The sequence below is a fragment of the Schistocerca nitens genome, chromosome 9 (genome assembly GCF_023898315.1).
Source record: "Schistocerca nitens isolate TAMUIC-IGC-003100 chromosome 9, iqSchNite1.1, whole genome shotgun sequence".
NCBI lineage: Eukaryota > Metazoa > Arthropoda > Insecta > Orthoptera > Acrididae > Schistocerca > Schistocerca nitens.
The window spans coordinates 440,847,089-440,919,177 of NC_064622.1; positions in this window are offsets into that span (position 1 = coordinate 440,847,089).

Consider the following 72,089-nt stretch of genomic DNA (forward strand, 5'->3'; position numbering starts at 1 on the left):
GTTACACAATAAAGTGGAAAATTGAGCTATGATTCATCCATACAGGCGAACCGCTGTGTCGATGAAGTTGTTGCGCACCAAGTCCCCTTTACACATTATATGATAATGAACTTAGTAAATCGATAGTATCCGCGAGTCACTTACCTGCCTCATGCCTTCTTAAATTATATTGCTTTTGGAACAGTTGGCCGGATCACTCGAAAATACCAGACATCTCTACGTCAACTGCATTGTACGATAAGGTAGATGAGCTTGGTCGATCCTTCTTATTACCCAGATAAGCCAACGTGTTAACAACAGCGTAATTTGTTATATTATATGGCATACTATATGCAACAGATCTGTAAATCGAGAGTCAGTGAGCGCTTTCGATAGTAGCTTCCGGTAAAATTACAAGTTATAATAACAGGGTGTGCGTGCAGAAGTTATGGAAAACAAGCTAGAATAATAGCATGTCCCCTTACCCCATCCATAACACAGCGTGCTCAGACGAATACAGTGGCTCTCCGTCCCGAATGGGTAATAACAGTGACATTATTACTATCGAACGCATGTTGTGTATATAGGCGGAAGTCGTAATATCGACTCTGAAGTTTAACTTTTAATCACAAAGTAATAATTACTGACAGTTTCTCGTTTGTCCACCCACGTCGAGTGGAGTAGTAGTCATGCTCATTACTTCTTGCCTGATTTATAAATCTTATTGATTTTTGTGACATGTCTAGTCTGTTAGCTATTCCTCTCTGTAAATGCCTTTCTTGCAGTAAGATCTTTGCAACTGCTAGTTATCTTCGTGAAAGCTCACTTTCCTGTCCATAACCTCAATAATCTAAAATGAAACAACACAGCCGGTGTGACCGTGCGGTTCTAGGCGCTTCAGTCTGGAACCGCGTGTCCGCTACGGTCGCAGGTTCCAATCCTGCCTCTGGCATGGATGTATGTGATGTCCTTAGGTTAGTTAGGCTTAAGTAGTTCTAAGTTCTAGGGGACTGATGATCACAGATGTTAAGTCCCATAGTGCTCAGAGCCATTTGAACCATCTGAAACAACACAGTACCTGGAAATGCTAACATCTGCACAAAATACTGACATAACGACATCGAAGCTGCTGTTTAAAGACCCATGACTTTTAAAAGTTGCGTTGATGAAAGAAATTTAGACCAGACACCACACGATAGACGACAGATTAGATCAAGCAACGTACCGATCCTCTTTCACAGACGCAGACAGAAAATTTATCAGGACAATGAAATTCAAAGACAGTACGAACCTTTCAGAAAGTGAGAAGTATGTAATAGCTTACGAATATATTATTTTGGAGTCAAAGGAAGAAGCAATTCCAAAAATTTTGACTCTAACAATATTTTCACCTTGCAATGGTACGTCATCAAGAAGGAAAATTACAATTACATAAGAAAAGCCATTAAGGTTAAAAATTAATATGATATATTTTTTAATTACTAAGTACAAAAATTTTAATATTAATTTTATTCATGTTCCGAGGGCGACCGATACATTTTAATAATAAAATATCAGTCCAGACGTGTAGAAGTATTTTTCTTGATATTTTGTGAGATGTTGGCATTAATAATTTATCCATTATTGCCAAGATAGCAAGTTTTGTTAAAACCAAGTCTTTGTGTGATAAAAGCCTGCCTTGGCACATCTGCAAGGTAAGGAGACAATAAGAAGAACCCGTTGCGAAACACAGTTATGATGGTCATGAAGAGTATCATCACTCCGGTTAGTCGAACGTTTCTATCGGGATGAGAAGTTTGAAACTGGCTCCGAGAAGAGCAGTCGCTAGCACAGTTAAGCTGGCCTTCTAAACAAAAAAGAACACGCCCCTGTGAGCCGCGCAGTCACCCCCCCCCCCCCCCCCCTGGCTGCAACTGTATGAGTTACCGTGAGTGGTGAAGTCTCAGAGGCTTCGCCGTACAATACATATGCAGGGAGGGCCTCGGACGTCCTTAAAGGTCTTATTTTATATATTTGGGACTCTTTCTGTGGTATCGATAGCTACGATGCCACGGCGTAGGTGAAAGTTCTTAAGTTGACACTACGACAGACACCGTCGACAGCACCCTCTAGCCGGTGCTGTGGAGGTCTAAGAGCTCCGCTACAGATTCTGCCCATTTCATCAAGAGCAGACGGCCTGGAAACATCGCTTCAACCTCAGCCTGCTATTGAGACTATGTACTACTTACGGCGGGAATACGGTTTTGCACCTACGGGCTCTTCAGTTGCAAAGTTACGCATGTCATTGACTAATAATTAAATGTGCTTTCACGTAAGAATCTGTACCGAGAGTCTTACCTCACCTGCTCCTGCTCAATTCCTACATTCAGCCTACCCATTCCGTTTACAGGAGCAGACCCACGTGCCGCCTTCCAGGCGGGATACAAAACTTTCCATGAGGTGTCTGAATGTCTGTGGAAGAATGGCAGCCTATTCTTCCTCAAGAGTTGAAATCGAGAACATGGTGATGTTCTAGAAGGAAGTCGACATTCTAGCTCATCCCAAATATGTTCCACTGGTTTGAGATCGGGACTCTGGGCAGGCCCTGTCACTCCATTTCAGGACAGTTACTGTCCACAAGGCGACACAAATGATGCCTTACGCAGGATGCGTTGTCATGATAACACGAGACAGTCCTGTTCCCCTAGTATACACAGTACTCAATACTGTAAAATGTGTTCATATCCATTAGCATTGAGAATTTTGTTAACCCCAATACTGGGACCGCCCTTTTGGTAACCAGCCTCCACCATACTTCACTGTTTTGCACCACAATGATGACAGATAACGTTCAGCAGGCATTCACCCAAGTGAGATGGAGTGCGACAGGGTATAGCGCTATTCGTCACTATAAATCACTAGTTTACAGTCATCCACTGCCCGACAGCCACCTCAAGCGTCGTTTGCCATTGGTTACAGAAGTCTTTGCCTCATGAGAAGCTGCACGACCGTTGTGTCCTATTTTATTCAACTCCCTACCGACAGTCACTTTATTAGCTGTCCTGCTGGTGGCACCTCGCAACTCACGAGTGATTCCTTCCTCTGATTTCATGCGATCTTTTACGACCACCCTGCGCATTGCTCGATGGTCCCTGTCCGTCAGCACACGAGGTCTACCTGCTCTTAATTTAGTTGTGATTTTTCCTTCACGTTTCCACTCCCCATTCATAACACTAACAGTCGGCTTGGGCAGCCTTAGGAGGATTGAAATGGCCCTGATGGATTACTTACTCAGGTCACATCGAATGACTAGCCCACGTTCAAAGTCACTGAGCCCTCCTGATCGACCTATTCAGTTGTCACTACCACTCTACTGACAGCGCGTCCGTTTGTACTGCCGACTCGACCTCTAACTACATCTAATAGTAAACTCCGCATTATATAGGGATGTTCGCATACTTTTAATTTCATAGTTTGGATGTAAATTCGCTCGTCCCCAAAAAAAAAAAAAAAAAAAAAAAAAAAAAAACTGTTCAAATGGCTCTAAGCACTATGGGACTCAACATCTGAGGTCATCAGTCCCCTAGACTTAGAACTACTTAAACCTAACTAACCTAAGGCCATCACACACATCCATGCCCGAGGCAGGATTCGAACATGCGACCGTAGCAGCAGCGCAGTTCCGGACTGAAGCGCCTAGAACCGCTCGGTCACAGCGGCCGGCCGCTCGTCCCCATTTACGGGCAGTAGGAAGTCTGAACGAACTTGTAAGTTCTCTAAGCAATCAGAGGTTTAGACGTCGCGGTCTTGAACCCTAGCACCACTTTGCGCGACCCACGTTCGTTGATTGTAGGCTCGAACCCAAACACCACCTTGCAGGCCACTCGTTCGGAGCTCGTACCGGGCAGTGTCTGTATCTCGCGGGGTAGAAAACAATGTCACTGTGGAGACAAGTGAGAGCCTCCTCTCGCGGTGTTGATAAACGGAGCTGGATTCAGACCAAGAGTAGCTCCACAGCGCGGTGAGAGCTTACGGCGTCTTACGCCTGTTGGGTCCTCGCATAACGACTAGAATCGGGACGCGTATGCCCGCAGAGGGCGCGGCGGCGGGACGTCAGTGGCCGGCGATTAAACGCGAATGAAAAACGTGGCTTCGGCCCGGCTGGGGTGGCCGGCAGATACACTGCGGCCGCAGTTCATAACGCTCGGAGCCCCGGCGGCACCTGCGCTCACAAAGGCCTGCCTGGCGAGGGTCGCCAGCTGGCCGCATTGTGCGCTGCCTGCTCCCCAGCCCCATGCTAAGCTCGTTAACATCTCGCGAACCCACTGCAGCCGCCAGACATCTGCTCGCCGCGCAGTGCCGCACCCGGAGGACGCCTGCAACCTGCCTCTCTCCAGCTCCGGCACAGTACGTGCTAACTAGGCGCAGGCACCCTCCGCCGCACGCCACGTGTTCTGCAGTCAAGTGGCCGCTCCTCTCACTGGCTTTTATACCGCCCCTCCTTCCTCACATCTGCCTCCAGTAACCTGACAATACTAACAGCTACAATATGGGATTCCCTTCAATAGCATGATTTTGGGCTTTAGGACACGTCATATAGATACTACAGCATTTCCCTTACAGGCAATAAACTGCTGCTGTCTTAGGGTGCTCTTCCCTACACTGTTCTTGTGGCCTTCAGTCCTGAGACTACACTCATGCTCATAAATTAAGAATAATGCTGACACATGGTGAAACAACGCTCTGGTGAGCGGTTTGCGCGTTTAAATCACCTCGGTATGACCATGCGGTGCATTTGACCTGGCAGCAGTCCACGTACACAGAGGTGTGTTGGTGCATGTCAGAGTACGATGCAGCGAGTAAGTGTGCAGACGTATTCAGACGTGCTAATGGTGACTGTGTGTTGAAAATGGCTCAAAGAACACATAGTGATGACGTTATGAGGGGTAGAATACTAGAGCGACTGGAGGCTGGTCAAACACAGCACGTGCCCTCCGTGTGCCACAAAGTGTGATCTCAAGATTATGGCAACGATTCCAGCAGACAGGAAACGTGTCCAGGCGCTTCAGTACGGGATGTCCACAGTGTACAACACCACAAGAAGACCGATATCTCGCCATCAGTGCCCGCACAGGGCCACGGAGTACTGCAGGTAGCCTTGCTCGGGACCTTGCCGCAGCCACTGAAACAGTTTTCTCCAGACACACAGTCTACAGACAGCTGAACAGACAGGGTTTATTTCCCCACAAACCTGCAAGGTGCATTCCACTGACACCTGGTCACAGGAGAGCCCGTAAAGCCTGGTGTAAAGAACACAGTACATGGTCATTGGAACAGTGGTCCCAGGTTATGTTCACGGACGACTCGAGGTATAGCTAAACAGTGATTCTTGCCAGGTTTTCATGTGGCATGACATCTGGCGTGAACCAGGAACCAGATACCAACCCCTTACAGTCATTGAAAGGGGCCTGTATGAAGGTTGTGGTTTGATGGTGTGGGATGGGATTGTGACTGGTGCACGTACAGCCCTGTATGTCTTTGACACAGGAACTGTAACTGGTCAGGTGTATCGGGACGTCATTTTGCACCAGTATGTCCACGTTTTCAGGGGTGCAGTGGGTCCCACCTCCCTCCTGATGGATGATAACTCACGGCCCCACCGAGCTGCCATCGTGGATGAGTACCTTGAAACAGAAGATATCAGGAGAATGGAGTGGCGTGCCTGTTCTCCAGATAAAAACCCCATCGAGCACGTCTGGGATGCTCTCGGTCGACGTATCGCTGCAAGTCTTCAAACCCCTACGACACTTCAGGAGCTCCGACAGGTACTGGTGCAAGAATGGGAGGCTATACCCCAGCAGCTGCTCGACCACCTAACCCAGAGTATGCCAACCCGTTGTGCGGCCTATGTACGTGTGCATGGTGATCATATCCCATATTGATGTCAGGGTACATGCGCAGGAAACAGTGGCGTTCTTAGCACATGTGTCTCGGGACGGTTTTCTCAACTTATAGATCTGTGCCGTGTGTGTTCCGTAAGTGCCTATGCTATTAGCGCCAGTTTTGCGTAGTGCCACATTGTGTAGCACCACATTCCTTAATTGTCCTTAGTTTATGAGCATGAGTGTATTTTGATGCTGTTTTTTTTCACCAAATAAGCCTGACACTCGACATAAAGATAGCAGAGAAAAAACCCGCTGTGACAGGAGCTAGTTGATGCGGCGACTTGCTAAGCGGGCAGCAGCTTTATCAGCTGTGTCACAGCGCAGAAAAGGTATGAACATAAATTTGAGACAACACAAATTACGGTACATTCAACAACAATTTATCTGTTATACATGTATACATGCAGGGTGGACATTTTCATTCATAATGGGAAATAATTCAGGATAGAGATGAGATACAGCAAAATGTTTCAGATAAAAGTTGTAGGTGGCAAAGTGGATCACATATTGATACTAAATTCCCTGACCTTGAACGTGATTTTCAAGGTGATTTGAAAGCTAAAGTGATTTTTTTTTCAAGTGGGAACCCTAATATTTGATTTAAGATTTGAAAAGAGCAGCAAATGTTACGTGTAAAATGATACTTTAAACAGTCATGGCAAGGTTAAATAGAGGTCAAATAAGCAAATATGTTTTTACTTCTACTAGGGATCAACTTGGAACACAGGAAGAATACGTCAAAATACAATGTTAGATACAAATTGTAATGAGCATAACAAGTCACGTATCATTACCAGTAACCATGATCTTAAAGGTAATTATCAAAAGTCTTTCAAAGTTGAGTTCCGTTTTACGGAAACTCCTATTTATGACGTCGGGTTTGGAAAGAGTGAAGAGAGGGTTTGAGCTTCAGTTAACGTGTTTATTGGCAAAAATAAATACATCGCAACGTATAAATGTTATTTTGACTTTTCAAGACAACAAACGTAAATAAAGCAGATCATTGATATGCAAGTCGTGAGTGAGTCCCCTCACTTCTTATTGCTAGGAATGCCCCTTCCAATTTGTATGTAACATTATCCCTCCTATATTCCGACTTAATTCCTACTAGAAATAAAAACATATTTCCTTATTTGACCTTCACTGTACATTGTCATGACCTTCACTAATATTTGCTGCTCTTTACAAATCTAAAATCATATATTAGGCTTCCCATTAAAAAATTACTTTAGCTTTCAACTCACCTTCAAAATGACATTCAAGATCATGGTCATTAGTAGCAATGCATAACCCTTTTAGCCATCAACAACTTTCATTTAGCACATTTTGCTTTATCTTACCCTACACTGAGTAATTTTCCATTATCGATTAAAATGGTCCACCCCACATACACATACAGTGTGTGTGTGTGTGTGTGTGTGTGTGTGTGTGTGTGTGTGCGTGTGTGCTTATGTGTCCGTGTGTCTGGCATCTCCTCCCAAACTCACTACTGGATCGATTTCAACCAAAATTGGCACAGTACCAATAGGCCTCACGAGTATAAGTGCTGTTTTTTTTGTTGTTATTTTAGGGCGCACAAAAAAAAGTGCTGTGGTGTTTACAAATTCCTAGCTCCAATATGAGTGGAGGTATGTGCGAAAACGTGTTTTTCCTAGCCCCTAGTGTACAGGCTGGTCTGCATGACAGTCGTATTGTGTGGGAAACGTATTGGCCTACCAAATACAGCAGCTTTGCAGGGCAGCCTACATGTCAGGGGTGAGGAACGGTCTTTCCAAGCTCCAACATGTACAATGCCTTGCAAGACAGGTGTATTGTGTTGGAGTAATATCAACATGCTTTACCAACCTGCTTTGAATTGCGTCCTGTACGTCAGAGGCAAATAAATGTGTTTCAAGCCTCTGATGTTTAGCCTGCCCTGTGTGACAGGCATGCTGTGGCTATAGAACAAGCCTGCTTTACTGAACTGTATTGCAAGAGCCTTGCATGCTGATGAGCATGGCATGGGACCGGCTGAGATAGATACAGTAGAGGATGGACAGTGTGAAAGGGAAGAGGGAATGGACAGATAGAGAGGGAAGAGGAAATGGACAGATAGGGGCAGCATTATAGCTGCATGAGACAAGTCTAAGGTGCAGAGTGGTAGTGGACAGGTGGAAAAGGAAGAGGGGGAGACAAAGATGGAAAGAGAGAGGGCGACGAGCATATTGGTCAGAGGAAGGGGGAAAGAAAGATATGGTCAGAGGGCTCTGTTTAAGAGAGTGAGGAGAAGGAGAGGGAGGATGTGGTGGGCAGACAGAGGGGGAAGAGGTGGACACAGTGCAAGGGGCAAAGTGCAGTAGGAGATACACATACAGGTGTCACATGCATACATGGGAAAAACTGTGGGGGAAAGGCTAGTTAATATTATTTATACAGCACTACATTTTCATCTTGTGATTGGTCACGAAATGGAAACTATGCTGAAAATTAAAAAAAGTTTTATTTGCAATATTCAGCCCATCTTCCAGCTACTTCTGTACATAGCCACTGCTCCAACAGACTTTTGTCGTAGTGTGATACCAAAAGTTTGTAATATTCTTGTCATAGAATGCAGCTGCCTGTAATTTCCGTCAATTCTCTGCAGTGGTCTGCAGCTCGTCTTCCGTGCCAGAGTGCTCACACTCGGTGGTTCACTCTGGGCTATATGGTGGGTGATCGAACACTTTCCATCGAAAACAGTGAAGGAGCATTTTCGTTGCCCCTGCAGGGAAAGAAACACATGACTGTTACGTTATGTGGCCTGCATGAAATCAGATAGAACGCCTCAACAACGCTCCGCACTTGACGGGAGACATTATGCTCTTGTGTGCTCACAACTGAAAATTTCGGGATGATGCAATAGACAGGCATACTAGAGACACTGCACAACGCACCTGTGCAAAGATTCAGTGGATTTTCACTGTTGTTCTATTTCGCAATTAACCTGAGGTTGAAACAAAATGACCACCATACATTACTTAACTTGCTAATGATAATAATGATGTTAAACAGTTGTATCACAAGTATATGTTTCAACACTGGCTTTAAAAAAATGGCTCTGAGCACTATGGGACTTAACAGCTGTGGTCATCAGTCCCCTAGAACTTAGAACTACTTAAACCTAACTAACCTAAGGACATCACACACATCCATGCCCTAGGCAGGATTCGAACCTGCGACCATAGCTGTCGCACGGTTCCGGACTGCACGCCTAGAACCGCGAGACCACCGCGGCCGGCACACTGGCTTAGTTTCTGATACCAGTTTGGTTCTGCTGGCGGTGACACTAAATAAGTCCTGGTACTTCTAGTTGTGAGACTGTGGAGATACACTGAATTTGTGGATCAGTACGTCCACTTAAGTATGCAGTTCGTGCACGAATGTTCATTTACGTACTACCTGCCTCAAGTCAGGTAGAGGCACAAAATACTGCACCCCATTGTTTGGGCACTTTCTATGGTTTTGGACCATAACTATGGCGGATGAATAGGACTGTTTGAATGGCGTATGGTGGAAGCATAATATAATCCGTTCTGGCGTCTGACCATAGGTACATTGCGCCACACCAGAGACTAGCATTGGCATGTCGTATCCTCTGTGTTTACGATTGTGTACCAGTGGACACAGCAGATGTTGCTCTGAACCGATAGTCTATCCAGTGCAAAACCTCTTCATCTCTGCATAACTACAGCTATCTACATCCATTTGAGCCCGCTTGCACTGTATTCATACCTAGGCTACCCTCTACAATTTGTAATCTCCCCTCCCTCCCCCTCACCCCACTCTCTTCCATTATAAACCTGACGATTCCTTGATGCCTGAGGATGTGCCCCACCAACTGAATTTCTTTTTTTTGTTAGCCAGGTTGAACCATACATTCCTCATTAATTACTCGATTTACCCATATAAAGAATATGTGCCAGTTGGCACTGTCAAAACCTATCTCCAAATCTAAAATGTTAGAAACGTAGATTTGCTTTTGAGTACATTGTGGGAGTGAACAGTGATCAATGTGTTACAAATATTTACTATCAAAAACAGTCTTGATCACAATTTATTTATTACGGTGACCGGTTTCGACCACTACTGTGCCGGCCGTGGTGGTTTAGCGGTTCTAGGCGCGCAGTCTGGAACCGCGCGACTGCTACGGTCGCAGGTTCGAATCCTGCCTCGAGCATGGATGTGTGTGATGTCCTTAGGTTAGTTAGGTTTAAGTAGTTCTAAGTTCTAGGGGACTGATGACCACAGTAGTTAAGTCCCATAGCGCTCAGAGCCATTTGAACCATTTTGACCACTACTGTGGTCATCTTCAAACCAATGAGTAAGAACCTCCATCTGGTGGTATATCACTGGCGATTTACCGCCAGAAGGAGTTTCTTCCTCATTGGTTTGAAGATGACCACAGTAGTGGTCGAAACCGGTCACCGTAATAAATAAATTGTGGTCAAGACTGTTTTTGACAGTAAACGTAGATTTGCCTTTCTCAGACTATCTTGTGAGATAAATCATGAGATTAGTATTATCTCAAGTGTTCCTACATTTCTCCAGAACCCAAACTGATATACCGCTAGATCGCTCCTATCAGTTTTCTATACTTCTGTCAAAAATCTGTGTCAGTATTTTGCAATCATTACTTACAAAAGTGATGAAATATGTTATAAAATCACTGCATCACATTTTTGTCTGTAATGTTTCGGCCACCTCGTGCAAGTCTTTCTATTTGACGCCAACTGGACGAGTTGCCAGACGATGGAGACAAGATGAACTGGTGAGGACAACCCAGTCCAAAGGCGAAGAATTTCCAAAGCGGCCGGGAATCGAATCCGGAACCGGATGGTCTACAGTCAGCAAGCTAGCCGCTAGGCCACTAGTTACGGACATTAAATTGATGATTCGGTAAGACTCACATCTGTCAGCACCTGCGTTTTTCTGGCACTGCAGTTATTATATCCTTCTTGATGTCGTCTATCTGATATACCCTCCACACGAAGTTGAACAGTTTATCCACGGCTGGATCTGTCAAGGTAATAACTCAGCGCGAATGTTATCTAGTCCAGACGCTTTGTTTCGACGTACGTCTTTCGGTGCTCTGACAACTTCTTCTCCAGTGTTACACTGAGGGGACAAAATTCATGGGATAGCGATATGCACATATACAGATGGCGGTAGTATCGCGTACACAAGGTACAAAAGGGCAGTGCATTGGAGGAGCTGTCATTTGTACTCAAGCGATTCGTGTGAAAAGGTTTCAGAAGTGATTATGGCCGCACGTCGGCGGTTAACAGACTTTGAACGCGGAATAGCACTTGGGAGCTAGACCCATGGGACATTTCACTTCGGAAATAGTTAGGGAATTCAATATTCCGAAACTTACAGTGCCAACATTGTGCTGAGAATATCAGATGAATATCAGATTTCAGACATTGCCTCTCACCACGGACGACGCAGTGGCCGACAAAATTCACTCAGCGACCGAGGACAGCGGCGTTTGCGTAGAGCTGTCAGCGCTAAGAAATACGCAACACTGCGTGAAATAACCGCAGAAATGAATGTGGCACATACGACAATCGTATCCGACTACACAGTGTGGCAAAATTTGGCGTTAATGGTCTATGGCAGCAGACGACCGGCGCTAGTGCCTTCGCTAACAGCACGACATCGACTGCAGCGCCTCTCCTGGGATCGTGACCATATTGGTTGGACCCCAGACGACTCGAAAACCGTGGCCTGATCAGATGAATCCCGATTTCAGTTGACAAGAGCTGATGGCGTGGTTCGAGCGTGGCGCAGACCCCAGGAAGCCACGGACCCTAATTAACAAGGCTCTGTGTAAACGTGGGGAGTCCGCAGTGGTGTGGGCTGTGTTTACACGGAACGGACTGGGTCCTCTGGTCTAAAGCAACACATGATCGACTGGAAGTGGTTAAGTTCGGTTACTTGGAGACCATTGCAGCCGTTCATGGACTTCATGTTCTGTGGTGTAACGACGTATAGATTTGTTTAAATGATTTTCTTTTGATATATGACCATGTGTAGACTTCGTTACCTACGTCAGTTACAACCCACTTCAAAATTATTTATACTCTTTTTAAATTGCCTCAGAATTGTTCTTGAACGAAACTGTAAAACAAAAACATCATTTGAGTCGTATGCACAGAATTACGTCACTCGAGCCAATTGGTTTGCGTAAACTTATTCAATTTTAGATGTCGTTTGTTTCTCCTCAGAAATTATATTGATACACGTTATCTGATGTAATCAATATTAGGACCACATTGAATAAACCTTTTGAGATTCGAAGTCACGATGAACGCTGTCAAAATTCAATCATCTTGTCAAATATATTATTAATTCATTCACATAATTCTTCATAAATAAATCCTCGGAACACGTATCTCAACTTTAATAGCATCCACTAGTTTATTATCTTCCTACATACAGACGTGAACCTGAGCCTTGACAAGACAAAACTAACAGTATCAATAAGATTAAACTCTCTACGACGTCATTGTTGTACAAAACATTACAAATTATTCATTTTCAATTTTTAGAAGCACGACGCAACAAATCGGTTTCAGAATCTTCTGTCGCTCTTTGGCTGTCGACCCGCGACGTATAGTGGCCAGCAATTTTCTCTCCGGTCCCGGCAACGAAGATGCTGTCTCCGTTCGTTGCGCCGCCCTCTCCGTACATGAAACATAAAAAAAATACAAAAACTTTAGACACTTCACAACCATTACAAATATTACAAAAATACATAAAAAACTAAATTAAACTTATATTCACCTGCAAACTGGGCTGACACTGGTGGATGGGTGACGCTTCAATTTCGCGTCCCACTATAGTTCCCAAACAACGATGTAACTTTTATGGATGACAATGCGCCATGTCACCGGGACACATTTGTTCGCTATTGGTCTGAAGAACCTTCTGGACAATTCGAGCGAATTATTTGTCCACGCAGGTCGACCGTCATGAATCCCATCGATAATTTGTGGTACACAATCGAGAGTTCAATTAGTGCATAAAATACTCCATCGGAAACACTTTCGCAATTACGGACGGCTACAGAGGCAGCATTACTCAATATTTCTGCAGGGGACTTCCAACGGCTTGTTGAGTCCGTGCCACGTTGACCTGCTGCATTACATCGGACCAAATGAGGCCCCACACGATAGTAAAGGATATCCCATGACTTTATCACCTCAGAGTATTTTACTGTCGCACAATATGTGCATGGTCACCCTGTGTGTCCAATGAACAGGGTCTCGATATTAATGAGTTACAAACCAGTGGAATACGCAAGCTCTTATCTCTTGAAACTTATACAAATATGACCTTAAAAATAAATTATGACTTTAAATAAAAATTTCCTCTTAATTTTTTATGTATCATGCAATCAAAAATACACTTCTGAACAAAATACACTGCTTTTGCAGTGTTTGAAACTAACTAGCATTTATTTTTGAAATGTGTACATGTGTCTGAAGAAACATGATATTCAGCGAAAGCAGTCGAACGTATCCAAACAATACAGTTTTACTACCGCACATGACTTGTGTAAAGTATTCAAAATTAGTTAATGCGTCCTGTCTGTCTTAAGAAACATCAGAGCTGCACTGGATAGCAAGGTGCATTTAGAAGTTTCCCATTTTCAAAGGTCTACAGTTGTCGCTGAGGATACTTTTGTTCCTGAAAAAGCTCCTCTCCACGTCACAGGACATCATAGAAGCGTATTTGAAGCAGGCGATGTCACTACAGGACAGCTTTGGTTCATTGTCTCGAAATATCGTGGTATTCCGAGAAAGACTTTCACTAATTTTGCACATTACAGAATGTCCAGGATTCCTCTGGAGAGCGCTTCGCAATTTGTTGCTTGCTTTGTCAGCCACATGACCATGAGCTCGACCCGTCTCAGTCTGCACATGTTGAACAATATCCCGGCCGTCACACAGCTGAGTACCAGCAGCTTCCAATCGTGTGACGCCTTTTGATACCACTAAAAAGTTGGCGTTGATGTATGTTTTTATAAATCTTGGTTATCTTTATTTTGGGTTGTTGTTGTGGTCTTCAGTCCTGAGACTGGTTTGATGCAGCTCTCCATGCTACTCTATCCTGTGCAAGCTTCTTCATCTCCCAGTACCTACTGCAGCCTACATCCTTCTGAATCTGCTTAATGTATTCATCTCTTGGTCTCCCTCTACGATTTTTACACTCCACGCTGCCCTCCAGTACTAAATTGGTGATCCCTTGATGCCTCAGAACATGCCATACCAACCGATCCCTTCCTCTGGTCAAGTTGTGCCACAAACTCCAGTTCTTCCCAATTCTATTCAATACCTCCTCATTAGTTGTGTGATCTACCCATCTAATCTTCAGCATTCTTCTGTAGCACCGCATTTCGAAAGCTTCTATTCTCTTCTTGTCCAAACTATTTATCGTCTACGTTTCACTTCCACACATGGCTACACTCCATACAAATACTTTCAGAAACGACTTCCTGACACTTAAATTTATACTCGATGTTAACAAATTTCTCTTCTTTAGAAACGCTTTCCTTGCCATTGCTAGTCTACATTTTATATCCTCTCTACTTCGACCATCATCAGTTATTTTGCTCCCCAAATGGCAAAACTCCTTTCTAACCACTGCTTCCCTTTCATGTCCCTCGACTCTGGTTTCTGTACAAATTGTAAATAGCCTTCCACTCCCTGTATTTTACCCCTGCCACCTTCAGAATTTCAAAGAGAGTATTCCTGTCAACATTGTCAAAAGCTTTCTCTAAGTCTACAAATGCTAGAAACGTAGGTTTGCCCTTCCGTAATCTTTCTTCTAAGATAAGTCGTAGGGTAAGTATAGCTCCACGTGTTCCAACATTTCTACGGAATCCAAACCGATCTTCCCCGAGGACGGCTTCTACCAGTTTTTCCATTCGTCTTTAAAGAATTCGCGTTAGTAATTTGCAGCCGTGGCTTATTAAGCTGATAGTTCGGTAATTTTCATATCTGTCAATACCTGCTTTCTTTGGGATTGGAATTATTGTATTCTTCTTGAAGTCTGGGGGAATTTCACCTGTCTCATACATCTTGCTCACCAGATGGTAGAGTTTTGTCAGGACTGGCTCTCGCAAGGCTGTCAGTAGTTCTAATGGAATGTTGTTTACTCCCGGGGCCTTGTTTCGACTTAGGTCTTTCAGTGCTCTGTCAAACTCTTCACGCAGTATCATATCTCCCATTTCATCTTCATCTACATCCTCTTCCATTTCCATAATATTGTCCTCAAGTACATCGCCCCTATATAGACCCTCTATATACTCCTTCCACCTCTCTGCTTTCCCTTCGTTGCTTAGAACTGTGTTTCCATCTGAGCTCTTGATATTCATGCAAGTAGTTTTCTTTTCTCCAAAGGTCTCTTTAATTTTCCTGTAGGCAGTATCTATCTTACCCCTAGATAAGCCTCTACATCCTTACATTTGTCCTCTAGCCATGCCTGCTTAGCCATTTTGCACTTCCTGTCGTTCTCATTTTTGAGACGTTTGTATTCCTTTTTGCCTGCTTCATTTACTGCATTTTTGTATTTTCTCCTTTCATCAATTAAGTTGAGCATCTCTTCTGTTACCCAAGGATTTCTACTAGCCCTCGTCTTTTTACCTACTTGATCCTCTGCTGCCTTCACTATTTCATTCCTCAAAGCTACCCATTCTTCTTCTACTGTATTTCGTTCCCCCGTTCCTGTCAATTGTCCCCTTATGCTCTCTCTGAAACTCTGTACAACCTCTGGTTCTTTCAGTTTATCCAGGTCCCATCTCCTTAAATTCCCACCTTTTTGCAGTTTCTTCAGTTTTAATCTACAGTTCATAACCAATAGATTGTGGTCAGAGTCCTCATCTGTCCCTGGAAATGTCTTACAATTTAAAACCTGGTTCCTAAATCTCTGTCTTACCATTATATAATCTGTCTGAAACCTTCTAGTATCTCCCGGGTTCTTCCATGTATACAACCTTCTTTCATGATTCTTGAACCAAGTGTTTGCTACGATTAAGTTATGTTCTGTGAAAAATTCTACCAGCTTCCTCTTTCCTTTCTTAGCCCCAATCCATATTCACCTACTACGTTTCCTTCTCTCCCTTTTTCTACTACCGAATTCCAGTCACCCATGACTATCAAATTTTCATCTCCCTTCACTATCTGAATAATTTCTTTTATCTCATCATACATTTCTTCAATTTCTTCGTCATCTGCAGAGCTAGTTGGCATATAAATTTGTATTACTGTAGTAGGCGTGGGCTTCGTGTCTATCTTGGCCACAATAATGCGTTTACTATGCTGTTTGTAGTAGCTTACCCGCACTCATATTTTTTTTATTCATTGTTAAACCTACTCGTGCATTATCCCTATTTGATTTTGTATTTATAACCCTGTATTCTCCTGACCAAAGGTCTTATTCCTCCTGCCACCGAACGTCACTAATTCCCACTATATCCAACTTTAACCTATCCATTTCCCTTTTTAAATTTTCTAACCTACCTGCCCGCTCCGATCCGTAGAACGTCAGTTTTCTTTCTCCTGATAACGACGTCCTCTTGAGTAGTCCCCACCAGGAGATCCACATGGGGGACTATTTTACCTCCGGAATATTTTACCCGAGAGGACGCCATCATCATTTAATCATACAGTAAAGCTGCATGGCCTCGGGAAAAATTACGGCTGTAGTTCCCCCTTGCTTTCAGCCGTTCGCAGTACCAGCACAGCAAGGCCGTTTTGGTTAGTGTTACAAGGCCCGGTCAGTCAATCATCCAGACTGTTGCCCCTGCAACTACTGAAAAGGCTGCTGCCCCTCTTCAGGAACCACAAGTTTGTCTGGCCTCTCAAGAGATACCCCTCCGTTGTGGTTGTACCTACGGTACAGCTATCTGTATCGATGAGGCACGCAAGCCTTCCCACCAACGGCAAGGTCCATGGTTCATGGGGGGGGGGGGGGGGGGGAGGGGGGAGGGTATATTCAGCACATCGTGCTAGAACAGGTTGCGGGCTGAGCGGCAGTAAAGGTGGTTGTTCGTCGAATTTCTGCACCCGCGGCGGGATTTTCACATAGATTTTCTTGCCACGTAAAATTCATTTCCCACATCAGGGTCATTTGATCGCACTTCTTCTGCAATTCCGTATAACGCATGTACAAGGCAAGTGACGTACACGATAATGGGGTAGAGAATCTGAAGTCCCTTGGCCGCCTTAGGCATATGCGAAGCACCGTCAAATACTAGCAGCAAAACGTTACCTCTGTTCACACCATCCGACCATAGTAGTTTCATAAAATTGTCAGACAGAAAGGCAATTGTCGAGCTATTTACTCTCTCGACAGCTTCAAAAGTTAGGAGAAACATTTCTCCAGGCCTGTCAACTTTTAGAGTACCAACAACAACATTTGCAACCTAATGCTTGCTCACGTCGGTAGTTTCATCTATGGACAACCAGACCTTTTGGCCAGCAACACCAATTCGAAATTTTTCCTTATTGCACACAGGTAAATAGTTCTCAGTGTGTGTCATCTGGAACTGTCTGAAGCGTGGATTCTTCAGCTTCTCCAGCGGAATTTTGCAAGACATCATCATCTCACTCCAGTCCTCGGAGAATGACTGACAGTTTGAAGATGATTCAGTCTGCTCAAATAACACCTTCTGTCTGTGGTCATTTTCAGCACATCTCTTCACGCAGCTGCACATTAAAGCGTTTTTTTGCACTAATTTTAACTTCACATAGTTTACCAAATAATATTCCCCGCCAGTGCTGAAGACCTTCTCTCCAAATTCATGAATAAAACCTCGCAACTTCATGCTGTTGGATCGCTTCATTTTAGGGGTGTTCAGCTAACTGAATTTGTATTGAGATTGAATATTGTGACTACGAGGGCAATGTTTATCACGTCGGAAGCCGTCCTTGTTGGTTTCTAGAACGTTTTGACGAACGCGCACGACAAATATCTTACGTCAGCGAACCGACTAGTATGTTACGCCGTTTGTCTACTATATTCCTGATAAAGAAAGTTTTGTCGTAATTGTTCTGTTTATTTGTCACAATATCACCTGAAATATTATCATGTGAGTCACATTTTCAAGTTTTTATTCTTGTGTCCATAAAGACACATGCATTTTTCGCGAAAGTTAGCCATAACATGACCTATTACAAAAAAATTGTAAATATGGCCTCATATGCGAAGAAAAAATAAATTTTTCTACACTAAAATACCTGGATTAATGAAACTTCCTGGCAGATTAAAACTGTTTGCCGGACCGAGACTCAAACTCGGGACCTTTGCCTTTCGCGGGCAAGAGCTCCACCACTTGCCCTCGAAAGGCAAAGGTCCCGAGTTCGAGTCTCGGTCCGGCACACAGTTTTAATCTGCCAGGAATGGTTCAAAATGACTCTGAGCACTATGGGACTCAACATCTTAGGTCATAAGTCCCCTAGAACTTAGAACTACTTAAACCTAACTAACCTAAGGACATCACACACACCCATGCCCGAGGCAGGATTCGAACCCGCGGTTCCGGACTGCAGCGCCAGAACCGCTAGACCACCGCGGCCGGCTCTGCCAGGATCTTCATATCAGCGCACACTCCGCTGCAGAGAGAAAATCTCATTCTGGACCTGGATTAGTGCATAAATTGTTGTAGAAGTCACCCAAAAATTCAGGAAAAAAACATGACTTGTCATTAAAATTCGGGCCCTACCTATGACAAGGCGATGAGCGCTTCGGAACTGACAGCAGTTAATAACCAACATTATACAGATTTGTGAAGTGAATACCACAGTAACGAGAATAATTAGTTCTTAATTCCCCGGAAGAGGTAGGAGGGGATGAGAGGGGAGGGGGGGGGGCAATTGAAACAGTACCCGGTACCGGTAAAATGTCTGAAAATCATTGTTTGTGGGCCTACAATGATGTAACAAAACCCATGGGATACCTCCTAATATTATGCGGGACCTCTTTTGCACAGCGTAATGCAGCTACTAGACGTGGCATGGACCCAAAAAGCCCCTGGAAGTGCTCTGTAGAAATACTGAGCCATGATGCAGTGCCTGTAGCCGTGCATAACTGCAAAAGTGTTGCCGGTACAAGATTTTGTGCACGAACGGATCTCTCGATTATCTCCCGTAAATGTTCGATGGGATTCATGTATGTCGATCTGGGGCCAACTTATTCGCTCCAACTGTCCAGAATGTTCTGACATGACACACTGTCATCTATGGGGTGTCCAAAAAGTCTCTCCGCAGAGCCGTATGATTGTTAGCCGAGCGTGCCGTAAGCAGCAGTGAATATACCGAAATGAAACTCACTGAAATACAAGTTATTAATTTATTGAATATTCATTTTTACTAACCAATTTTCACATTAAATGTTGAGTGTCCCATGTGTTGTTGAATACACAATTCAAATCGTTTAATCATGTTTCCAAACACAAGCTGTTTGTTCTGTAACAGAAGCATTGAAAGTGGACATTGCAGTTTTCAGTTCATCGATGGATTTTGGACGGTTTTTATAGACAGCTGCTTTCGCTGCACCCCAGTCAGGTGGTATTAGGTCAGGCGATCGTGGAGGACAAAGTCCCTGTGAAATTATGCGATCATCAGCATTGAACATTGAACATTGAAACGCGAGCTGTATGCGCGGTTGAATTATCTTGTTGAACTTAACACAAGTTCTCCTATGATTGGGTACAGAATATCACTGCAGTATCGTTGTGCGCTTATTGTTTCGTTGAAATATATGGGACCCACAATCCAACGTCTAGAAATTGCAATCCAAACTCCTATTTTCACAGAATTAAGTGGTTCCTCATGAATACACAATGGATTTGCTGTACTTTACATACGAGAATTTTGCGACTTCATGTTCCCGGCTAAATGAAACCACGCCTCATCAGTGAAAAATGTTTCATTAAGAATATCCCTTCCATTTGGTTGAACTAAATTTTTGAACCATTGACAACAATGCAGTCTCTTGCCATGATCACTATTTTTCAATTCTTGCACGACTGTCACTTTGTATGGAAAAATTCTAATTTTTTCCTTACAGCTGTGTGGGCCATTCCGACACTAACATCGATTTCCTGCCCAAGTTTTCTTACTGACTTGTTCGGACTCATGGACATTTTATCGGAAATATCGAGAAGTTTATCCTCAGACAAAACGCTAGGACGACCACTTCTCGGTGCATCTGTCACTTAAACCGTACTTCGAAATGTGTTAATCAAATCTCGCACAGTATCGCGATGTGGGAGTGTTGTCTCCGGGAAAACTGAATTAAACGTTTGACGAACTGAAACTGTGTATTTACTGCCAGCTTTGAACACTTGTTCGACTAAAAACACACGTTCTTCAATGGTTAGCATTTTAACACTGACGAAAGCGAAACAAACGAACAAAGCAACTGAACTTAAAAGTTCACGTCAGCACGTAACGACACACACCGACGATACCACTGACGCTGGCTGAGATAAACGAAACAGTGGAATGTGGGGAGAGTCCACCCAGGCAGGTGAACTATCATACGGCATGCACGGCTGATAATCATACGGCACTGCGGAGAGACTTTTTGAACACCCCGTATAAAAATGCCACCTTTGTTTGGGAACATGAAGTCCATGGATGGCTGCAAATGGTCTCGAGGTAGCCGGACATAACCATTTCCAGTCAATGATCTGTTCAGCTAGACAAGAGGACCAAGTTCATTCCATTTAAGCACAGTCCACACTATTATGGAACCATCGCCAGTCCGCACAGTGCCATGCTAACAACTTTGGTCTATAGCTTCACGGGGTCTGCGCCACACTCGAGCCCTACCATCAGCTCTTGCCAACTGAAATCGGTGCTCACCTGACAAAGCCACTGTTTCCAGTCGTCTAAGGTCGTCATACAGGGTGTTTCAAAAATGACCGGTATATTTGAAACGGCAATAAAAACTAAACGAGCAGCGGTAGAAATACACCGTTTGTTGCAATATGCTTGGGACAACAGTACATTTTCAGGCGGACAAACTTTCGAAATTACAGTAGTTACAATTTTCAACAACAGATGGCGCTGCAAGTGATGTGAAAGATATAGAAGACAACGCAGTCTGTGGGTGCGCCATTCTGTACGTCGTCTTTCTGCTGTAAGCGTGTGCTGTTCACAACGTGCAAGTGTGCTGTAGACAACATGGTTTATTCCTTAGAACAGAGGATTTTTCTGGTGTTGGAATTCCACCACCTAGAACACAGTGTTGTTGCAACAAGACGAAGTTTTCAACGGAGGTTTAATGTAACCAAAGGATCGAAAAGCGATACAATAAAGGATCTGTTTGAAAAATTTCGACTGGGAACGTGACGGATGAACGTGCTGGAAAGGTAGGGCGACCGCGTTCGGCAACCACAGAGGGCAACGCGCAGCTAGTGCAGCAGGTGATCCAACAGCGGCCTCGGGTTTCCGTTCGCCGTGTTGCAGCTGCGGTCCAAATGACGCCATCGTCTCATGCGCCAGAGTTTACACCTCTATCCATACAAAATTCAAACGCGGCAACCCCTCAGCGCCGCTACCATTGCTGCACGAGAGACATTCGCTAACGATATAGTGCACAGGATTGATGACGGCGATATGCATGTGGGCAGCATTTGGTTTACTGACGAAGCTTATTTTTACCTGGACGGCTTCGTCAATAAACAGAACTGGCGCATATGGGGAACCGAAAAGCCCCATGTTGCAGTCCCATCGTCCCTGCATCCTCAAAAAGTACTGGTCTGGGCCGCCATTTCTTCCAAAGGAATCATTGGCCCATTTTTCAGATCCGAAACGATTACTGCATCACGCTATCTGGACATTCTTCGTGAATTTGTGGCGGTACAAACTGCCTTAGACGACACTGCGAACACCTCGTGGTTTATGCAAGATGGTGCCCGGCCACATCGCACGGCCGACGTCTTTAATTTCCTGAATGAATATTTCGATGATCGTGTGATTGCTTTGGGCTATCGGAAACATACAGGAGGCGGCGTGGATTGGCCTCCCTATTCGCCAGACATGAACCCCTGTGACTTCTTTCTGTGGGGACACTTGAAAGACCATGAGTACCGCCAGAATACAGAAACAATTGAACAGCTGAAGCAGTACATCTCATCTGCATGTGAAGCCATTCCTCCAGACACGTTGTCAAAGGTTTCGGGTAATTTCATTCAGAGACTACGCCATATTATTGCTACGCATGGTGGATATGTGGAAAATATCGTACTATAGAGTTTCCCAGACCGCAGCGCCATCTGTTGTTGAAAATTGTAACTACTGTAATTTCGAAAGTTTGTCTGCCTGAAAATGTACTGTTGTCCCAAGCATATTGCAACAAACGGTGTATTTCTATCGCTGCTCGTTTAGTTTTTATTGCCGTTTCAAATATACCGGTCATTTTTGAAACACCCTGTACGTTCCACTTTGATTTCTGCTGTTATTTCACACAGCGTTGCTAGTCTGTTAGCACTGGTAACTCTACCCAAAGACTGCTCTCTCGGTCGATAAGTGAAAGCCGTCGGCCACCGCGTTGTCCGTGGGAGAGAGCTAGTGCCTGAAATTTGGTAGTCTCGGCACATTCTCGACACTGTGGATCTCGGAATATCAAATACCGTAACGATTTCCGAAACGGAATCTTCGAAGTATCTAGCTCCAAATACCATTCCGCGTTCAAAGTCTGTTAATTCCAGCCGTGCAGCCACAGTGACGTCGGAAACCTTTTCACATCAATCATCACATGAATCGCCCAAATGCAAGTGACAGCTCTGCTAATGCACAGTATACGAAGTGTATGCGATACTACCGCCATCTGCATGTGTGCACATCGCGAGGCCATGGCTTTTGTCACCCACCTGCAGATGCAGATGTCGATTATTAATCCAAACTGGTGAAATGAAGTTTAAAGATTGAAGAGAGAGGCTCTGTATTCCGAGTACCGCACGTTCCAGCGGGCGCCAATAACACCGGCACGATCTATGACAGCACGTCACGCTGACGTAGGTCAACCAAACACGGGCCGATTATGAAGCTATGACAGTATCCGTAGCTCCTGAGGATAATATGAGGATTATCATTTAAATTTCGAGGTTTTTTTCCAATCTGAGACCACTTGCAGAGTGACACCAAAAGGCTGTGGGGAGAGTTTTGCTTTGGCTTGCCAGTTCGTGGCGACAGATGGTCGAGGAAAAGGCTGCGTGCAGGGCGCGTGTCGGGTCGGGGCTACTCGACCGCGGCCGGCTCCGTCTCCTCCCCAGAGACTCCAGCAGAGGCCGCGCCACCCCTCTGCCTCCGTACACCCCCACCCAGCCGCAGATTGGCGCCCTCCGCCGCCGCCGCCCCCATAATAATAATTAGAATTGATTCCACCGGCCGCGCCAAAACGATTGCTCTTTTAATTACTTGCAGGCTCCCGCGGGATTTGCAGTGCAGACGCGTGTATTCCCGCGCCTTTCCCCCAATCCCCTCCCGGCGCGCCGTTCCCAGGACTCGCTCCGACACTGAAGCGACGTTAACCACGCTCTCTCTCTGTCTTCTTCTCTCTCTCTCTCTCTCTCTCTCCTCTCTGCGTATTACACCGCCGGGGCTATTTAGCGCTGAACCCTCAATGGCGTTATTTACTGCCCCGTTTCAGACCCAGTACTCTGCAAACGCAAAGAACTGTTGACTTATTTTCGATTTTTTCTGTTTTGTAATATTATGGGTCAACCACACTTCCGAGCAACTAAATAGATGTCCAGGATGTACCATAAGTCTTTCCCTGATTAGAAACATTCATAACACAGATAATATGAAACACACTTTTTACCTTCTCTTTCATCGTGAAGCGCAGGTAACACATTCAAGTTTTTGTGTACACACACACAATTAATAAATTTCGACGGGTGCTCCTTTCTTTGCCCCAGGGATACCCAGGCGACATTCAAGTTCCAGCCACATGTTACTCAACATTTCATGACGGATGTATGTTACGAGGTCAGAAATTCTGCGCCGTAATACGGTGATGTCGTTCACTGCTATTTGATGAACCTGGTCCATGACATAACCCCAAAGCAAGACATACAGCGGTACTATGTCTGATGATCGCGGAGGCCAGTTATGGAACCAACGCGCCCGATCCATCTTCCCGAAAATGTATCCAAACAGACACGAACATATAGCGTTGAAACGTGAGACTTAAGGAAAGTAGGAAAAATTGTGGATGGGGCCTAATCGGTTACCGTTGGTTGCACAATAAACACATACACATTATTTAAGGAAATAATTTTTTAGAAACAGTCATTTGAAAATAATGACTCTAACACAAGCTACATTGACGGCTGAAGGCCTTATGAAGAGAGAATTTGTCGGCTGAAGGCCAAAAGCAATAGGAACAATTTAAAAAAATATTATTTTTAAACACTTGACACAATCATAGCAGATAAAAAAGGGAGTGATCCACAGATAGTGCTCCAAGGATCGCCCTGAGAACAGTCCCTACACCTGCGTAAACGGTGAGACAGGCAGCCAAGAGTTATGCTCACCTAACAGGATGGCAACTCAAACTAGGGATAGTTTAAACGTCGATCAATCCTGTTACCAACTCCACCTAACGTGTGATAACCAGTACAACGATGGAATAATTCAAGCGAGGGCGAAGTGACAGCACTGCGTCTTCAGAATCTGGTGTTTGAAACATCGGAAGGCAGAAGGAACCACTACTACCAAGGTAGACAAAAGAAACCACAATCGACACAGCAATCAAGGAGGTTATCGAACTACACGTCATGCCGGACAGCATCGGCAATACGAGGAACAGTACACTGGTGCAAAAATACACTAACCCCCAGGGCAGGTAACTAGAGCGTTAGCGGCCACTAGGCAGTAAAAGTTTTTCGGAAGGCAACACATACGGACAGATATTTACATAAAAATTCTAATCATCATCCACAACAAAAAAGAGGTGTCATAAAAAGTCTTGTCGATCGAGCGGAACGGATATGTACACCTGAACATTTGGATGCTGAAGTGAAACATCTGAAGCAGGCTTTTGAAAAAAACGGCTACTCAAGAAAAGAGATAAATAGAATTTTGCGTCCAAGGAATAGAAGACCAAAAGATAAGAATGAACCACAACGACAGAAAAATACAGTAGTTCTCCCTTTTATTAAAAAAGTAACAGATCGGATCGGTAAGATTTTACGAAAACATGACATAAAACCGGTCTTTAAACCAACAAAGAAAATAAGTCAAGTACTACGATCCGTGAAGGATAAACGCCCTCCCCTGTCGACATGTGGTGTGTATAAAATTCCGTGTACCTGTGGTAAATTTTATATTGGTACTACCAAAAGAAGCGTAAACACGCAACTGAAAGAGCATAAAAGTCTTTGTCGACGTGGAAAAATAGAAAAATCAGCTGTAGCGGAACATGCTCTTCAACCAGGCAACCACCAAGTGAAGTTTTCGGATACCGAAGTTTTATCTATAACGTTAAATTACTATTCACGGCTATATAGAGAAGCTATTGAAATTTATAAACATCACGATAATTTTAATAGGAAAGAGGAGGCTATGAAACTTGGCGATATATGGACAGTGGATCTACAAAATTGCTAACAATTTTTATCTTTGACAAGGTGGTAATCGATAGTCAACCTTATCTTTGCTATGGATTATCACTGCTCATCAAGTGTCACCTGAACCACGCCCCCCTTTCTCACAATATATAAGTCGCTCTCAGACACCCGACCAGTCAGTCGGCAAGACTGAGCGGAGCACCGCCTCTGAGGAAGTCCAGCGCAGTCCTGGACGAAACGTAAGGAGCAGAAAAGTTCTTGGACCACGACCTCACATCCTGGAAAGTATATCAACAGCCATGTCACCCGGTCGTGAAAGCCTTCATTCTACAATAAGTCCAGAATGCCCTGAATCGGTGGCACCATGAATAACGGCAACATACACTCAAGCGTCAAAGAAACTGGTATAGGCTTGCGTATTCAAATACAGAGATATGTAAAGAGGTAGAATACGGCGCTGCGGTCGGTGACGCCTATATGACACAACAAGTGTCTGGTGCAATTGTTGGTTCGGTTACAGCTGCTACATTGGCAGGTTATCAAGATTTGAGTTTGAACATGCTGTTATAGTCCGCGCACGAGCGATTAGACTCAGCATCTCTGAGGTACCGATGAAGTGGGGATTTTCCCGTGCGACCATTTCACGAGTGTACCAAGAATACCAGGAATCCGGTAAAACATCAGATTTCCGACATCGCTGCTGCCGGAAAAAATGGGACCAATGACGACTGAAGAGAATCGTTCAACGTGACAGAAGTGCAACTCTCCCACAAATTGCTGTAGACTTCAATACTGGGCCATCAACAAGTGTCAGCGTGCGAACCATTCAACGAAAAATCATCGATGTGGGCTTTCGAAGCCAAAGGCCCACTCGTGTACTCTGGCTCTGAGCACTATGGGACTCAACTGCTGAGGTCATTAGTCCCCTAGAACTTAGAACTAGTTAAACCTAACTAACCTAAGGACATCACAAACATCCATGCCCGAGGCAGGATTCGAACCTGCGACCGTAGCGGTCCTGCGGTTCCAGACTGCAGCGCCTTTAACCGCACGGCCACTTCTGCCGGCCACTCGTGTACTCTTGATGACTGCACGACATAAAGCTTTATGCCTCACCTGGCCCGTTCATCACCGACATTAGAAGTGTTGTTGACTGGAAACATGTTGTCTGGTCGGACGAGTTCGTTTCAAATTGTACCGAGAGGATGGACGTGTAAGGATATAGAGACAACCTCATGAATCCATGGACCTTGCAAGTCAGCAGAAAGGGACTGTTCAAGCTAGTGCAGGCTCTGTAATGGTGTGGGGCGTGTGCTGTTGGCGTAATATGTGATATCTGATACGTCTAGATACGACTCTGACACGTGACACGTACGTAACCATCCTGTCTGATCATGGCCATCGTGCATTCCGACGCACTTAGGCAATTCCAGCAGGACGGAATTGCTACAGAGTGGCTCCGGGAAAACTCTTCTGAGTTTAAACACTGCCGCTGGCCACCAAACTCCCCAGACATCAACATTATTGAGCATATATGGAATGCCTTACAACGTGGTGTTCAATCTCCACCGTCTCATACTCTTATGGATTCATGGACAGCCCTGCAGGATTCATGGTGTCGATTCCCTCCATCACTACTTGAGACGTTATTCGAGTCCATGCCAGGTCATGCTGTGGCACTTGTACGTGCTCGCGGGGGCCCGACATGATATTAGGCAGGTGTACCAGTTTCTTTGCCTCTTCAGAGTATAATGAGGTGACGCACCACCTTGTTGGAAAATTAAGTACGGAATGTCCTGAAAATGTGGCACAACACATAACTGCAACATATGTATTGGCTGTGATCGTCGTTTCTTCGAAGAAAATAGGTCCGCACCACACTTTCAGCTTAGGGCTGTCTCTGACGGTCTCAAACACAGCGTGGTGCTTTTGGGACCACCGGATCCTAGCATTGTGACGGTTGACAGGACCGTTCAAATGAAATGTGGCCTCTTCTGAGAAAAGGATGCGCTTCAGATAGTTATCATCCTACTCAATCTCAGCCAGCAAGACAACAGAAAAGTCATAACGAGCACTGTAAACCGTTAGTTGGAGGAACTGCACTATCTGGACTTTGTACACACGGAAAAGAAGTGGCTCACGTAAGATGCGGTGCACTGACGTCTTCGGAATCTGGGACTCACGTCATGCAGTCTGAGGACTAACTCCTTTGGGCTTCTCACAAAGGCGTCTGTCGATGTCTAAATTGTCTGCAGACTAGATCCAGAGCTGCATGTTCTCGGGAGATCGCAGACGCTCCCTGTTTCGTACTTCGCGTACCACATCTTGATGCTTTTAACATTTGGTGGCTGTCTACGGTAAACCGTCTGGAAGAATCTTTCGACTGTTTTTGGTGACTGTGTCTCCTGATACCAGAGGAAACATCGGAATTTCTGCTGGTTTGAGTTCATGTTGTTTGCAAAAGGTATCCGATTCCGCTGTTATTATGTCACTGGGCTCTGTAACAAGCAAAATAACTGTAGGCATGCATGTACGCAAAAAGAAATTATTTGTCTGCGTGTCATATTTTCGCCTTATGGACTTTGTAATTAGAGAATGACTTCTGGGGCACCCGTTATACAGTGTACGAAAATGAGTAATCTAGGTCTACATCTATACTGTGCGAACGATTCTGAAGCGCAGGCACGAGGTACTTCCTGCAGTACGATGTTCCATGGTTTGGTTCAAATGGCTCTAAGCACTATCGGACTTAACATCTGAGGTCGTCAGTCCCCTAGACTGAGAACTACTTAAACCTAACTAAGAACATCACACACATCCATGCCCGAGGTAGGATTTGAACCTGCGACCGTAGCAGCAGCGCGGTTCCGGACTGAAGCGCCTAGAACCGCTCGGCCAGTTCCATGGTTTCTTCCAGTTGCATTCGCGTATGGAGAGTGTAAGGGTACAGATCGATACTCATACACATAATCGACCACAGTGACATACTTTCTGACTACTTTATCATCGGCCTTCTAGAAGGTTCCAGAAGGAACAGAATCGTGTCTCCAGGCGGGGAACCGCTATTAGATTGCGCACACTAGGAGAGACGCGGGAGAAATGACGGTGGAGTTGTTGTCCGATTATGCCCCATATGTACTTGATTGGTGACAAATCTCCTGATCGAGGAAGACATGGAAACGTATGGGAACTCATTATCCTGTTGGAACATACACCCTGGAATACTGTTCATGAATAGCAGCGTAAAATCGAATCACCTGACTGACACAGAAATTTGCAGTGAGGATGCGTGTGATAACCACGATAGTGTCCCTGCTGTTATACGAAATCGCACCCTCAGGCCATAACGCCAGGTGTAAGTCAAGGTGGTTGCAGGGCCTCAACTAGCCTTGTTTTAACCAACACACGGCTGTCATTAGCGCAAGGCAGAACCGGCTTTCATCATAAAACACAATAGACCACCATCCTGTCCAACATTAAAGTCACAAATGGCGGTGGTTTGGTGTCAGTGGACAGCACGGTACAGGGAGTCTGGCTCGGAGCTGTCTTCGAAGTAATCGATTTGTAACAGTTCGTTGTGTCAGTGTGGTGGCAACTGCTGCTCGAATTGCTGCTGCAGGTGCAGTACCAAGCGCCAGAGCGACGTGTAGAACACGATGATCTTTCCCCTCGGTGGTGCCACGTGGCCGTCCGTAGGCCGGCCTTCTAGCGGCCGTACATTCCCGTGACCACCGCCGTCAGCAATCATGTACAGCCAAGCCTTGCTGCAGTATCGCAGAGAGAACATCCAACTTCACGAAATCCTATTACATGACTTCGTTTAAATTCATTGAGGTGTTGATAATGGCGTCTTTGTCGACTTAAAGACATTCTTGACTAACATCGACTACCATGTCCAAGGTAAGTAACGCTCACGACTGTTACAGCATGTATTTAAAGAAACCTGATTTCCGTCCTCATAGTGCTACTAGAGCCACGCTTATGCGACTGACGCGAAATTTGAATAGACATCACGTTTCAGTTATAGAAGCGCGTCTACTAACTTTCGTTTATGTCGCGCAACTGCTTCTCTTGGTCCTGTGATTTTTTCCATCTCTCGCTCTCTCTCTCTCTCTCTCTCTCTCTCTCTCTCTCTCTCTCATTTATTTTATTTTATTTTTTTACACAATCGTATTGACCAGCTAGCATCACATTAACAACTTCAGTTCCTCTTCTTCCTTTGTTGTTGTTTCCTATTTTTCCATTTCCAAACATTCTGCGTGGTGTCTGTTTGTTCTATATCGTGTCTCCCTACCACTTTCGCGCAACGACACTCTGAGCGTGTTTTTTAGGGAATTGACTAGTTTGAACCAGGGACCTGTTGCTGGTAAGGAGACGCCAGACCACACATGACATGTAGAATTCAGAAGAGTTCAGTGAGACTAGCGATGATGTAACCAAATACTTAATGATTTCAGCGTCAGCTCCACTGCACTCCTGTAAAAGAATCTTAATCTAACTAAATTTAGTGGAAGGGGTTCAAGGCTTTCCTATTTTTAGTTAGCTGGTAAAATAACGTCGAAAAAGCAGTTAAGTTTACCATTGGACATTTTATTCTACTCACAAAACATCGTTTATAAATTGCACTATTGATAAAAGGAAATGTTTTAATACAGGATGGTAAAAACCAACTGTGTTCAACAAAAATGTGAACGAATATTCCCTGAGTGGGTTTCCAAGTTCTACAATGGATCGAAGGATGACCTATGCCATATCACATCTATAATCTAGGTTTAAATTAAGTTTCACAAAAGAGAAAACTATCAAAATGGTATACAGTGACCCTCAATTATCTTCAATTACTTATCTAACTTGTCGTAAATTACAGTGGCTGATGTGGTTTCTCAATATCTATATAACAGAAAAATCATCATGTTTCAGATTTTTACTTCAAGTGGCAAATGGGAACACCATGAGCTTTAATTGACGATGGACACTAGTATTACGCAAAAAGGGGGTGTAACAGATGAGACTTCTGCAGTTCTGAGTGAAGCCTTATGCGCTCAAAAATGCGGCATCGCGTGCGTTCATTAGCTTATCGGTGTTCGTCAGGGGGCGGCGGGTAGCACAGCTCCGCTCACCTCGCCGTCTCGGAAGTAACTCTTTAAGCGTTATCGTAAGATCTATACTGTTCTTCTGGAGGGCTCTATCTTTTAACATGGGCTGGGGGGTGGTCCTGATGTAACAGAGACGCGAAAATGTCTCACGCTAAAACTTGCGGGTGGTGTGGCCCTTTTTGTGTTATCATATGATCTCTACTGTTCTTCTGGAGAGCTCTAGCTTTTAACATGGGCTGGGCGGTGGTCCTAACGTAACAGAGACGCGAAAAAGTCTCACGCTAAAAACTTGCGGGTGGTGTGGTCGTAGCGGTTAGCTGGCGACGTGGGTGTCCGTCCGCCCCTTATCGTAGGGCCTTCTCGCTTAACACGGTTCTGCTCTCGGCTTCTGTTCTCGTTTCTCCCCTCGGAACTGTGTCTGTCTCACAGTGGGAAGGTATGACATGCATTTAGGCATTCTTGTGTTAGTCTGTGGTATTCCATTTGCTCACTCGTTACTCGTATTACTTTGGTTAATTTAATGTCACGATTTATTCGGAGCTATGTGACATACTACTGGATTTGCTTATCATGTCAGGGTTTTCATGGAAGGTGTTGGATTTGCCTGACACCTTACACATTATTCCCTCATTCTCTCCCCATGAAGTCTCTTCCTTTCTTCTGTCCACGTTGTTCCCGATTTTTTATTTCTTCCAAATTTAGTATTTTGTTTGTAAAATGGTTTCTTTTTTCCATTAGTGTATATCCTTTTTATTGCATATATCTCTGGGCATACAGAACGCCGATCTCAACTTCGTCATCGTCTTTATTATTTCCTCATTGCTCCTGTTTCTTCCTTCTACATATTCTGCTAGTTACTTAATTTTGCCCGCCTTCTGCACGATGCCTTCTAGCGTTTTCCAATCCCCAGTGGTACTAAATATCTTGTCGGCAGCGATCCTCAGTCCCACTATTCTGGCTATCTTGCTTAGACTGTTGAACCGTGATTTATATTCAAAGAATATTCTTAAGAATTTATTTTATTTACTAGCGATTCATCAACACATTTAATCACACTATGTCAGCATGAAATCATAACCAAATTCCTTTTAACAAATGGGAATTTTACTCACTTTAACAGTGCCTAAAAAGCATTTTTTTCTAAGAAACATTTAAATTAGAAAGCACCCTCTAAATATCAAAAACACAATTTATTCAGAGGCAGAAAGAAGCAAGTTTTGACTGTATGAGCTTTCGGGGAGAGAACATTGCCGTTCCCTTTTGACACGGCCATAGTTACGACCGCACACAATAGCCTATGAAAAGACTACACTGGTGCAAATCTGCAACACACCAGATTACTTTAAACAAAGACTTATAACAATTTAACACAAGCACACAAACTATGCACCCCCCGTAGGAGGGATGGAAATGGTACAAAACACTAACAATTAAAATATTAACCTTGCCACCGAAGGTGGAACTTGATTTCAGTTTCTAAGAAAGTCTTACGGTGAAAGGGTGGCAACTTTATATACTAAAATAATCATTTAAATAAAAGCCCATGATATGCATCTTATATAAAATTCTACAAGGTTGGCCAAACAATACTTAAGATGCTCTAGTCTACAGTACACAGATACCGTCTCTCAAGATCATAGGCAATAATATCAAAGTTTCCAAACATCAAAACATATTTCAGGTATTAGGCCGTTACACTCCAAGCAATAAATTCGTTAACACACCATATCCGACAAACATGACAGAGGCAGCTACTAACGTACGGTAGATTGATAGATAGATTACCGAACAACCCGAACCGCAGGTTGCTATAACCCATCCCTACTGCACAAGGGATAAACGGACCACCCAATTTTAAAACCACCTTCCCGCGGGTGGGCAAACGGAAAAGAATGGAGGGACGACCCCAAAGCAAAACGGCTGGTGACCTCACCAAGAAAACAACTAGAATTTAACAAGAGTAAATCAAACAAGATATCACCAATCACGTAACTTCTAATAAACTGCGATTCCTCGAGAAGATCTAGCGCAGTACCCCCAAATCGCTCTCCCGAACAGTCCGCTGCCAGCCGCTTCAACGGACGCAGGAAGGCGCGCCGATCTCCCGTCCCACGGCGTTGCAGCTCGCACCGGCCAGACCGATGTCGTGGGTTGACTCTTGTTGCTCTCGTGTCGACAGTCACTACCCCTCGCTATACGGCGCGGCCCACTGGACTCACGTGGCGACCTCACATGCGCCGACGCTCAGGACGGACAAGTCATCTTGTGTCTCAGTGCGCGACCGACCAACCGATCGATCCAACCGCCTATGATCGTTGCCTGAGCACACTCGAGCAGACTGGCTGCCTAACGCGCAGACTCAGATGCAGGAACTAAGTCCCGACCGGGCGACCACTCGCTGAGTTCTCTTACTGGCGGAGTGGAAAGACTCTCATTTTGCCGGCTTTAAAGGTTGATCCGAACGACAGACAGACACTGTCTAACAAATGCGGACGAGAGACAGACTAGCAAGCTGGGGACGAGAGACTGACGCAGACAGACCCCTGGCGAGCTCATCGCGCCCCTTAAATGCACGTCAACAGGCAACCTTTCCCCTTTCCCACCAGAGGGAGACACCAAAGCTGCGATTGCCACAGCGGCGCCACCGCCAGAAACGGAGGGTGACTGCTTCACACAACACGCTGCGGCGCGCTCTTCAAAACAGCAATTTTTTTACCACGGCTCAACTGTAGAGCAGTGTCTTTGCGTCTTCTTCCGTCTCATTACTGATACATCTTCCGCAAAGGTTAGTCAGTCCGCTTGGGCCTGGCCTTTGTCCCCCCCCCGTCTCTCTCCATGCGTTTCTAATATTCTCACTTTTCTCGTTTATTACTCCCCACTGTCTGACCACTTCGTCCAATGCTATGTTGAACAAGATTGGTGACAATCCATCTCGCAGATTCACATAGGCCTTGATCTAAAACTCTTCCCATAGTGCTCCTCTGAATGTCGTGTAGTGCTGCCTAATCCTGTGTCCTTCTGCGTGCTTCAAGATTCTGTCCGTCGGTGAGGTCGTATGCCTTCTTCAAGCGCACTAAGGCTACTACTGTCTTTTTTTTTTTTTTTTTTTTTTTTTTTTTACGGGCCTATGCTCTATCAGCCGTACTATCTGCATATATCTCTTCGCCATGGCGTACAGAAGCTATTGTCCCAAACGTGTACTAGTATTCACCGAACGTCACAGGGCACAGAGACTGACATGGGTGCAGAAAAACCGCCATTAGATGCCAGAAGCACGGGAAAAGGCTACTTCGACTGATGAGTGCGTATTGGTACAAGCCTAAGGCAGCAAAACCACATGAATTGATAATGGCGACTGCAAACTGGTGCCCGTTCAGATAAGTGCTGGAAGCATTCTCGTGTTGGGGATGTTCACAAGGTGTGGAATGCGACTCCTGACTCGTCTGTCATCGTAACTCGCCGGCGGGTGAAACTGATATCTACTCTTTATGTAAAATTGAGAACTGGAAAAGAAAGAGAAAGGATGGGCGGGAACTCGTGACTTCCAGCTGCACAAAGCACTGTGGCAATGCGATGCCAAAAGTTGAAAATTTGTGCTGGAGGGGGACTCAAATTTGGATCCTCCGCTTTTCTAGAACGGTTGCCTTAACCGCCTCGACCATACGGAAACGCTTTCCGTCCGACTCTTATTCTCAACTTATCGCACGCTGCATGTACATAATTGTATATATCGTTATATATACATAGACTTTCTTTCATGACACGAGTAACAAAATGAGGCGTTTGCACTTCCTGGAAGGCAATTGGTATAATCCGTGTGTGTTATTGCACTGATAGTACTTTGTCCAACCTCTGTTCTTCCTAATTACATCAAAAATTTTCTTCGACTTCTATTTTGTGAGGGTTTGTAATTGTTGTAACAAACTGTCGCCCGCTCTTCTCGCGTCGCTCTTTTCAGTTCATGTACGGCCTCAAATTGCTTTCCGTTGCAATGAACACTGTTTTTAAGTATTCCCCAAATCCGAACTACTTGCAGTTCAAGTCACGATATCGATATCTATAGCTTCATACCACTTTTTTTCTTTTTTTCTTTCGCCTTACCATTTTTTTCTTCAATCTCATTTTGTTCGTTAATGTTCGTTGCCTTTGTTCGGGGCGGACGTCCCACGACACCCGCAGAAGTTCGTTGCTGATTCATTTACTCAGTTTTTTTACTGCAGAGGGCTGCTATTACTCCGACCGAACACGCTGAGCTACCGTGTCGGCATTTTTTGGTTCTAGCAGAAACATGCACAGATGCATTATCTTGTTGAAACATTAGACTCGTCCCCCAAGTCTTCATATTCTGATCACTTCTGTCTCTAGTATCCGAGTGTTTATGTTTGAGTTCTTAGTTCTTCAGCTAAGCCATGCATGATTTACCTTTAGCGGGGAAGACTGCCCAAGTCTTAACTCTTCCCCCACCAAAATTTCTGCTCGTTCTTACCAGCTGCTCTGTTCTCAGACCATGCCAATGATATTGAAGTCCATCCAGCACATCTAAATTAAACCTCTTCTCATCACCGAGGGTCAATTTATTCCATTCTGACGTCCATGACATATTTCTTTCAGCAAACTTCAACCCGGCCTGTTTTTCTTCGGGTTGTAGATCAGGTTTCTGCAGTCGTTTCTTGAATGCACGGTGTCTGTCACTGGACAAAATTCGTTGTATACGTCTGGCAGTTACTAACAACTTTCCAACGCCCGGGTTCCCGGGTTCGATTCCCGGCGGGGTCAGGGATTTTCTCTGCCTCATGATGACTGGGTGTTGTGTGATGTCCTTAGGTTGGTTAGGTTTAAGTAGTTCTAAGTTCTAGGGGACTGATGACCATAGATGTTAAGTCCCATAGTGCTCAGACCCATTTGAACCATTTTACTAACAACTGTAAATAGGCAACAATTGAGAAGAATAACAGTTTGTGGCCCTTGCTTTGCTCAATTTTATCTTTTGTACGTATTTTCCGTTCTGTCCACACCGTGCGTCCAGTCTAGAGAAATTACCAGTCACTGTACTTGAACGGTTCAACTTCTTGGCGATTTCACGATTAGAGAGTCCCATTTCCTAGTGCTCATCTATTTATGCGTTTTCATCACATAACTGTTTCCGCGGGGTCTTGGGCACCATGTCATAGATTGCGCGGCCCCTCTCGCAGGAGGTTCGAGTCCTCCCTCGGGCATGGGTGTCTGTGTTGTTCTTAGCATAGGTTAGTTTGAGATAGATTAAGTAGTGTGCAACTCTAGGGACCGATGACTTCAGCAGTTTGGTCCCTTAGCAATTCACACGCACACGTAACTGTTTTCCGTGTGACATTGTCACAGCCGTGTCACTAATGGTGCTTGTCCTATCTGCAGTAAAGGCACAAAGGAGTTCTTACGGGGTGGGGGAGTGGCTCTGTACGTAAAAACAGTATTTCATTTGATTACGACACTGCACTGAACAGATATTTGAAAGCTGTGCAGCGTTAGTTGAATTTAGTGAAACTAAACTTCTAATTGCTGTTGTTTATAGGTCCCCTAACTCAGACTTCAGAGCGTTTTTGCTTAAGCTAGAGAGGGTTCTTGATTCACTTTGTAGGAAGTACCAGAAAGTAGTTATATGTGGTGACTTCAATATTAATTTTGTACATGATTGTGCAAGAAAAAGGATGTTGGTAGATCTCCTAAATTCATATGATTTGATGCAAACTGTGTTTTTTCCAACTAGGGTGCAGGGGAACATTAGCACAGTCATAGATAATATTTTTATTCATTCTTCATTACTAGATGGGCATTCTGTTAGTAAAAGGGCGAATGGCCTTTCAGACCATGATGCACAAAATTTAACACTGAAAGGTTTTTGTACTCAAACCAATGCCGTATTTAATTACAAACTACGTAGGAAAGTTAATCCAACAGCAATAGAGAGTTTTTCAAAACTTGTCAAGGAACAAGAGTGGCAAGATGTTTATAGTGCCGACAATATAGATGATAAATACAATGCTTTCCATAACACATTTCTCATGCTCTTTGAGAGTTACTTTGCATTAGAACATTCTAAACGGGGTACTAGCAGTAATGGACAGCCCGATTGGCTGACTAGTGGGATAAGGATATCATGTAGAACAAAGCGGGATTTTATCAAAATGTTAGAAGTAGTCACAATCAAGCTACAGTAGCCCATTACAAACAGTATTGTAAGGTGCTTAAAAATGTTATTAGCAAGGCAAAAAGTATGTGGTATGCAAATAGAATAGTTAATTCACAGGATAAAATTAAAGCCATATGGTCAGTTGTGAAGGAAGTGTCCGGTCAGCAGCACAAGGTTGATGATATAAAGTCAGTTCGCAGTAATAATATTTCTGTTACTGATCAATCAGATATATGTACAGTATTTAACAACCATTTTCTGAGCATTGCTGGTGAATTAAATAAAAATTTAGTTTCTACAGGAAATCATACAAATTTCTTAGCAAATGCCTTTCCGAGATTGACGTCTGAAATACTCCTCTGTGATACAGACAGGAGGGAGATTAAGTCAATAATTAAATCACTGAAGACTAAGGACTCTCATGGTTATGATGGAGTGTCTAGTAGAATATTACTGTGCTGCACATGTTAGCCCTGTATTTAGCCATATTCGTAATTTTTCCTTTAGGAATGGTCAGTTTCCTGAGCGATTAAAGTACTCAGTAGTAAAGCCGCTTTATAAAAAGGGAGAAAGGGATAATGTAGATAATTTTAGACCTATTTCTATGCCATCAGTGTTTGCAAAAGTTATCGAAAAGGCTGTGTATGTAAGGTTAATTGATCATTTTATATCACACGATTTGCTATCAAATGTACAGTTCGGCTTTAGAAGTCGTTTGACAACTGAAACTGCTATATTCTCTTTTCTCTGTGAGGTACTGGATGGGCTAAACAAAGAGTTTCAAACGCTTGGCGTATTTTTTGATTTAACAAAGGCATTTGACTGTGTTGATCTCACGATATTGCTCCAGAAGTTGGACCATTACGGAATAAGGGGAGTAGCTCACAAGTGGCTCACCTCTTACTTCAGCTTCAAATGGCTCTGAGCACTATGGGACTTAACATCTATGGTCATCAGTCCCCTAGAACTTAGAATTACTTAAACCTAACTAACCTAAGGACATCACACAACACCCAGTCATTACGAGGCAGAGAAAATCCCTGACCCCGCCGGGAATCGAACCCGGGAACCCGGGCGCGGGAAGCGACAACGCTACCGCACGACCACGAGCTGCGGACTCTTACTTCAGCAACAGGCAGCAAAAGGTCATTATTCATAATGTTGATAACGGCTGTGATGTGGGATCTGAGTGGGGTACTGTCAAGTGGGGATGCCCCAGGGGTCAGTGTTGGGGCCGGTCCTGTTCCTAATTTATATAAATGATATGCCCTCTAGTATTATGGGAAACTCTAAAATATTTCTGAATGAGATTTTCACTCTGCAGCGGAGTGTGCGCTGATATGAAACTTCCTGGCAGATTAAAACTGTGTGCCCGACCGAGACTCGAACTCGGGACCTTTGCCTTTCGCGGGCAAGTGCTCTACCAACTGAGCTACCGAAGCACGACTCACGCCCGGTCCTCACTGGCAGAAGTAAAGCTGTGAGGACCGGGCGTGAGTCGCGCTTCGGTAGCTCAGATGGTAGAGCACTTGCCCGCGAAAGGCAAAGGTCCCGAGTTCGAGTCTCGGTCGGGCACACAGTTTTAATCTGCCAGGAAGTTTCTAAAATATTTCTGTTTGCTGATGACACTAGATTGGTAGTAAAGGATGTTGTGTGCAACATTGACTCGGTTTCAAGTAGTGCAGTACATGACCTCAGTTCATGGCTTGTAGAAAATAAACTAACGTTAAATCGCAGTAAGACTCAGTTTTTACAGTTTCTAACACACAATTCAACAAAACTTGACGTTTTAATCTCACAGAACGGGCATATTATTAGTGAAACTGAACAGTTCAAATTCCTAGGTGTTCAGATAGATAGTAAGCTGTCGTGGAAAGCCCACGTTCAGGATCTTGTTCAAAGACTTAATAGGGCCATTTTCACTATTCGAACGGTATCGAAAGTCTGTGATACTTCGACACGTAAATTAGTCTACTTTGCTTATTTTCATTCTCTTATGTCGTATGGTATTATGTTTTGAGGTAACTCTTCTCATTATAGAAGCATATTTTTGGGTCGGAAACGGGCGGTTCGGGCAATAAGTGATGTGCGTTCACGAACCTCTTGTCGACCTCTGTTCACGAGTCTGGGTATTTTGACATTGGCCTCTCTATATGTATATTCCTTATTGTCGTTTCTTGTTACCAATATTAGTTTATTTTCAACAATAAGAAGCTTTCACTCGGTTAATACTCGGCAGAAATCAAACCTCCATTTGTATCGGACTTCCTTAACTCTTGTACAAAAAGGTGTGTAGTATACTGCTGCATCCATTTTCAATAAGCTGCCACTCGAATTCAAAAATATTAGCAGTAACATGGATGTGTGTGATGTCCTTAGGTTAGTTAGGTTTAAGTAGTTCTAAGTTCTAGGGGACTGATGACCTCAGATGTTAAGTCCCATAGTGCTCAGAGCCATTTGAACCATCTTAGCAGTAATCCACGCGCTTTCAAATCGAAACTGAAGAGTTTCCTCATGGGTCACTCCTTCTATTCTGTCGAGGAGTTCCTTGAAAAATTAAGCTGATTCTCATTGTATTGCTGATAGTGTTTGCTTAAACTTATGGACTGATTTTCTTTCAGTTTCATGAACATTTATTTTTATCTGTTATTACTTTTATGTTGTAAGTTCATGTGCTGACGCGTTCCAGGACTTTGGAGATTTGCTACTCAATTTAGTCCTACGGAACTTGAAATGTAAATAAATAAATAAATAACACCGCACCAAGCTGACTGCCTTTATACCGAGTTCCACCCCCTACCACCTGAATCGCTGATCTTCTGTTATCTACTGTACTACCTACATCAAATGCGATATCATTTGACTGCATTTTTTCTGTATAATGGACCTCATAGCATAGCGTATATAATTTGCACGGGTGTTCCAACCGACAACGTTAATTTCGTGCCCTTATACTGATTTCCACTATCGTACTTGAGTCGTGCATGTTCTGTTGGACATGTCCCATAGAACAGACACCATTCAGGTATATACAAATATACTTTCTGTCACGCGTTCGTTTCATCACCTACTACACAGCGCTAGCCTGACAACTGTCGGTGTCTCGTGGAAGTCATGCCATAAATGACATAGCCGTCGCCATCACTGAGGAAGACGACGCCCAACAAGGTAGGTGCCCCTAAATCAGTTAACTTGAGTGTACATCTCTTCACAGAGAAGTGTTATCTGAACGATTACAAAGAACCACAATGTCGGTTCGTCAACAGTTCTGTCCCTATACATACATCCATTCATAAGATTTGTAGTTAACACTAAGATCTCCTTCACAATTGAATCTGTCACTGTGTGTACACTAAACGGACTAGTGATTTGTGTTTGATAAGTATTGCTTACCCGTTGAACAGAATGTTTCTGCAGTCCTGTTGTCGATACACTTGCAGCGAAACGTGAATGTGAATGACGTCGTCAGTTTTTTTTAAGTCGAAAGAGAAGCGCTGTTTGTCAGGCAGCACGTCTTTTTAAGAAAAAAAATCCAATAGCGGAGGTTCTGCGAGTTGTCAAGAAAATATTACTTCTGCAATATGTACATAGAAAGGGGGAAAAAAAGAACAGGAAAGTCGTTGGTTGTGTAGAGACGTATCGACAGTCATTCCTACATCCTCTGTGGAATAACATTCTTTCACTTTCAGTCTTCCGCATGCACTTGGTGGACGATGAATTTTGCAGTAAATTGATTCCATCATCAAGTGTATCTGGGGAACTATTGACATTTATATCGATTCGTTGAGGAACGCACGTTAGTTTTTACATACGTTTTCGTGTGGTTAAAAAAAATTGCTCTGAGCACTATGGGACTTAACTTCTGAGGTCATTAGTCCCCTAGACCTTAGAACTACTTAAACCTAACTAACCTAAGGACATAACACACACCCATGCCCGAGGCAGGATTCGAATCTGCGACCGTAGTGGTCGCACGGCTCCAGACTGTAGCGCCTAGAACCGCTCGGCCACCCCGGCCGGCATTTTCGTGTGGCAAGCCCTTTTATTCTCAGTCAGTAAAAACGAATATAGGAGCGTAATATCGCGACAAACTTTCTCATCAACATCCTTTGGTTGCAGATGACAAGCTACCTGTAATAAATAACACACAAGGGGTCCTGAAAAATGATGCACACCAAGTATAAAGGTGTTAACGGAAAGAAACGAACTATAGGTTGAACTAAATATCCACATAATTTTGTAATCATTTAGTAAAATTGTTCACATTACAGATTAAATAAAACGGAAACCCACTGATGATCGTGCAGTGGTGAAACATGTTTGGGTACTTGAAAAAACGGTGATTTGCATAACTGGCCGACCTGTGATCTTGCAATATTAATCACTTAAAAGTATTACCTAGACAAATGAATTCCAGAAATTTCATTACTCTACATTAATAATTTTTTGGTGTTGCGATGCATTTTCCGTTCGTGTAGTTACTCGCTCCCCACCGGAGACAGCTGCTGACCCTCTGAAGACCTGCAGTATCAAGTGTGACGTACGCACCGCGGCCTGTCTTTCTCGTCGGCCTCAGTAGGAGTGACTTCACAAAACTCGTAGAGCGCCATGTCAACGTTTAGTAACTCGACTCGTGTGATGACGGCTTAAGATTCTGGAAGGTAGGGACTTAGGATCTCTGACTCCACAGCTATTCGTTGGACTGGAAAGGGAATTCTCCAGCCCCGGTGACAGAGCTGTCGGGCAGATCCTTAGCACAACGCGGCCATTGACTGGGGAGTAAATTATTCACCTGCCCATCACAGGGCGGTGAGTCAGCGGCGCCTCCCGCACAATGCCGGCCCTGGCTCCTCGGAAATCGTGGTCCCATTAACAAAACATTTAAAGAGGCCGCGGGCTATTTTGGCGGACGTGTCGCATCTGTCGCCGGCTTCCCGCGGCGCCGGGGGGCCCCCAGTATTTATAAATAGCCGGTGGCGGGGGCTGCGGTACAAAAGGCAGCGCCGAGCGCCGGCCCGCTGGGGAGGAGCCCGTACAGGTTGGCCCGCGATTGTGCAACATCTGGTGGTGCACCAGCGCCCGGCCGTGACAGATGGGCCCGCGCCACTTGACAATATGGCCCGCCAGCGCAGAATGGCGCCAGTTAATAGTTTCCCCGGGTGTGGCGCCCCGATCGCGAGCTAGCTGACACGTCACCGACTGTAACGCGAGTTCCTGGAACAACGAACCTGTGTTTACGACAAGGCCGCCTTTGTATCGTACCTGTTCGACTACGAATGGTAGTCATAAAGCTATAATTACATTCACACCACGTATTTTAAAGGCTAATGCCCGTCGATGCTGCCACTCTGTTCTGCCATTGTCAGTTCGTTTCAGCTCCATTTGCCACATACTGTCCTCTTCTCGAGGTCTTTCATCCGAGGCCGTCCTCTTCCTTTCTTTTCTAGCCCTATCCCTCCGAGCTCGTTAACGTTGGCGTTGTTGTTTATGATGGCATAATCAATAACTTTTGTTTTTCGGTTTTTCGTTTCCTTTAATATTCTTATCTCCTTGTTAACTTACTTAAGACTTCCAATATGGTTTTTTTTTTTCCATCCAGCTCATTCTTGTCACATCCAGATATCACCACCTCCATGTCACTTCCTTTCCAATTTATCAAGAGTCCATCTTCAGTTATATGTAAATAATTTGCAAAACATTTTCTGACATCTGCGAGAGGCGAAACTTCCTGGCACACTAAAACTGTGTGCCGGACCGAGACTCGAACTCGGGACCTTTGCGACCTGAGCGACCCAAGCACGACTCACGCCCCATCCTCACAGCTTTACTTCTGCCAGTACCTCGTCTCCTACCTTCCAAACGTTACAGAAGCTCTCCTGCGAACCTTGCAGAATTAGCACTCCTGAAAGAAAGGATATTGCGGAGACATGGCTTAGCCACAGCCTGAGGAATGTTTCCAGAATGAGATTTTCACTGTGCAACGGAGTGTGCGCTGATATGCCATGTCTCCGCAATGTCCTTTCTCTCAGGAGTGCTAGTTCTGCAGGTTCGCAGGAGAACTTCTGTAAAGTTTGGAAGGTAGGAGACGAGGTACTGGCAGAAGTAAAGCTGTGAGAACGGGGCGTGAGTCATGCTTGGGTAGCTCAGTTGGTAGAGCACTTGCTCGCGAAAGGCAAAGGTCCCGAGTTCGAGTCTCGGTCCGGCACACAGTTTTAATCTGCTAGGAAGTTTCATATCAGCGCACACTCCGCTGCAGAGTGAAAATCTCATTCTGCATCTAAGAGAGGCGTTCCTCAAATAGCATTTTTTTTTTCCTGAACGCATGTTATTAAGGATCCCACTACACTATATTATTCCCCGCTCTTTTGACTACAAAACCCTATTTTTCAACATTATCTCCGATCACTAGGCAGCCTGACGCCAACTTACTGGTAGCGCCTGTATTCCCGCATGGTGTCACTCTACGGGTCGCCGCTTTGTTGCATCAGTAACTTCCCCGTCATTCACGTGCAGCTTTCTACGAGTGCATCCTTCATTGGCCGAAACAGATGGAAGTCGGGAGGTGCGAGATCTGGGCTGTAGGGTGCATGAGGAAGAAGAGTCCAATGAGGTTTTGTGAGCTCTTATCGGTTGCGCAGACTTGGATGAAATCTTGCGTTGTCATGGAGAAGTAGTTCATTTGCTTTTTTGTGGTGACGAGCACGTTTCTTCGGTTTCCTCAGGGTGGTAGACTACACTTCACTGTTGGTCGTCGCATCGTGGGGGAGGACACCAAACAGAATAGTCCCTTTAGAATCCCAGAAGACCGTCGCCATGACTTCATCGACTGAGGATGCGGCTTTGAACTTTCTTGCCGATATTGCACCTTGACAAAGATGGGAAGTGATAAAATAGTGAGTCTGAACGCAACCCTGATCGACGCAGTAGTGCATTTGTGTTACTTCATGTTTTCGTATTCTCTTAACGTGTTATTTGAAAGTAAATTAGGCAACACAGATTAAGAATCAAATGAGCCAAAGGACGAACCGATAAAAGGAAAAAATAAACAAAATGAAATATAAAGATAGTAAGTATCAGGATGCAGAACGGGATGATTTTGTGAAATCATTATAAGCCTTTTTGACTATACTGGTTGCCTATTGGGAAATTTTTAACATCGCTCTGTCTAGTCCAATGCAGACACAGGGGAAATTAAATTAAACTAGGAGGTTCGAACAACACGCAAATGTTATGGTGATGATTTGGGAACTCAAACAGGAATTCCTGGGGGGCATGTGATGTTCATTTCCAGGAACACTACTGAGAAAATTTAGCGAACCGTCATTTGAAGCCGACTGTAGAACGATTCTGCTGCCGCCAACATACATTTCGCGTAAGGTTAGCAAAGATAAGATACGAGAAATTAGGACTCATACGGAGGCATATAGACAGTTGCTTTTCCTTCGCTCTATATGTATTGAAATCTGTATGAGTAGAGATTTAGTGTAACTGAAGGCAACAAAATTGCTTTGTAAGGAACATAAAGATATTTTTAAACCGGTAGAGAGGTTTGCTCTGGACGAAAATTTGTTAAACTAGCAAAGACCGAGCGGTTGCTTGGGGCACTGAAAACATTTTTTTCTTTTATTTTTTTACGTTGACGTCTGACTGACAGTAGACAAAAAGTAGTAAACACAGTTTTTGATTCTTTGTTCTTTATTACCAAGAGACATCAACAGAAACACAACGCTGATAATTCAGTTACAGTAGATGTTCGAAACTGCCTCTACTGACCTGTAAACAAAGGTAACACTGATGGGTATGTCCTTGTGAAAAAGATCGTTGTCGGTATAAAAATGAATTTGAAATTTTTCACTTATATTGTTGCGAACAGGCATCAAGTCTATTTTCGAAACGTATCGACTGCCATTAAAGGAATTACATTATTTTAATTAAAAAGAGGTTAAATTTTCATGACAGTAAATATCCATATGAAGAAATACTCTTCCCTTTGCGCGCTTTCTGTATTTGATTTTATTTTATTTCATTAATTTTTTTCAGCTGGTTTGATGCGGCCCGCCACGCATTCCTCTCCTATATATTTCAGTCTTTATCTTTCCCTACAGCATTTCCCGCAAGAGTTACCCACAACACCAATGAAGTTATTCCGTGCTGGTTAAACATATGTCCTATCCTGTCCCTTCTTCTTTTCGGTGGTTTCCACATACTCCTTCCTCGCCGATTCTGTGGATAAGCTCCTCATTCCTTATCTTATCGCTCCATCCTATTTTCGACATTCTTCTGTAGCGCCACACCTCAGACGCTCCTATTCTTCTCTGGTTTTCCCACAGTCCATGTTTCACTACCATGCAATGCTGCATTCCGGACGTACATTCACAGTAAATTTTCGTCGATTTAAGGCCTGTCTTTGATACTGGTGGATTTCTTTGGCCATAAATGCCCTCCCTGCCAGTGCTAGTCTACTTTTATGTCCTCCTTGCTTCGTCCATCATTCGTTATTTTAAGTGTAAGGTAACAGAGTTCCTTCACTTTGTCTACATCGTAGACACAATTTTGCTGCTAAGTTTATCACTAATCTTATTCCTCCTACTGCGAGGTGCCGGGGCAAGCAGTGTATTTAACACTAAATTCTTCTAGAATCTACATATGTAAATGATGCTCTAAGCCCCCCCTATTCTAACTCCGACTTCTGCTGTTGCACATGGATTAAAAAATATACGCGAACTGACTGTAATCAACCTTGCAAGTGGAGTAGAAAAGAGTTTGGCACCTGCAATAATTTAATTTGATAAATAAGTTAAATAAAGGAAGGTTTCATTAACGTAGTGAGAAATGATGGGTTGTTCTACCGATTAACAGAATGAAAGTTCTGTCCAAAATAACAATATGATTTATTAAGACTAAACACAAAATAATAAACAAAAACACATGAAACATTTATAATACATCAAATTGGCTCAAATTGGATACTCAAACAAACGCTGTGAAGGTGAAGTTGTCCCTAAACTAGATTGTGAGGTTTATGACGAAGTGGTATGTGGAGCCAATTCCTTGCCACTCAAATCTTAAGAGAGACACACAGCTAACCCAACATTAATTGCTGCTACTCAAGACAGAACAAAGTTAGAAAAAGACGAACAGGCGCGCTCTGCTGAGCTCTGATTATCACCTAGGAAAATCCCTATCTGCCGGTGCTGCGGACATACATTACCAAACTGTCTTCTTAACTGCCAGAACACGATCTGGCGTACAGGAAGCGATGGCTGGTTGCTTCGACGTCCTCGACCGAAAGGCGAGAGCCGACTACTTAGAGCACCCGTACAGGCCGAACACACAACATTCCCGCCCCCACGACAGTGGCCCTGGTTAAACGTTCCAATCAGCAACTCGAAAACCGGCGGAAAATTCCACTCCATTGCCGGAGCACTACCATTCCACCAATGGAGATTCTTGGCGCCAATTTCTGCGCTGATTTTGCTACGTCACGGAGCTATGCCCTGAGCAAGCCAATCACAGTTACTATTTTGCAGAAAGCGCGGGAATTTTCCCGCCACAACTGCCTGGGTACACAAGTCATTCCCACGCCTCGCTGGTAGCCCGCCAGAAAGTGTTTTCGCTAAGATTCTGCGAAGTAACGGAACCTCTAGCCCAGCCGCTACTTCGGACCCCTTCGGGCGTGTCTTTTGACAATGTCGGCGTCTGCAAAGCATTCACTCGGCTTCCTCACACCCGTCGGCTTAACCCTTTCCAGATCAGCGGAGCCCGCCTGTCACCGGACCACCCGGGTGAAGAGAGACGTTGCGTGGGAAGTCCGTGTGTGAAGGAATAGCGACTTTTCACTGCATGCAATTAGAGAGGAAAATCGTAAGATAGAAATATGAGAGGGGGCTCATGCCACCTCTCACTACTTCTCGTTATTTTCTTCTTTCTTCGATTTACTCCCAGTATCCCTTGAAAGAGGATAACAGTCATCAGCAGATCATATCACTATATCCTTTTTTACCCGAATTTTAATCCAACTCCTGCAACTATATTTTATTTCCGTCATTGCCTTTTCGATGTACACATTGAAGAGTGAGGAGAAAGACTACAGCCCTGTCTAACACCATTTTTAGTGCAAGCAATTCATTATTGGCCTTACGTTCTTATTGCTCCTTCTCGGTTCTTATACTTAATATACATTACCCGCCTTGCAGTATAACTTACGCCTACTTTTCTGAGAATTTCGAACATCTTGCACCATTTTACACTGTCGAACGTTTTTTCTAGATCGACAGATCCTACGAATGGACCTTGATTTTTCTTTTGTTTCCATTATCAAATGCAGCATCAAAACCGCCTCTTTGGTGTCTTTACCTTTCCAAAAGCCGAAGCCATCATCACCTAACGGGTCATCAGTTTTCTTTTCCACTCAGATATCGGACTGTGAGGCGTACCCAAGGGCAGACAGAGCCTCAGAATCAGGTGACAATGCACTAATGATGAAGAATAGGCTGAAAAGAATAGGGGTGCCGAAGTACTGAGTAACGATGACGTGCGTCTTAAATTCGCTGAGGCTGTAGATACTGCGATAATGAGCATCCCAATAGGTATTGAAGCTGAATAGGAATATACATCTCTAAAAAGGGCAATCACAGACGTTGGACAGACAAATACAGGGTGAGCATTAATAAAACCGACGAACTGCAGGTGAGGATTCCTCACTGCAAATGGAGGAAAAAGGATTCTATGAACGTTCTTATTGCTCCTTCTTGGAAATGCATCGTTGGCACGGTACTTGGTGCTGACGAATGAGAGTTCTTCTGACCACATACCGTGTGTTCCTTGTATGTTGTAGGCTGTGTGATTGGCGCAGCGTACTGTAAGCAGCAGAGTGGTTCGGTATTCATGTCGGAAACAAGACGAGATAGTACTACTGCGTCGACTAAGCCGAGATAGTGTTTTTACACGGCCAAGCGGATGAAAACGGTCGAGAGGCAGCACGGCTATAACAAGACAAGTACCTCGCAGGCACCAACCACGTCACACAATATTTCAAGCCCTTTTTGGGCGTTTGTGTGATCATGGGCTCTTTCAGATAGATGAACGTGCAGGGAGGCAGCGGACTGCGCCTACACCAGATTTGAAGGATCGGGTTCTACAGGATATTGAGACGAACCCTAGAACGGGCTCAAAGCAAGTGGTCCTCCTGCATAGCGTAAGCCAAAGTAAGATTATGCGTATCCTGCATGACAGCAGCTACTAACCCTGTCATCTGCACCGTGTACAAGGATTATCAGCAGTGGATTTCCCTCTACGGGAAGGATCTTGTCGATGGTTTTTGCACCAGACCATCACAATTATGGGATTTCTGTGATCAGTCCTCTTCACCGAAGAAGCAACCTTTACCAGAACTGGCATAATCCGTCTGTCTAATGGTCATATGTAGGCTACAGACACGACACGTGGTCAAAGGAACTGTAATTCATCAGTGCCATCTACGGTGGTAACGATGCGTTCCTGGACATGTGTTCATCGGTCCTCTTTTCCTTCATTTCCATTCAGGGATCCGTCCCTGCAATTTGTCGGTTTCACTAATGCTCGCTCTGTATCGGTGCAAGAAAGGTAACTGCGAAGGAATCTTGAGTAACAAATAGATCTACATAAGAAAGAAGTAGAAGAATGACAAGGTAGAGACAGAAATCTAAGTCACTTATGTATCAAATAAGTAAGAAGTGCAGGGAAGCAAAGCAAAATGACTCCACGAAAAAAATGTAAAGGAATCGAAAAGAAAATGTTCGTCAAAAGGACAGATTCATCCTAAAGAAAAGCCAAAACAACTTCAGGAGAAATTGAAAGTGGAAGAATCAACATTAAGGATGCAGGAGGAGTGCAGGTGGAAAGAGTACACTGAAGGCCTCTGTGAGGGGAAGGAGCTAGGTGATGGCGTGGTAGAAAAAGAGATGGAAGCTAAGTTGGAAGACATAGTGGATCCTGGATCCGGTGTTTCAAAGCTTGACAGAGCTTTGAAGACTTGAAAAAAAAAAAAAAAAATGAGCGTTTGGTGTCATTGGCCGGGAGGCCCCTTGCGGAGCAGGTCCGGCCGCCTTGGTGCAGGTCTTATTACATTCCACGCCACATTTTTTTTGTAACCATATATATTTATTTAAATATATTAACAACGATACATTTAAAAAAAAAGACATTTTATTCTATTAATCTATTATATTCCTAGTGTTGGTTAATATTACTGTCATTTTGTATGTTTTCGTTTTTATATTTTCCTTTTTCGTTTTTCACTTATTGTTGTTACTTAAACCCTTTTACATGGCCATTTGTCGTCTTTTCTTTTTTTTTTTTTTTTTTGAGGGGGTAGACACTGCAGGACAGGCATAACAGTTTATATTTGGCATCGATGCATTGGTTTTGAGTTTATGTTTCTGTATGTGATGCACTTGTGATGCCACAGGCACATTGTGTACTCTGGTTTGATCTCTTCCTCTATTTTACACTGTTAAGTGGGACAGTATGAGGGAAACGTCACCATGATAGGTGGAGCAGAAGTGGAAGAAACTTTTTTTTACATATACTACAGAATATACCTAAATTGAAGAAGAGAGAAAATTTTGTCATATTACATAAGAGAAGCAGAAAGGATAGTGTGAGTAATCAATAGAATTTTATAGGCACAAAGTAAAGGAAATCATTAAAAAAATATATCTAATAATAATAATGAGTAGTTGGCACTTTCCACTAAGTAATGCTTGTTTCCTATTCAGTATAGTACAAATAATGGAAGAAAAGTTAATTAAAAAAAAACTGGTAGTACTTCTGTGCACACTTTCGACACTGTTTGGCTGCGAGCATGACAGATGTTAGGTGAGAAGCACTTTGTATCACTGATTTCACTTTATACTACTATACTTCACTATTTGATGCGAGAAGAAAAAGCACTTTATCTTTTGATGCACTTGTTCACTATCACTGCACACGTTATTCTTGTGGTGAGTGTGGTGGGGTGGCTGGTGGCAGTGCTGAGGGTCACAGGCTGGGGAGGACTCTGGCGATTGCTGTCTGCAGTGGAATCTGCAGGAAGTTTCTGAAGTTCTCGTGTTATCGCCTGTGCTGCTGGGCCGTCTTGTTCTCCTCCCAGAGGTCCATCAGGAAGGCCAGCTGGTCGGTCTGCCTCCGCGCTACGATGGCGTGTGCCATCATGGCGAGGATCCAGAGAGTCGCCAGTCGCTTGGGCCGTGGAAATGGGTTGCAGTCTGGGGCGGTGATCGCTTCCACTGTGATGCTTCCCGGCGCCGTTCTGTTGATGTGGGCCACCTTCTGCTGGCACGCTTCCCAGATGTTGATGGCATTCCCGCAGTTTTATCTCCGCCAGTCTTTGGTTGGTTGGTACCGTTCTGTTAATTATTTTGTACCATGTCTCTTTCGCATGTTTAGGAACACGTTTTCCGAGACGTTCCTCCATATTTGTTTCCAATTGTATTGCGGGAGTTTGTGTTCAATTTTGTTTTTTGCCGGCTTCCCCCTGAGGGCCCAGGATATTGTCTTGGCTGTTCTGTGGCTGGGGTTCGCCACGGTGTCCAGAACGTAACTTTTGTTGGCGTAGTGCAGCCTGACGTGTCGCATTCTGAAGGGAATGTGCCTCGTGTCGACCGGCGCTTCTTGGCTGTGACGCTGTCAGGGTTTTTGTCCTGGATGGCGAGCGTTCGTTTCAGTAGAAGGGCTGCACATTTGGTCTTTATATCAACTAGACCTAGTCCCCCTTCTTTCGTTGGCAGCGAGCACGTTGCTTGCGCCACTTTGAATATATTTCGACGCCACAACAGGTAGTACACTGCGCTCGTTAGTGCTCGCGCAATTTCTGTCGGGATGCTTAAGATTTGCGCCAGGTACCAAGCTTCCGACAGGATCGTCGTATTTATCAGTTCTGTTTTCTGGTGGATTGTTAGCTTCCGGTTCGCGTGCTGTCTGGAGAGACCTCTTATGGTGTGTAGCACGTCCCTCCAGTTGTATGCGGCCATTCTAAGTGGACAAGACTGTATATATATTCCAAGAACTTTATGGCTTTCTGCTATTTTATACCACTGGCTGTCTGGTTTGAGTCGTTGGTTCCCTATGGGCAGTAGCACTGTTTTTCTGGGGTTGGTTTGGGCGCCTGACGCTTTTTGGAATGTATTCATGATGGCTTCTACTCTCCCAATATCTTCCTGGTCTTCAATAAAGATGCCTAGGTCGTCAGCGTAGGCTATACATGCTACTGCTTTGCCTCCTACGGAGAATCCTCTGATGTCGGGTTGTGAGTTTCCGCAGCAGCGGATCCAGTGCTATAGCGAATAGAGCCATTGACAATGGACAGCCTTGCCTCACGGATCTGTCCAGTTTTATCAGTTTTGTTTTCCAACTATTGATTATTACTGTCGATCTCGCAGTACTTAGTATCTTCTGGATAATTGTGATAAATTTTTGCCCAAACCCGAGTCTGTTTAGTGTCTCTACGAGATATTTGTGGTCGATCCTGTCGAAGGCTTTGTTGAAGTCCACCGAAATTACGGCACCTGCGCTTCTGGTGGTGGCTGCCTGTGCTATTATGTCCCTGTAGGTGCATGTGGCGTCAAATATATTTTTCCCTGGTACCGCACATGTTTGCCACGGACTGATGACTTTCCTCATCGCCGATTTCAGGTTGTTTGCGATGCATTTCGCTATTATTTTATAGTCGGCGTTGAGGAGCGTAATCGGACGAAACTCTTCAACGCGGCGGGCGGCTCTCTTCTTAGGGATGAGTTTTATGGTCCCTTCGGTCAGCCCAGGTGGAATTTCCGCCCCATCGAGTATCTCGTTCACCATTTCCGTGAATTGCCCTCCTAGCACGTCCCAATATGCGAGGTAGAACTCGAGCGGGATGTCGTCGGCGCCGGGCGACCTGCACGCCGGATGGGGATGAAATGATGATGAAGAAAACACAACAGCCGTCCCTGAGCGAAGAAAATACGCGCCCCAGCCGGGAATCGAACCCGGGCCCGTAGGACGGCAATCCGTCACCCTGATCACCCAGCTACCGTGGCGGACTGAAGACTTGAGATCAGATAAGACAGAAGGTATATATAACATTTCTAGCGAATTTCTAAAATCATTGAGAGCAATGGCACCCAAACAACTACTCAAGTTGATGTGAGGAATCTGTGAAAGGAGACATATCATCAGAATTTACGTGCTGTCGTATGCCAAAAGTACTTCTATTTTCTTGCATCGTATGTGAATTGTGATGGATGTTATAGATAGGTCACTCTTGTTAGGACAGCTGGGGGGAAAACCCTCAAATTGTCAGTTTTTTTAATATTGTGGTCAATGGGGGGTAAATTTTCCTGGGACTTCAAACTCAAGTCATAGTTTGGATTTTTATCCATAACCCACCCAAATTACTTATAGAGAAATTTACAATTTAGCTTTAAGAAACTGCTGAGTTTCACCTCATAAAATGCGGTAAAGAACCTCAGTGCAGGTTTTTGCCCCATTTGAGATAAAAGTGGATAAAATGTATGACTGCACAATAACAACACTTCAAATAACCCTTTGTAACATTGATGTATTGCAGCCAAGTTACCCAAAACAATATCGAAATGTTTTGTAAATTTAAACATAATGGTAAAAACTACTTCTTCACGAAAGGGTGATTAGTGATTAACCTGAAAGAGTTCAGTTACTGAGACTAAGCTATCTATGCACCTAGTAAATGATGCACTTTATTCGGTGTTAGTAGGCTCTTTTATTTCTTTTTCTTCTTCTTCTTCTTCTTCTTCGGATACTTCTTCGCCAAACAGTAAGTCCATTTCTATAGCTGAGCTGCTGTCACGATGTGAGAAGTTTGAATCTGACTGTAGAATAATCAGCTGGGTTTGCTATCAGTTTTCTTCCTTTTTTTTGGCATTGATACAACGAAATCTGTCTTTTTTCTACAGTACGTTCCTTTATTTCTTTTTCACGTCTTTTCTCCTCAGTATTAAGCTTTCTTTTTCCCATGAATTCTTCTTCCATTTGATCTTTATTGGTTGTCGATGTTAGAAGCATATACGAGACGTGTTTTTTTAAGTAAGGTCCGTTTTGTTGTAGACACTAGTAGTTCGCGCGCATACCGCAACGAGCGCGGGCGTCGTGTACCGGCATGCCTCGGGAACAACTGTGCTCAGTTTCAGCTCTGTAGCTAACCTGTACGGTTCTATTCTGTGTTTTTAAAATGTTTAAGACTATCAACTCGCCCGCAGCGTGTGAGGTTCGCTCAGTGATACGGTTTTTGTCAGCAAGGAACATGTCTGCTGCAGAAATTCATCGACAGATTTGCGAAGCGTACGGTGACAATGTTATGAGTGAAAGCAAAGTGCGTAAGAGGGTACGAGAATTCAAAGATGGCTGTGACAACGTCCATGATGAGGACCATTCCGGTCGCCCTTCTTTGATTACAGACAATTTGGTGGCTTCAGTTGAAGAGAGGATTCGTGAGAACAGGTGCTTGAAAATAACATGTCTCTCAAACGAATTTTCTCAAGTCTCGAGATCAGTGCTTTACAACATTGTTTCTGCACACCTTAAGTTTAGGAAACTGTGCTCCTGTTGGTTCCCGAAACTCCTAGCAGAGGACCACAAAAACCAAAGATTTGAGTGCGTGATGAAGTTCTTGGCTCGTTATCACGAAGAAGGTGACGGCTTCTTGAGTCAGATCGTACCTGGAGACGAAACATGGGTTTTGCATATCACGCCCGAATTGAAGCAACAGAGTATGGAATGGAGACACACACACTCGCCTGTAAAGGTGAAGGCCAAACAGACTGAGTCCCAGCGCAAAATCATGGCGTCGGTGTTTTGGGGATAGGCATGGTGTTTTGTTGGTCGACTTCATGCAATCTCTATCATTGCAGTAGCATACTGCCAAACCCTGAGAAAGCTACGCAGAGCGATTCAAAACAAAAGACGTGGCATACTGACAAAGGGAATTGTCCTTCTCCATGAAAATGCACGACCTCAAACTGCAGGTCAGACCCGTGATTTATTGGTCAGTTTTGGCTGGGAAGTTTCAGACCACCCACCCTACAGTCCTGATCTTGCGCCGAGCTATCACCATCTGTTCCTCCACCTCAAACAACACCTCAATGGCAACCGTTACAATGATGACGACGACATGAAAACGGCAGTGAACTCTTGGTTATCGGAGCAGGTGGCAAGTTTTTATGAAGAGGGTATTTTAAAATTGGTTGAGAGGTATGATACGTCTTTCAACAAACTTGGCAACTATGTCGAAAAATAGAGTGAAGTATGTAATTTCTGAAAATAAATTTACTTTTTTGAAATAACCTTTCGTTGTGTATTTACATTCAAATGGACCTTACTTAAAAAACACGCCTCATATTTCAGTGCTTTGCCACAAATTCTCCACTGAATCTTAATTTTAGACAGTGGACTTATATCTTCAGGTGAGATAATCTCATTCAATGTGGGCTGACTGTCATCTTTTTACGGGAGTTGTCATTGAAGAACTGTCGTCACATCGTTGGAGCTGCGGGGATTTTCCCCGAAACACCTGCAGAGATTTGCTCCATTTCGCAGTTTTCTGACAAATGCGCCGTTGTAGATTTTGGGGACAACTGGAATAATTATTTCTACCCGAAAGTGAACCGTAACTGCAATAGTGTCAACGAGTAAGCCGTTGATTCTTGTTTTCAAGCTCTACATTATACATTGTTCAAGTAAAATATCAGAAAAGTTACATGTAAGTAGTAAAAAGCTGGCTTATCTCGTTTTCTCACCTCTGGAAGGACCTGCCGGGACGAACATTCGTGGCCAACTCTTGAATCGATGGCAGTCAATTCAAAAACTCGGTGCGGGTTTTTGCCTGAAACGGGGCTTTACCATCACATACCCTATAGTGTGGCGTCCGCAGTCGTAAGTGGGTACGCCTTATACAATCTGCTTTCTAGAGAATGGAGATACCGGCAGCTCTGTCACTTGTCGTCGTCCGGGAAACAGCAGCAGACTGGGCGCTATCTGCCCTATACCTTTGCGTCTCGCTGGACAGACGTCTAACGCGGCGCCAACACTTAGAATACGCGATAGGATCCTTGGACGGTGCAGCAGTCTGTTTCCAGTGCTCAGATCAAACCCTAAGCTGCCCACCCAACTAATAATTACATTTGCTTCATACGGAGCTGCCGACACCCGCATCTGACGGCTGCAACGAATTCAAAACACGGCTCTGCGGCTGGTTCTGCACCTTCCTCGGAACTATCGATGACAAGAACTGTAACGACTGCCTAATGTCCCGCGACTGAAAGAATGGCAACGAAAAACAGTAAGTTCTAACAACAGATTTCTAGCTCTTCAGATGTTCACATCAGATATCTGGACAACAAGGAGGTGTACTGCCTCACTCCGCATTTGCCACTCCACCGTTGGGGCTAATATGAGGCGATAACAAAAGAAATAAATGAAATTGAAGCGCCACTGTTAGTGCGCTCCATTTAAACCATTTGGATGCCAGTGAGATTAGAATGATTTCCGTGCTACTATGTGGCATAAAAAGAATTTTTCTGTTTTAATATTAATTAAATGTGACCTTTGGGTACCAGAATGCGCCCATCTGTGTTTTATTTTAATGTGTCACACTTCCCATATCCTGTCAATATCCTTCCATGAGTGTGTGATTGCATGACGTTTGGATGTAATAGTATATAGAAAGGTGAAGGATTAGCCAAAGATATATAGAGTACAGTGGTCTTTCAGTATATCCATTGTGGATGACGAACTGGGACTTTGATTTAAATTGGTAATAAATAGGCAACCAGTCGCTTTTTTACGATTTATTCAACCATCAACATGTTTTCGAGCCTCAGTCTCATCATCAGATGGAGGTGTTACAAGAACATTATGTTGTGGACCAAGTGTAGCTAGATGCATTCTGGTGCTGCTGGCGGAAATTTAATACTCTGTAACGAAACATTTACGAACCCGAAAGTTTTTTATGTTTTTTTGTATTTACAGTGCACTGCATTGTGGTATCCACATCATATTGCCTCTTATAACGTGCACTATTAAGCAATGTACACAAATAAACACAGTATTTATCTACCCTTGGTTTTTCACTGATCACATAATGTATATTTTCCATGTTTTTACAAAGGATATGGATATGACAGATACTACGCTTTACTACATAATAGGCTTTGGCAAGAGATGCACTGTGTTATGGTACAAACATTACTAGTACAGATTTTACATTTCAGTAAATATGGCTAGCCGAAGGAGTGTCTTTATGCCGGCAAAAAATTTTAATATAGGTTAACATTTATACAAAAGGTAAACCGTTATAGAGGAACATTTAATACATAGTTACAAACTTTTTGTGAGTTACAGTATGTCATAGTCGTTACATGCCAAAAAGAGCAAGATTTATTCAAGGAGATGAATATCTGTTATTATTGTCATTTTTGTTGTTTTGGTGACAGGATATCCTGGAAATTCTGAAGAAAAGGTTTTGTGTTGACTCCGTCTGTTCATTCAGGATTTTTTGGGGTGATTTTAGTTTCTAGATGTAAATTTCTAATTGTTCATGGAGATCCATCAGTATTCCTTTCTCAACGATGTGTAGCACAGAAAGATTGTCATTGATATCACCAACAGAATGTTCATACTGACTGTGAGCAAAACTGGACTTACTTAAGTTTTTGAGTCGAAGGGCACCCATATATTCTTTATACCAGGTTGCAAAATTTCTTCCTGTTTGGCCCATGTAGAAGCAAGAACGGGAGCATGTGAGTTTGTATATGCCAGAATTTTAATGCCAATCTCCAGTGGGTTTATTATTGTGAACAATTTTATTTTGTAGTTTATTGGCAGGGTGGAATAATATTTTTATGGTGTGTGGTCTGATAAGATTTGCAAGTATATTTGACACTTTGCCAAGGAATGGAAGACAGACAAATTCTGGCATTTCTTTTTTAGCTTGTGATGGTGATGGTGGTTGCTTGAGTTTACTTTGGATTCTTTCAACTAGGGTGTTTATCAAAGAGGCATTATAACCATTATTTTGGGCTATAGATTTAAGTATGTTCATTACATTATATTCATCTTCTTCACTGATAGGGGTGCGGAGCATACAGTTTACAGATGACCTGAGGAAAGCACTTTTATGTTGATTCAGACGGCATGAGGTATTGTTAATGGAAAATTTGGAAATTTGTTGTAAGTACTATGGGATCAAATTACTGAGGTCATCGGTCCCTAGGCTTACATACTACTTAATCTAACTGAAACTAACTTACTCTTAGGACAACACACACACCCATGCCCGAGGGAGGACTCGAACCTCCGACGGGGGGAGCCGCGCGAACCGTGGCAAGGCTCCCTTAGACCACAGGGCTACCCCGCGCGGCTCTTGTTAATGGTAGCATCACTAGTAGTGGGTTTTCTGTATCTTTGGAAGTTATGCTCGTTATTGTGAGTGGAGATAGTCAAGTGACGGAAGTTAATTCCTTCAGTGGTCTAGTTTTGAACTGTGAATTTGACATTTCGGTGCATTTTATTCATTTCATCTACTAGATTATTTAGTTCTTCTTTTTGACCATTGAAAGGTATTATTGTGACATCCACATATCTTTTAATTTTGTCAGTAAACTGTGGGTGTGATAAGAAGAAATCTTGTTCAGAATTATGTATAAACACGTCAGCAAGCAAGGCTGCTACCCATTGCGAGACCATTGTTTTGCATGTAAAATTTGCCATTGACTGTAAAATAGTCATGTGAGAGGACTAATTCAACAAACATCAAGAGTTCATAAATTTCTACATTGGTTAGCTTTCTGTATTTGATTAGATTCTTTTGTATTATTGTGAGAGTGTCTTTCCATGGGATATTGGTGTAGAGGTTTACTACGTCAAAGGAGGCAAATGTTGCTGTGTCTGGCACTATTAGATATTTAATGTTGTTTATTAACTGATAACTGTTGTTAATTGAAAAGCTGTTTTCAAAAATGTAATTTTTCTTCAGTATACCATTAAGTTTTCTGGTAATTTTGTATCCTGGGCCGTTTATGGTATTTATAATTGTATGTACGGAACAACCAGTTTTTTGAATCTTTTCTGAGACCTTAACCTAGGGGCCTGTGGATTCACTGTAACACAGTGGTGAGCTTCGCTATTAGTCAGTAGAAAATTGCAGCTTTTAAGTAGTCTTTTCAGCTTCTCTTGGTTCTTTTGGTTGGGGTCTGTTTGTAGTTCAGTGATGTTGTTAGAGTCAAAAAACTCAAGTGTTTTGTTATTGTAGTGTCTTTGGTACAAGATAACTGCTGTGTTGCTTTTATTACTAGGGCTTCATGACTAGTAAGTATTTTATTGATGTTTGCAAGTATTAGCTGCTCACTGTCGCTTGATATTGACATTTTATTTTCTGTAAGATTATTCTTTATAATTTGGATTGCTTTATGTGCTATGGCGTTCTGTGTGTTGTGGTTTAGTTTGGCTGTGGCACAAGCTATTTTGGTGCTAATGATTAAATTTTTGATATGTTTCTTATTTAGTTTGGGTGCAATGTTGTGTTTGAGCCCTTTATTTGTTAGGCTCAGTTCATTACTGTTCACAGTTATATCAGTGTTCTTCACAACTCTATGATAAAATTTTTGTGGTGTACAAGCAAGACTACAGATTCATCTTTTGTTTTCTTTGTGATCAGATCGGAAACTTTTTTCTTTTGCTTACATTGTATTTCTAATTGTAACTTATTAACTTGTGCATCAACATTGTCAAAAAATGGCGTAAGGCGACTTGCGTCAAAGTGCATCTCGTACAGCTGTTTAGTTAGCAGGTCTGTTTGTTTGTAGTGCTTTCTGATTTCCGATTTTAGCCAGAAGATCTCACAATTTCTTTTGGCTTTCTGTGCTCACTCGCTGTTGTTATTGATCTTTACAGTAATGTACTTTTCCTGTGAGACACTTCTTATTAAACTTGATGGCTTGGATGGATTTCATCAGTTTAAACTTTTTGTTCCTGTAGGTGTTCATTGTTCGTTATACCTGGCGAGGTAATGGTAATTTCTGTATATCCATTGTGGGTATACTTTGTCAACGTATAAACTGTGGGAAAGCTAAGGAAAGAGATTGCCTGAAGACTTGGGAAAAGATACACAAAGTGGAGAGCAGAGGCAGTTTGAGCGAAGTAAACATGGTCACCAGAGGCCGCCATGCTTAGACGAGTTGGCCTGAGGTGCGGACGGTGTTGTGGAGCTCTTGCTGATATGGTGGATAAAAGGTATAAAAATTACTTATATCATCGCCGACAGCGTTCGCAATGTATCGTTTAGAGACACTGTAGTCAGGGAAGTATAGAAGACGGATTAATTATCATAATTTTGATGGTATAACGCAACTGGTAAATTGTGATGGTGACCGTTGAGTATAAGTGTTTAGCCATTAGCACTCTTGTTTGGTGAATAAATGCTGGTAGAATATTTTCATTTGCGAGAATGTGTCGAACTGTTGCATAATAAGTAAACGATTGTGAGATAAAGTTGAATTTTACACAAGTGTAACGTGGTCATGGGCCCATGTTCGTGTCAATCCTGCGAGTGCAGATTAATAAGTGGAAATTTAAAGTTTTGCAGTTTGTTAATCATCTTAAATGTTTGTTAATGGCAATAGAAGTCGGGCCACAGTATTTTCATTCAGTTGTTTTATAAATTTTGGGCAGTTTCTTTTTGGGTTGCAGCGGAGATACAGTGCTCACCGGACAGGTATGTGGAGTCTGAGTCCACCTAAGGTGCCACAGTGTGTGTAAAGTGTCTCATTGTTTCCTAAAAGTGATTATAAGAAATTTGATACCTCGTTTTGTGAGAATTTCCGTTCGAGTTTAACTTGTTTCTTTGTAAATGAAGTCGGCCATGTGCGTAGTAGTGGTTCGTATGGCACCTAAAACGAGAGGTTAATTTCCTGCAGTAGGATATAATCATCGCGATGGCCCTCAGCCACGTCTTACGTAATAATTTGATTTTCGGTGACTTCCCTCTGTGAATGCTAATAGACCCCACGTGTTCCCGCCATTGTGTGTTCGCTGTACCATGTGCGTCTATCCGTTTGTTTCAGTCCCTTGGCGTGGAATAATAGCCCACCAAAGCTAAACTTATATAAAATTTTAAATCTCGTTGTCGTTTTCATTGTTGAACCAGTCCATCAAGGCTTGTTTCGTTAAAAACGACATCAGATACGGTTGCTATCCAGATAGTGAACAACATAATTGGTGTATTCGTCAATGCACAGTTATACAAAGCCCCTCAGGAACCTACCTTTTGTTTCGTTTTCCGACTGTACAAGCTGGCGCAATTAGTCGGAATACCAACAGGACGCACCCCCCTTTTCTGTAGTTTTTACGTGTACGTGTTTGAATGTTGTGTCGCACGCTGCTGCGATGAACGGCATTGAATTTAATCCGGGCCTCTACCCTATAGAGGGGATCAAATAAGGTAAAATTTTTAACTGCTGTCATTAACGGAAACGTGATTACCATACCAAGAATGAATGTTTAATGTGTAATTTCCTACTGAAGCAGTGCTTTAGACCATAAATGTAGATAACTGAAAGAAACCATTTTTGCCTGCCGGTGTGGCCGAGCGGTTCTAGGCGCTTCAGTCTGGAACTGCGCGACCGCTACTGTCACAGATTCGAATCCTGCCTCGGGCATGGGTGTGTGTGATATCCTTAGGTTAGTTAGGTTTAAGTAGTTCTAAGTTCTAGGGTACTGATGACCTCAGATGTTAAGTCCGAAAGTGCTCAGAGCCTTTTGAACCATTTTTGAAACCATTTTTTGAGATCAATATAACATCATCAACACTACCATTACTTACTTAATGCAAATTGTGTTGTATCCCATAGCAAGGAATGAATTGAAATATGAGTAAATATAAGAAGAAAGATTAAAGCTTGAATAGAACAGAAGTCAATAATAGCTTAACAATGGCCATGATGAAGCTTGAGCCACTCTGTATTCTGACTGTGTTGGTTCGAGGTACAGTTTGCGTTGTCCGCTGCGTTGTCAAACTGATTACAAAATGGTTCAAATGGCTCTAAGCACTATGGGACAACATCTGAGGCCATCAGTCACCTAGAACTTGTTGTGGTCTTCAGTCCTGAGACTGCTCTGATGCAGCTCTCCATGCTACTCTATCCTGTGCAATTTTCTTCATCTCCCAGTACCTACTGCAACCTACATCCTTCTGAATCTGCTTAGTGTATTCATCTCTTGGTCTCCGATTTTTACCCTCCACGCTGCCTTCCAATACTAAACTGGAGACCCCTTGATGCCTCAGAACATGTCCTACCTACCAATCCCTTCTTCTAGTCAAGTTGTGCCACAAACTTCTCTTCTCTCCAATCCTGTTCAATACTTCCTCATTAGTTATGTGACCTACCCATATAATCTTCAGTATTCTTCTGTAGCACCACATTTCGAAAGCTTCTATTCTCTTCTTGTCCAAACTATTTATCGTCCATGTTTCACTTCCACACATGGCTACACTCCATACAAATACTTTCAGAAACGACTTCCTGACACTTAAACCTATACTCGATGTTAACAAATTTCTCTTCTTCAGAAATGCTTTGCTTGCTATTGCCAGTCTACATTTTATATCCTCTCTACTTCGACCATCAACAGTTATTTTGCTTCCCAAATAGCAAAACTCCTTAACTACTTTAAGTGTCTCATTTCCTAATCTAATTCCCTCAGCATCACCCGATTTAATTCGACTACATTCCATTATCCTCGTTTTGCTTTTGTCGATGTTCATCTTATATCCTCCTTTCAAGACACTGTCCATTCCGTTCAACTGCTCTTCCAAGTCCTTTGCTGTCTCTGACATAATTACAATGTCATCGGCGAACCTCAAAAGTTTTTATTTCTTCTCCATGGATTTTAATACCAACTCCAGATTTTTCTTTTGTTTCCTTCACTGCTTGCTCAATATACAGATTGAAAAACATCGGGGAGAGGCTACAACCCTGTCTCACTCCTTTACCAACCACTGCTTCCCTTTCATGTCCCTCGACTTTTATAACTGCCATCTCGTTTCTGTACAAATTGTAAATAGCTTTTCGCTCCCTGTATTTTACCCCTGCCACCTTCAGAATTTGAGAGTATTCCAGTCAACATTGTCAAAAGCTTTCTCTAAGTCTACACATGCTAGGAACGTAGGTTTGCCTTTCCTTAATCTAGCTTCTAAGATAAGTCGTAGGGTCAGTATTGCCTCACGCGTTCCGATATTTCTACGGAATCCAAACTGATCTTCCCCGAGGTCGGCTTCTCCTAGTTTTTCCATTCGTCTGTAAAGAATTCGCGTTAGTATTTTGCAGCCGTGACTTATTAAACTGATAGTTCTGTAATTTTCACATCTGTCAACACCTGCTTTCTTTGGGATTGGAATTATTATATTCTTCTTGAAGTCTGAGGGTATTTCGCCTGTCTCATACATCTTGCTCACCAGATGGTAGAGTTTTGTCAGGACTGGCTCTCCCAAGGCTATCAGTAGTTCTAATGGAATGTTGTCTACTCCTGGAGCTTTGTTTCGACTTAGGTCTTCCAGTGCTCTGTCAAACTCTTCACGCAGTATCATATCTCCCATTTCATCTTCATCTACATCCTCTTCCATTTCCATAATATTGTCCTCAAGTACATCGCCCTTGTATAGACCCTCTATATACTCCTTCCACCTTTCTGCTTTCCCTTCTTTGCTTAGAACTGTGTTTCCATCTGAGCTCTTGATATTCATACAAGTGGTTCTCTTTTCTCCAAAGGTCTCTTTAATTTTCCTGTAGGCAGTATCTATCTTACCCTTATTGAGATAAGTCTCTACATCCTTACAATTGTCCTCTAGCCATCCCTGGTTAGCCATTTTGCACTTCCTGTCGATCTCATTTTTGAGACATTTGTATTCCTTTTTGCCTGCTTCATTTACTGCATTTTTGTATTTTCTCATTTCATCAATTAAATTCAATATTTCTTCTGTTACCCAAGGATTTTTACTAGACCTCGTCTTTTTACCTACTTGATCCTCTGCTGCCTTCACCACTTCATCCCTCAAAGCTACCCATTCTTCTTCAACTGTATTTCTTTCCCCCATTCCTGTCAATTGTTCCCTTATGCTCTCCCTGAAACTTTGTACAACCTCTGGTTTATTCAGTTTATCCAGGTCCCATCTCCTTAAATTCCCACCTTTTTGCAGTTTCTTCAGTTTTAATCTACAGTTCATAACCAATTGATTGTGGTCAGAGTCCACATCTGCTCCTGGAAATGCCTTACAATTTAAAACCTGGTTCCTAAATCTCTGTCTTACCATTATATAGTCTATCTGAAACCTGTCAGTATCTCCAGGCTTCTTCCATTTATAAAATCTTCTTTTATGATTCTTGAACCAAGTGTTCGCTGTGATTAGGTTGCGCTCTGTGCAAAATTCTACCATGCGGCTTCCTCTTTCGTTTCTTACCCCCAATCCATATTCACCTACTTCGTTTCCTTCCCTCCCTTTTCCTACTGACGAATTCCAGTCACCCATGACTATTAAATTTTCGTCTCCCTTCACTATCTGAATAATTTCTTTTATTTCATTATACATTTCTTTAACTTCTTCGTCATCTGCTGAGCTAGTAGGCATTTCAACTTGTACTACTGTTGTAGGCGTGGGCTTCGTATCTATCTTGGCCACAATAATGCGTTCACTATGCTGTTTGTAGTAGCTTACCCGCATTCCTATTTTCCTATTCATTATTAAATCTAGTCCTGCATTACCCCTATTTGATTTTGTGTTTATATCCCTGTAGTCACCTGACCAGAAGTCTTGTTCCTTCTGCCACCGAACTTCACTGATTCCCACTATATCTAACTTTAGCCTATCCATTTCCCTTTTTAAATTTTCTAACCTACTTGCCCGATTAAGGGATCTGACATTTCACGCTCCGATCCGTAGAACGCCAGTTTTCTTTCTCCTGATAACGACATCCTCTTGAGTAGTCCCCGCCCGGAGATCCGAATGGGGGACTATTTTACCTCCGGAATATTTTACCCAAGAGGACGCCATCATCATTTAACCATACAGTAAAGCTGCATGCCCTCGGGAAAAATTACGGCCGTAGTTTCCCCTTGCTTTCAGCCGCTCGCAGTACCAGCACAGCAAGGCCGTTTTGGTTAGTGTTACAAGGCCAGATCAGTCAATCATCCAGACTGTTGCCCCTGCAACTACTGAAAAGGCTGCTGCCCCTCTTCAGGAACCACACGTTTGTCTGGCCTCTCAACAGATACCCCTCCGTTGTGTTTGGACCTACGGTACGGCTATCTGTATCGCTGAGGCACGCAAGCCTTCCCACCAACGCCAAGGTCAATGGTTCATGGGGGCCCCTAGAACTTAGAACTACTCAAACCTAACTAACCTAAGGACAGCACACACATCCATGTCCGAGGCAGGATTCGAACCTGCGACCGTAGCAGTCGCGCGGTTCTGAACTGAAGCGCCTAGAACCGCTCGGCCAAAGCGGCCGGCAAACTGATTACATTTCAGATTCCATGTAGAATCAGTAAATATGTAATTAAAGTCGACCAGTTGTTGTTAATTAATATCACTGTACCAAGAACCCCAGCAGACACTCAGAGAATGAGATGTACATTGGAATTATCAGAGACGAGATACAGGTGTAAGCCCAGAACACAAAGGCATGAATAAAGGGCAAATATCATATAATACGAGAGTACTTGCAACTCATCTACCGTAGTTACATTCTCCCTCAAAGACGCTAACCATGCAAAATAAAATATAAGCAAACTGCTAGTTAGGTAATAAAAAATTGAAGAAAAGTGTTAAAACTTCATCTTCTACATCTGCATCTGCATGGATACTCTGCAAAATCACATTGAAGTGTCTGGCAGAGGGTTCATCGACCCATCTGCACAATTCTCTATTATTCCAATCTTGTATAGCGCGCGGAAAGAACGACCACCTATATCGTTCGGTACGAGCTCTGATTTTCCTTATTTTATCGTGGTGATCGTTTCTCCCTATGTAGGTTGGTGTCAACAAAATATTTTCGCATTCGGAGAAGAAAGTTGGTGATTGGAATTTCGTGAGAAGATTCCGTCGCAATGAAAAACGCCTTTCTTTTAATGATGTCCAGCCTAGATCCTTTATCATTTCTGTGACACTCTCTCCCGTATTTCGCGATAATATAAAATGTGCTGCCCTTCTTTGAACTTTTCCGATGTATTCTGTCAGTCCTATCTGGTAAATATCCGACACCGCGCAGCAGTATTCTAAAAGAGGACGGACAAGCGTAGAGTAGGCGTCTCCTTAGTAGATCTGTTTTATTTTCTAAGTGTCGTGCCAATAAAACACAGTATTTCGTTAGCCTTCCCCACAACATTTTCTATGTGTTCCTTCCAATTTAAGTTGTTCGTAATTGTAATATCTAGGTATTTAGCTGAATTTGTGGCTTTTAAATTAGACTGATTTATCGTGTAACCGAAGTTTAACGAGTTCCTTTTAGCACTCATATGGATGACCTCACACTTTTCGTTATTTAGGGTCAACTGTCAATTTTTGCACCATTCAGATATCTTTTCTAAATCGTTTTGCAATTTGTTTCGATATTCTGATGACTTCGTTAGTCGATAAACGACAACGTAATCTGCAAACAGCCCAAGACGGCTGCTCAGATTGTCTACCAGATCGTTTATATAGACAAGGAACAGCAAAGGACCTATAGCACTACTTTGGGGAACGCCAGAAATCACTTCTGTTACTCGATGACTTTCCGTCAATTACAATGAACTGTGACCTCTGACAGGAAATCGCAAATCCAGTCACATAACTGAGGCGATATTCCATAAGCACGCAATTTCACTACGAGCCGCTTGTGTGGTACAGTGTCAAAAGCCTTCCGGAAATCCAGGAATACGAAATCTATCTGAAATCCCTTGTCAATAGCACTCAACACGTCATGTGGATAAAGGGTTAGTTGTGTTTCACAGGAAAGATGTTTTCCAAACCCTTTTCGACCGTGTGTCAATAGACCGTTTTCGTTGAGGTAATTCATACTGTTCGAACACAATATATGTTCCAAAATCCTTCTGTATATCGACGTTAACGATATGGGCCTCTAATTTAGTGGATTACTCCTACAACCTTTCTTGAATATTGGTATGACCTGTACAACTTTGCAGTCTTTGGGTACGGTTCTTTCGTCGATGGAACGGTTGTATACGATTGTTAAGTACGGAGCTAATGCATCAGCATACACTGAAAGGAACCTAATTGCAGGTTCAGAATTTCCAGTACTGAAGCGGCGCAGTCGCCGCTGTCGGGGAGTCAGCACGGAGCTACCGGCTTCGTGTTCTCACCCAGCCGCAGCAACTGTCACCCGCTATCCGGCCACAGGTACAGGACACAGGTGCGTGTGAGACAGTGTTTGCGAAGCCGAGGCCTAGGGGCGCTGTAGAGCAGAGCGCCGCCGTGCGGCCAGTGTGGTGTCGGGCCGCGGCGTCAAAAGGCGGCGGGACACGTGCGCGCCGGCTGCCGGCGATTCCGGGACACGTGTCGGCGGGCGGGCGGCCACGTGCACGGCCACTGACTGCTCCCCTGCCGGCTGCTCGCCATCTCAGACGCGGCAGGCGCTGGGAGTCAACACAAACACGAGCGGCATCTGACCGCAGATTGGACTGGGTGCTCGACCTCCCCAAGCTTCCTCATGCGTGTGGCTCTGTGTGACTGCTTAAGTGACAAGTAAATCAGACATTTAAGGGGCTCCGGAACGCCCTATACTTGCAAAGTTAAAATAACGCTTATAAATTACATCTTTCCTCACAAAGTATATGAGGTAGGAAGTTGAACTTTTTACAGATTATTTATTGGAATATGGGCTACAACTTACCACAGGGATTTTACAACATTTTAGTTCAGTTATTAAAGATGATTTTTTTAAATTGTAATGAAAATTCACAACATTTTTATGCAATTTTTTATTTATATATTCAAAAATATACAGTTTTTTTGGAAAAAGGCTGTGTTAAATTATGCAGAAGGTACTGTGTAACATTTACTGAAAGTTTGAAACAAATATGTTTGGAAGATCCTTAGAAAACATGTCATTAGTATGAGAAAATAAAAGTTTTGGGAATCGAGCGACAAAGATTGGATTAACTTTTTAGTGCATTCCAGGTCCATAGGATGGATTATCTTCATCCTCTGCAAACTCCTCCTCCAGCTTCCTCTTGTTCCTCCTCCTGTTTACTCTTGCTTGTATTTCTCGACTCTTTACAACCCTGTCTGCAGCCCGAAGGCGTTCCTTGTCTAAAGCAAGCACACATACCAACTGAACGCAGGGAATAAACAAATCTAATGTTGTGTTCGTAGATTTTGCTACCATTTTCTTCAGTTGCAGTTACTGCAACACTGTTCCAAAAGGTGGTCATGTATGAACACTTATCACATTTCAGTTGTATTTCACTAGCAAGTCCTACGTGCTTTATTATGGAGATTTCCAGACCAACTTCACTACAATGAATACATCTTACACAGTTTGAAAAAATTTCTTTGAGAACCGACATATCAAATATTTCATTCACATCCGATTCGCCCATAAAACATTCATAGTTTTCACTCATTGAACCAAGCTTCTTCTGTGAAGTATTTTCTTTCCCACTTTGACTGCTATGGGCAGGTGTACTTGAGAGGTTAGGTTCACTCACTTGGTTATCGTCTTTATTGTTTACAGTAATAACACATACCTTTGGCTTTCCAACATTTCTCCTTTTCTTAAAAGCCTTCAGAGGATTTCTAATAACTTTACTTTTACTCATTATTATACTTCAACAAAACAGAGACTCAAGAAACAGAATTAATTACGAATATTTTCGAGATAACGACAGAGTAAATAAACATGAAACAATCGACAATCACACCAGCGATATATATTGAACCATCACAGGTTAGCCACAACACATACTTTATCTCACATCACTAAAATGTACCTGATGAACACGGACGTTAATAATAACACCATTTGACAGCAGTTTAACAGCGCCACAGTGGGTCACGCCCATGTAGAACACATTTCAAAAAAAATTTAAAAATAGTTGTAGTCTTCGGAATTGAATAAATTATATATCTATTAAAAGGTAATAGTCTGCAGATTCAGAAAACGCAAAAAAGTAAAAATTGAACTTTTCATGATTTTGAGCCTTTCCGGAGCCCCTTAAGCGACCCTCACAGGCTCAGCATTATGACGGAATAATATTTTGTGAATATACTGCGCGGAAGTATGAGGCCAGCCAAGATAGGTATTGTATTACTGCGCAGTATGTACGTCCGTGGCGCGGCAGTAACAACTCTGCTTTCGTAGCGAAAATGTCAGCACTCGATGATGTGTACAAGGTGCGACGATAAAGTGATGAGACTGATTTTCTTTGCAAGATGTGGCAACCCTGCAGGATTGCGTAGGCATAATATCTTTGACCTTAGTCTATAAGCTCCTTCTAGTCCAAGCGGCACATCGATGCAACTGCTCAGTCGTGAGTTCTGCTGTAATAAGTTAACACATGTTTGTGTCTCTCGTCACGGAAATGAAACCGCATAATATTGCGCAACGGTGTGGCATTTCTTTTTCCGTTAAATTGGGTGAAAGCGCGAAGAAAACTTACGGTAAGCTTCAGAAGGCTTTTGGAGAGGAGGTTATGTCAAGACCTCAAGTTTTTCGTTGGCATAAAATGTTTTAGTGAAGACAGAATGAATGTTGAAGATCGCAGTGGACGACCATCAACCTCACGGACGGATGTCAACTTGGCCAGGGAGCATGAACTCGTACGATCTGATCGAAGATCATCCGTGCAAATGATTGCAGAAGAACTGAACATCAGTAGAGAAACTTTTCGTCTAATAAGAGCTGAAGATCTTGGTATGAGAAAGATTTACGCAAAAATGGTCCCCAAACATCTCACACCACAACAGAGAGCAACACGGAAAAATATGGCAGCCGATCTGTTAGAGCAAACGGAAATCAATCCAGAATTGTTGAGCCGTATTATCAATGGTGATGAAAGTTGGCTTTTTCAGTACGATACAGAGACAAAACGCCAAAGTTCGCAATGGTGCTCAGAGGGATCACCAAGACCAAAAGAAGCTCGCATGTCAAAGTCAAAAGTGAAACGCATGCTTGTGTGCTTCTTTGATTCCAAGGGAATTGTTAATAAAGAGTGGGTGCCTCCTGGACAAAGAATTAACCAACATTACTACAAAGAAATTTTAGAAAGACTTCGTAAAAGAGTTCTTCGTGTCCGTGCCAACATTGCTGATCATTGGATTCTGCATCACGATAATGCGCCATCCCGTACTGCTCTTACAGTACAGCAATTTTTAACCTCAAAAGCCGGCCGAAGTGGCCGCGCGGTTCTGGCGCTGCAGTCTGGAACCGCGAGACCGCTACGGTCGCAGGTTCGAATCCTGCCTCGGGCATGGATGTTTGTGATGTCCTTAGGTTAGTTAGGTTTAACTAGTTCTAAGTTCTAGGGGACTAATGACCTCAGCAGTTGAGTCCCATAGTGCTCAGAGCCATTTTTTAACCTCAAAACAAATTTCAGTACTACTACAGCCACCTTATTCACCAGATATCACTCCGTGCTACTTTTTTCTATTTCCAAGAGTCAAAACGGCGGACAAGGGACGCCAGTTTCAAACAACACAAGATGTCCAACAAGCTGTGACGAAGATCTTGGAGGATATTACAGAAGGTGTGTTCCAGAAATGTTACCATCAATGGCACAAGCGCTGGAAAAAGTGTGTGGAATCAGGAGGGAACTACTTTGAAGGAGACGGCACTAAACTTGACTAAAACGGTAAGCAACATTTTTTTTCACACCAGTCTCATTTCTTTATCGTCGTACCTCATATGCATGTGTATGGTTAATGAGCTGTTTTCCTTGCAACGAGTAAAGCACCTCCGAGAAGGTTTCTGCGAACATTTCAGTGCAACATAGACTCTTTCACGGCAGCATGGATTCGTAAACCACAACTAGTTACGAATCAAACAAGAAATGTGTTTTAACTTCTAGGCCTACATTTACTGTTTTCTATGTACACTGACGCGATAAAAGTCATGAGATGCCTCCTAATATCATGTCGGACTTCCTTTTGCTCGGTGTAATGCAGCAAAAAAATGGTTCAAATGGCTCTGAGCACTATGGGACTCAACTGCTGAGGTCATTAGTCCCCTAGAACTTAGAACTAGTTAAACCTAACTAACCTAAGGACATCACAAACATCCATGCCCGAGGCAGGATTCGAACCTGCGACTGCAGCGCCTTTAACCGCACGGACACTTCGGCCGGCGTAATGCAGCAAGCCGACGTGGCATCTACATCTATATCTACGTGGATACTCTGAAAATCACATTCCAGTGCCTGGCAGAGGGTTCATCAAACCACCTTCACAATTCTCTTTTATTACAATCTCGTATAGTGCGCGGAAACAATGAACACCTACATCTTTCCGTACGAGCTCTGATTTCCCTGATTTTATCGTGGTGATCGTTTCTCCCTGTGTAGGCCGGTGTCAACAAAATATTTTGGCATTCGGAGGAGAAAGTTGGTGATTGGAACTTCGTGAGAAGATTTCGTAGCAACGAAAAACGCCTTTCTTTTAGTGATTCCCAGCCCAAATCCTGTATCATGTCTATGACACTCTCTCCCATGTTTCGCGATAATAAAAACGTGCTGCCTTTCTTTGAACTTTTTCGATGTACACCGTCAGTCCTATCTGGTATGGAACCCACACCGCGCAGCAGTAATCTAAAAGAGGAAGGACAAGTGTAGTGTAGGCAGTCTCCTTAGTAGGTCTGTTACATTTTCAAAGTGTCCTGCCAATAAAAAGCAGCCTTTGGTTAGCCTTCCCCAAAACATTTTCTATGTGTTCTTTCCAATTTAAGTAGTTTGTAATTTTAATACCTAAGCATTTAGTTGAATTTACGGATTTTAGGTTAGACTGATTTATCGTGTAACCGAAGTTCAACGAGTTCCTTTTAGCACTCACATGGACGACCTCACACTTTTCGTTATTTAGGGTCAACTGACACTTTTCACACCATTCAGATATCTTTTCTAAATCGTCTTGCAGTTTGTTTTGATCTTCTGATGACTTTTTTAGTCGATAAACGACAGCGTCATCTGCAAACAATGGAAGACGACTGCTCAGATTGTCAGACTCAACAAGTCGATGGAAGTCTCCTGCAGAAATACTGAGCCATCCAGTCTACGTAGCCGGCCATAACTGCGAAGGTGTTGACGGTGCAGAATTTAGAGTTCGAGCTGACCTCTCAATTATGTGACATAAATTTTTGATGGGTTCATGCCGGGCGGCCTGGTTGAGGAAATCATTCGCTCGAACTGTGCAGAATCTTCTTCAAACGAATCGCGAACAACTGTCTCCCGGTGACATGGCGCATTGCCATCTATAAAAATTTCATTGTTGTTTCAGACCATGAAGTCCATGAATAACCGTTTCCAGTTAATGACTGGTTCAGCTGGACCAGAGGACCCAGTCAATTCGACGTCAACACAGGCCACACCACTATGGAGCCACCTCCAGATTACACAGTGCCTTGTTGATAACTTAGGTCCATGGCTTCGTGGGGTCTGCACCACACTTGAACCCTACCATTAGCTCTTATCAACTGAAACAGGGACTCATCTTGCGTTGTCGTCGAGAATCGAGAGGGGCGAAATAAGTATCGACCATTGCAGAGATACTGCACAGCAAAGCGGTATCTTGAGACGACAATAAGATCCTAGGATCCTCCTAGTTCCAACGCGCTACCGACGCGCCTCTGCAATGAAATAACGTCGCCAGAGGTCTGGAGGGCAGTTGTGGTCGAGGTCGGACCCTGCTCACTTCCAGGAAGTTCCTGTCGGCGCAACTTCGTTGTGCTGCCTACTCGCAGTGACACGAGGAGTGAAGATGTCCGTCTCCAGTGAACCGTGCCTACACGCCACGCTACAGTATGTCAACAAGTGTCTACGAGCTTGTTTTCTAGCGATTGCACTGAAGCCACAGCATGGCCATTCTGCACTCGTAACAATTCACCAATCAGTAATCGTGGTTCTCTTATGAAGTGTAAGTCCACATACAGGGTGTTTCAAAAATGACCGGTATATTTGCAACGGCAATAAAAACTAAACGAGCAGCGACAGAAATACACCGTTCGTTGCAATATGCTTGGGACAACAGTACATTTTCAGGCAGACAAACTTTCGAAATTACAGTA